Source organism: Acanthochromis polyacanthus, chromosome 5, assembly GCF_021347895.1.
Source record: "Acanthochromis polyacanthus isolate Apoly-LR-REF ecotype Palm Island chromosome 5, KAUST_Apoly_ChrSc, whole genome shotgun sequence".
In the NCBI taxonomy this organism is placed as follows: Eukaryota; Metazoa; Chordata; class Actinopteri; family Pomacentridae; genus Acanthochromis; species Acanthochromis polyacanthus.
The window spans coordinates 43,664,785-43,723,908 of NC_067117.1; the positions used below are offsets into that span (position 1 = coordinate 43,664,785).

Consider the following 59,124-nt stretch of genomic DNA (forward strand, 5'->3'; position numbering starts at 1 on the left):
TGGGGTTTTTCTAGTTCTTCTGGAGCTAAGTTATGGGTTTTTCTAGTTCTTCTGGAGCTAAGTTACGGGGTCTTTCTACTTCCTCTGGAGCTAATTTATGGGGTTTTTCTAGTTATTCTGGCGTTGGCTATGGCCGTCAGTTACCTGTGTGAAGGTTCAGTAAACCTGGTCGATCACACTGTGTGTACTAAAGGAAATAATTTACAGCATCTCCTCCCAGTACTTTGCTCAATGTGGCAGAAACGCCTCAGATTGCATATTCATCAGAACAAACACACCTAAAAGGAAGCTGCAGCCGCAGACTGAAAAAGGAATCTGTGGGGATCTGAAATGTACACTGCAAATCAAAAAATGTACCCACATTTGGTTCTTCGTGGGTGTTGTTCTCTAACCCTGCTTTCTTTACCATCTAATGCAGATGAACAACATCATCAGGCATGAATTTAGCAAGGATACATTTCTGTCTGTGGGATTTCAGTTTTTGTTTATTGGTATTATCATTCAGTCACTGCCTTATTTATGTTAAACTGCATAACAAATCATTAATTAAATAAAATAAAATGTTTGTAAAAAACCTGTAAAGTCCCATTTTTTTATTTAAAAATATCTTTCCAGAATAAAATACTTTGTAAATTAGATGCTCCAGTGTTGACTCCCTTTTTAAATTGCTATAGTCACTTATATTGCGCCATTCCAAAATCCTAGCCAGGTTTTAAATGATTATATCTATTTTTACCTTTCATGTACAGTGTATATCATATTTTTAGTAAGGGTCTTGTCATTAAAGGCGTTTACATTCTGTCAGATTTTCCCAATATAATTTTATTTTACTTCACATATAAACACTTTATTCAGCCTTTAGAGTGTGATGATACAGATTAAAGACTGCTGGGGGGAGATACCATTTGTCTGGTGCTGCTAATAAAAGCAACATTTTTGATAAACCTTTTATTTTGAGAGGTTGAATGAATGTCAAAAAATATCACTGAAAAGCATTTTTTGTTGTTCTTGAGTAAATCAAACGTTGTGCTCTTTAGGAAGGAATTCTCCTTCACTCATACCCCCCTCCTCTTCTATCAACCTGGTACATTCCTCTAAGTTCAGGTGTAAGTTATGAAGCGTTAATTGAACATGTTTCATCCTGTTGCTGGTGTAAAGGATAAGGTAAGATCCACAGAAAAGCCCTTACACATATCATTTATATACATATCATCATGGAATTAGGCAAAATAGTGTAGGCTATTTAATGATGTTTGGATACACTGAAGCAAATGATGTGTAACAGCTTAGCTGGTCGTTAGCCAGCATGCTCATCAGTGAGCCAGAGTTTAAAGGTGAAGCTAGCTCACGGTCACTCCAGAATTAGAAGAACTTTGAGGCATCAAATCTTTGGAAAAGTCAACTCTGTACGGTAATTTCCTGTAATGTGATATTGTTTCACAGGCCTCAATGATATTGGATACTAATCTTTAGAATTAGGAATTTAATTAATTTAATTTAAGAGGTTTGTGAATCTGTTCGTTGAATATGAGAGACGTGATACTGTTTACTGAATTCAAACAGCATGAACACATACAGTAACATTAGATCAATATTTAAATAACTACCAGAATAGATTATTCATAGGTAGATGGCAAGTTTATGTGGCACAGTTCAGACAGAAGTGCTTTACAATGGCAGAGAAATTACTTACAAAGATGATTTAAAAAGTAGACATTATAAACATTAAAATCATAGAAATGAAACATAAAGATATATAGATATATAAATAACTACAATTTAAATTCCTTATAGTCTTTTTAGGCCCGAGCCCCTGGCCAGCCCAGGGCGAAGGGCGAAGGGCCTGTTGTTTATGCAACACAGATAACGACACTGACAAGGGCCGACATGTCCACACACACACACACACACACACACACACACCGACATGCACTCACAAACACACTTCTTCTTCTGCTCTTTAAACTGGAATTTGACCCCCTAAACATGCGCGAAAACTCACCAAATTTTGCACAAAATTCAGTTCCGGTGAATTTTTTTAAAATATGTGTTTCAAAATTGGGACTTAAAAATTGGCTCTACAGCGCCACCTGCAAAAGTCAAAATGCATTGCGTCAATGGGAGGGGGTCCGACATCAACTTTGTCGAACAGCCACCAAATTCGGCACACACATGCGTCTTGTCGGGACAAACAAAAAATATTGTTATGACCCCGCCCTCAGAAAATCGATTGGACAGGGATGCTTTCTACGAGTGCTTTCAAATTCAGCAAAAGCAGGACGTGGAAAATCCTAGTTCAAAGATGAAACACAGCAGCATTCAATATATTGCAATGTGTCCTTTTGTTGTTCACACTTATTGTGAATCGCAGCTGCAGATTCTTCATGAACAACAGAAGAATAACAATTGTTTGTTGTATATGGATGTAACTGGCAGTGTAGTTGCCAAACCTCACCCCTCCAGCCAGTCAGTACTGTACTATGCTCTTTGTACACCATGCCAGTCCACAACCAAAACTGTGGTTCCTGTGGCTGAAATGCTAACTTCAGACCAAAGTACTGCAACAATTCAACACTGGCTGACTTGTCTGCGCCGGGACTACTTCAAGCTGCTTATGAAACACCTGAAGCCACAGAAAATTGAAATTGATTTCAGTTGGGCCATGATACACGCAGTCGTTCAGGCATTTAACATCGTCAGCATTCAGGAATATCTGGATCATTGTTTTCAGGCTTCCCTAGAGCAGTACACGGTGCGAATGACAGTTATACACCTCTGTGCTGCTCACATGCTGAAACTAATAAGCATGAAATTGAGCAAGGTGCAATGCAAAAAAGAAATCTTTTTTTTTTCTGTACTGCTTTGCCCTTCTACAAAATGCCACCAATTTTTGTGTGATCTTGTCCATTGTGAAGTCTATAGTGTTTGCTTTTGCCTCAAGGACTAAAGCAAAAGCATGTCAGGAGCATCTGGCATTACTGCAGGATGCCATCCAGACACAGAAGACAGACAAGATAGACATCAAAAATGAAGATGAAGACGATAATGATGATGCTGATGTTGAAGCTCATGATGACGATGGTGGACCCAGGATCTCAGCTGACCAGCGTAGATCGATCAGAAAGTCATCACCTTTCTTTGCCCCTATTGAAACAGTGGTAAAGGAAGCAAAAGAAAGAGCAAGAAAGGATGAGCAAACAGAGGGAGCAACACAGAAGAACAGCCATTTCTGTGACTCTGTGGTGGAGATCATTTTAGATTACGCAGGCACTGTTCCTCTTTGGTCAGGGGTTATGTTAAAACATCTTGGAAAACAAAGAGACAGTAATGCTATAGCTGAAAACTGGTTTCGCACCACAAAAACTGTGGTTCTGGGAAAAAAAAGCTGCATCGACGAGCTGGAGATTTTCTGCAGCTCCAGCATGAAATTGTCGTGGGAAGATTAAAAGGGACATTCGTCCATAAACAGGCACCACTGACACAACAACCAAGCAGCAGTAAAGATGGAGGGCCCACACTCTCTTCCTCTATCACAAGAGGAGAAATGGAAGAAGCAAAGCACTGGTAAGAGAAAGTCAAAGTACTTCAGCTCCCCTCCTCCACTCAAAAAAAAAAAAAAAAAAAAAAAAGGGCAAAGAGTCACATCACAGGTGCAAGAACACACCCACCACCACCACCACCACAAAAGGGATGCTGTCCATTCTGGGGAGGAGAAGGTACTATACAGCAGCAAACAGTGTCCATGACAAATACATGTACAGTCGACAACCTCCTGTATGTGCTTCACTTGGCAATTAAGAGGAGACCTGGGATCAAGGCTGACCTCAATGCAAATGCCAAGTTGAATGAATGGATTTCCACACTACTTGAAGTCCATGAACTCTTTGACAGGAGAGAGTGGTCCCAGGGTAAATTATTGTGGTTAAACACAATTGGGCGCTTCAAAGGGACCACATGGGATGCGTATGGGACAGAGGAAGACATGGTCACATGTCGTCTGGAATTCCTCATGACAACAGAAATCCTGCAACGGTGCAAGAATTCAGCTTGTCCTGTCATTACAAGAAGAGTCAATTGTGTTGATGTCATGTGAGGATTGTTTTTTGTAGAATTACAATTTATATATATGTTTTTAACTTTTGTCAAGAAAAATAGAACAATTTATTCTAGAATACAAATACAAATATATATGTTAACAAATAGACTGGTCATATTTCACAAGTGCTTTTTATGTGTTTCAAGGTGTGAGGACTTCAGTACTTTACAGACGGATATTGACAAGTGGATGACTACATCCCTCACAGCTCCTTGCAAAAGGTAATTATACAATAAGCAAACAGGTGTTTCATTCGAAGCATTCTCAAATGCAGTTAGACAGGTCTACTGCCTGATAGTCTGTTAGCAAGTGTTTATTCTTTTCTACCTTTCATCTCAACAGAGGTCCTGTCCCATGCACTGAACGTGAGCAAGCATGGTTTTGTAAATGGACAGCCCTGTCTTCTACTAGTCTCAGTGATACACAAAGACAAGCTCAGTCACAAGCTGCATCCTACAAACTTACCACACCTGGTGACAATTCTTGGTGGAAAGTAAGGAGCGTAAAGACTTTAGAGTTCCCTGTGTCACACTTGAATAATTTATAGTCACTGGTTTTATTTGTTTTTGTTGTTATTTAATGTAGTTTGATTTTTTTTTGTGACTACTATTTTCTACTATGCTCTCATCACCCATAAAGGTACGAGCCAGCTGCAGTGACGTACCACCTGGGCACCAAAAACCACTTTGTGGCATTCCACAAACTAGGTACTGAAAAAGGCTGGCATTTTTTCGATGCCCTTGAGGAACTTGTCAACCCTGGCAAGGGAGATGTTGTCATCAGTGACACATTTATGAGGAAGAAACTTCAGGCTAAGTGTAATGTCAGCCACATTCTCAGGGTCAGGGTAAGCATGGACATCCGACTATGGCACAAGACTGTCTTGACTTCTAAAACTAGTTTTCCTTTGTTTTCATTTCATTTCATTTCATTTTCATTTATTCTTTTCCATGGTAATGCGTAAAAACAACAACAACAAATGGATACAATTTATAAAGCACAGAATACGCACATCCCATGTACAAGAACAGGAGTAGGATGAAGAATAAGTCTTTTTAACTCCTACCCCAGTCTTTTTTCCAAACTCAAACAGAAAACAACCACAACAAAAAACATCAGATGGCCACAATCAATCTACAGATCAATCACATCATTGTTATTGCTCCTTTGCGTAAATGTTAAATATTTTTTCTTTAAACTTACATTTACACTGCAAAATGTTTGAACATTGCTTCACTTCTTTTTCCAAGGAATTCCATTTTTCCACACCCGTGACAGATACACACATTCCTTTAAGAGTCGTTCTTGCAGAATTATATTTAAAGTCAAGATTTCTTCTACTTTTTTCACTATTCAAAGTAAAAAGTGTTTGCAAACCACAAGGTAGCAAGCCTTTTTTTGCTTTATGCATGACTATTAATGTTTGTAAAACAATTAAATCCTTCAATTTTAATAGTCCTGACTTCAGGAACAGTTTTGTTGTATGCTCTTTTGAAGCGGCTTTATTAATTATTCTAAGAGCCCTCTTTTGTAAAATAACTGTTTTCAAAATTATTACAAAATTATTTTTACTTCTCTCTCTTTAGGACAAAGGAGCAGAACCTGTAGAAACCAGGCGGCAAAAAAATGAAGAGCTTGTAACCTTCATTGTGGATGACAGGTGCAGATGAAAGGATAAAGGTAAGTCTCTACTTAACATGTAATAACTTAATCATTCCTATGGAACAGTTTTTGACCAAAAATTATAAAACTACAGAGCAACACCTAACCTGATACATTCTAAAAGTATCACTCTGATATACAGCAATGCGATATTTTAAACACCTATGTACCAGTTATAGATTAATGGAATTACAGATGCTTTCTTTTTTGATTAAAACAATGTTTTCTGCCAAGTACACCACTCTAATATGTGCAAGACTACAACAAAATTGTGGAAACATGGGTCTTTGCAAATATGTATGTTTATTTGAGCAAAGAAGAATAGAAAAGAACTAAATATCACATATATACATGTTTCATTATTTCCATAATCCATATTTTTCAGGCCATTCTTTCCAGTGATGAGAAGCCTCAATTTTCTTTTAAAGATCAGTGGGTCCCAATCATCTTAGACGATGATAAGCAGCTGGACAGAATTGTGAGGTACCTGTCAGACCTTCTTGACAGCTGTGACACCCTGTCTTCCAAAGTCAACACCATGGTGTCCTCGGACAGGATCAAATATATCCTGAATGTAATGCTGTCAGAGGTAGGCCAACAGCTGGCTGACTGACATTTATGAACACATAAATACAGGAATAGCAGTATTACTAATTCTTGTGTATAGTATAATTAAGAGAAGTGTTGGTACTTATTTAACCTCAGAAGATGTGTACTTCTTTGTTCTGTGAAGTACACATATTTCTGTTATTTATGTTATCTTTCAGTGTTGGTAGTTGGTATGTTTGTGTTGGTAGTTACAAGTAATGGAAAAAAGAGAAAAGCTAAATATGCCAACAACAAATCCATTGATTGAAGTGAGAGACGTGCAGGAATAAGGAACAGAGGGGAAACAGAGAAGGCAGTAAGATAATGGAAAACCTTAAATGTTGCAGGAAGGCAGAATCTGGAAAAAAAGGGGTAGCAGCCTTACACATTATAATAAATAATTTTATCCTGGTATGCTATTGATGTACATATAGCACACCTTTATAAATTAATAGTAAACCTATTGAACCTGAATTAATTTCCTTTTTGTGAAGTTTGTCTATGTCAAACATGATTTACATAAACTTTGTATTGTGGGCTAGGATTAGGATCATGTCTGCAGGTAAGTAGAAGGTCAGGTGCAAAGGAAGGAACACAGTTAGGACAGCTGCTGGCCAGGAAAACATGAGCAGGGTATGAAATAATAGCACATGTTAGAAAAATACTACCAAATTAATTATCAAATATTCCTAAGTGTTTTGGGTACTGATAGAAAAGGTTTACCGTGTATGTGTTCATATTGTTCAGATGAAAAATAAGCACACTAACAGCTAAAGCGGTTCTAACACAGGCAACAGTACAGGCTCTTCAAGAGGTGAGAAAAATGACAGTGACAGAAGCTGTGGGAGCAGTGGAACACGATGGAGGAAAGGTAACAGCAAATCAGAGTTTTGGGCTGTATATTTGGCACATGACCAATCTGCGTACATTATGTGTTTAATGTTTCACAAGAAGTAGACATAACTTTTCTACTTTTGTTTTAAAGTGAGAGAGAAGCATGTTTCTCACAAATGAGATGGAGAGACGTACCAAAATGACAAATGACAAAGAATTGAAATGAAAAATAAAGGTTTCACAAATCAGAGACTATGTTTTTTATGAATCTACAGGCTCTGTAGAATAATTCAGTCCAGATCTGAGGAGTCTAAGTGTAGTGGTTTTCGACCTGGACCTGGTCTAATGTGGTCTGGATGAGAAAAAAAAACAGTAAAATATGCCTTTATCGCATTTTCACAAACAGAATAAAGGTTCCACAAATCAGAGACTGTGTTTTTATGAATGTTCAGGCTCTGCAGAATAGTTGAGTACAGATTTGAGGAGTGTAGGTACAGTGGTTTTCAATGTGGACCTGGTCTAATAAGGACTGGTTATAAAGCAAAAACGGTGAAATATCCCCTTTAGCGTTTTCACAAATAAAATACAAATTTCACAAATACAATACCTCTTGTCAGGCATAGTTAATGTCTTACCCAAATGTCTAAAATGTTTACACATCAAGAAGTGTCGGAAAAAACAGATAATCAGTGGATAAACTGTCGCACCGCACGTTCATTTAATTTCCCCTTAACTTTTCCCTTAGGTGCCAAATCGGAAGCTGCTGAATCGGAAGCTAACTTCGTGTCTGGGTTGCCGCTGGAGACGGACGGGGATTTTGTGATTCAACGTTAGCTTTAGCCTTCATGCATTCCTCGTATTTGCGTTTGTGATGTTTTTCAGATGGTTAACCAGATTAGTTGTGTTACTGTGCGTGGCAGACACAACTCTGCTACACTCTTTACATATGACTTTTTTTGTTTAACGTCACTTGCCCTGAATCCAAAACAAGCCCAGACGATGGATGCTGATCCGTTTCGAGGCGCTAGCTCCTCACCACAATGCTCCTCATCTCCAATTGCTGTTGTACTTCTTGAGTCCACTGGGTGATTTGAGGCGGCCGCTGCAGGGTGCACTCACTTGTTATTTAGGCAGTTTAAAGAAGCCTTAACCATGTGTTCACCTCCTGGTGGTTGGCTGACTACTGGTTGACAAGGTGCTTGATAAGATATGCACCAGAGCCCACATTATAAATGTAAATATCGCCAATGATCAGGTTAATTTAATTGTGGCAGCCAAAATCGTGATCGCAATCAAAAATCGATTAATTGTGCAGCCCTACGGTAAGGTGTCTATGGATCGGGTGAGGGGAAGGTTCGGGCGGGCGACCACGGGTTCGGGCAGAGGATTGGTGTTGAACCGGGGGCTTAACTGGTCTGGGTCAAACTGTCCCCGGCGTCCGGTCAAGGGGTCTTCTCGACGACGAGGGAGGGCTCCGGGACCGCCCTGGGGGACAAAACGGCGACTGGCGGTTGTAACCTCCTCTCGATGGCTGATCCAGGGGATACGCTGGGGTTCGGCCAGTAGTTCGCCTGCGGCGGGCCGCCCCCGGAGATCTGTTCATTGGCTCCGTCGGAGACCAGCGGTGGGGAGACCTCCGGGGAGAGCAGACGGACAAATGGCCTGTAGGTCCATGGCGGGGAATCCCCTCGGAGTGTCTGGTGGGCCGACGGACTGGAGATTGGTGCCTGGGTACTGATGCCGTGCTGATGGAGATGGGCTGGACGACCGGTTGGGGAAGGTCGAGTTACCCCGGGCTCCCAGTCACAGGACGGCGATCCCGTCGCCGACAGCATGTCTCCTCTATCATCCTAGCGGGGAGCTGAATTAAGGGTGGAGGGCGAGGCTGGTCCAAGGGGAGTTGCGACAGGAACCGCAGTTGGACCAGGCGTCGGCGTTGCTGCTGGGAGGGACGACGAGGGCGAGATTCCCCTGGGGGTCGAATAGGTAGTCGGGCGGAGGACCAGCGAAGGCAGAACCTCCCAGGGGGCCGAACCGGGTCAAGGGCGCTGGAGGTGATAACCCCTCCAAGGGTGTAGCTGGGATTGGGGATTCTTCCGGGACCTGCGTCACAGCCAGGAAAACATTGGGGGGCTGAGCTGGAGCCAGAATCTCCGTTTACTATGTTCTTTAAAAGCTTCTACTTTGTTTGACTGAACAATGATCATTTCCTTTTTTTCATGTATAGCTCCATGTAGGAGGAGAATTTTTGCTTTTCTCATGCTGCTTGACATGGCAGAGGGGAGAGGTCGAAGAAGGGGCCGGTTTTGGGTGCATCCGCTGAACCAGCGACGAAGACCTCAAGGACATTTCCATCATCTCGTGGCGGAGCTGAGGCTGGACAGTGGGCACCATCATTAGTATCTATTAGTATCTATAGTACCTATCTGAATTTTAACCAAACAGGTATTCAAGGAATCAGATAGTTATAAGAAAGTACTTTTATTTTAAAAAACGTTTTTTAAACTTGTGTAACAAAAATAACAGACATGTAATTTAACTTATTTTAAAAAATACAATTAAAAACACAACAAGAACAAACTATTTACATTATATATTTACATTTTACAGGTTTGTGTAAAGTTCCTCCTCCCATCTTTGCTCGGAGCTTGTTGAAGGAATGGGTGAAAAGGGCCCTGTAGGTCTTTGGATCATTTGGGGTCTTTCTGCTGGTGGTTGAAATGGGGTGTGGGTGGATGGCCCTGTGATGGGTGAGGGGAGATGTGGCATTTGGGGTTGATAATACTGGGGCTGCATACTGGTAGGATCATGGGGCATTGAGCCTTGTTGAAACTGTAGATTCTCCAAATTGTCAAGGGTGCTTAGAATTTGCATTTTTGCCTGCTGTCTGATTTTTTGTTGTCCATTCTGTAAAGGATCGGAACAAGGCTGAGTGCAAAATGATAGGCTTCATCGAGATCTAAGTTTGGCATGTGGGGTTTTGGGGCATGGTCCTGAAGAATTGATATTAGGCGATCACCAATATCTTGTGGTTTGTAGCTCCTTCTCGGCTCTTTTCCTTTACTGCTCTGCTGTTGGCTTGTTCTTGGGGCTTGCTCCCTTGGGCTTCGGGACCTGTGGCCAGTCTCTGCTGAGATGGTAGGCAGTGACAGGGATGGGGCAGGAGAGGGTGTATCGCTCCTTTGTTGAGAAGGACCTGGGGTGCTCGGACAACCCTTCAGATTCTGAGAAGGAGAGAGGACTCCCAGGTCTCTCACCTTCCTCCGTTCTTGCCACCCTGGCCAGACTGCTCTTGGAACTGTATTTAAAAAAGAAAGAAAATTAAAAAATCACCTTCAGTCCTCTGGACAAATTTGCACAGTGACACCTTAATTTATATCCATTATCTCTTGTTGATATAAAATGTTATTTTTTTTACAAACAATAATTTATGAACAAAAGGATTTAAAGCTCTTAATGTTTTCATGCATATGTTAAAAACGTTTAACACCAATCCTCTTAGCTAAAGATGGGGCAAAAGGAAAGACATTATGTTCTCATACTTCCACTCCTTTTGGGTACCCCCTGCTGATCCACTTGGCAGAGAACTTCTCTTTCTGTTTTTCCACAAACCCATCTCTGAGTGCTTTCCATCTGTTCTTGCAGGTATCAGCTGAAAAACAACAATGAGTAAAGCAATTGATCTGACTTGGAAGTGAATTTTTATTATTTCTTTACAAACAGGTGTAGGATCCACCAGCCATCATTATCCAGTGAAACAGGACAAGAGCATATTTAACACCTCTGAAACCACAGGATGGAGACGGGCTCCCCTTTTGATCAGCGAAGCAAGAGGGACACCAGGACACCATGCTAGATGTGGGACATGTCTGGCATGGGGGTGCGAAGCACCAAGTCAGCAGGAAGCAAGGCCGAGAGCTTTCCCCCCAATACAGACCTCCAGGATGTGTATTGGACCTGTCTTAGCAAGAGACTGGCTCAAAACACCCAAGTACCACTAAGCTAGCCTAGCCGCGCTAGACAACCCATGGCAACAAATTTAATTCTCTGCCAGGGTGGGTCTAGTTACCCTCCATAAGGCTCGAGGCTGGATTCTCCTAAAACTGGCCGGACCAATCACCATGAAGTGTAGAGTCAGAAGGCGGGCGTAACTAAGTGACGACAGAGGCGCGACGATTCTGACAGAAACAACCGGCGCGCAATAAACAGTTATCTTTGGACTCGGCTTTGGCCACAGCCCTTAAAGATTTGAAGCTAAAATTCAACTTGAAACATAAACAAAGGACGGCACTGAAGTGTTTCATTGAGAAGAAAGACGTATTTGGACTTATGCCGACGGGATATGGCAAATCCTTAATATACCAGTTGGCTCCACTGGTTGGGAAGCTAATGGGACTTAGCCACAATCCGCCAGTGCTCTCGGAACTACGTCAGCCTATTCGTTGCGTTGATTGGTTGTATACCTACCCAATTGCTGCAGAGGGATTTGAAAGACAACCTTTTAGCCCGCCTCCCTCCCTGTCGAGCTTCCCTAGATCCTTGTGCCTTCAGAACATGGGTCTAGCGCGGCTAGGCTACCACCAAGCCTCAAAGGAACCAAATTGATGGCAATAAAAATTATGACTGATTCCTGAAACACAGAAAGGAAACCTGGAGGATCACTGCAAAGACATTCCATTCACAAACAAAGGAACTCTGAACTCACACCAAAACTAACAAAGAAAATCATCTCCCAATTCTGGACAAAACTCCCTTTTATGTACATTCATTTCATAGAACAAGTGGACCTTTCAATCACTTCATGTTTAATCTACGTCCTGCCTTACTTTTAATATTTTATTCCTCCTGATTAGTATCAATGTCATAATTTTAACATGTCTGCCGATCACATATGAGCATGTTTGGTATAATTTTAATCAGCTATCTATCAGTAATGCTCCTAAATAAACCATGTTCAACAAATTTCAGTATTTTGGAAAGTTACAGAAATTACCTGAAAATGTAACTCTGTGAGGGACCTCTGGACATCAGCCCCCACTGACGGAGGATGTACCAGACCCCTGCTGAGTTAATGATATGCAAAGGCACACTTTAAAAGACCACAGCTGAAAGCACCATTCGGAGTTCTCCTGAATTTTGAAGTCGACTTGCTATCATCACTCTGAGGCTCCACTCTGTCCACCGTTGTTCCGACCCACATCAACCAAGGCCGACCGGACCATCCACCGAGGCAGCATCATCATCATCATCACGACATGCAAGTACCTTTCAGTCACTGGAACTTGGTGCAACTTTCTCAAATTATCTTTTCAAAGATAATATTTACAGGCTAACAAATTAGCCTACTATCAAACTGACGGCTGCTTTCAGGTGTGGTCTGTTTATCCCTTTTCCCTCAGAACTCCATATTTCAAGCGTAATATTAATCCCAGTGTTACATTGAAATATTGTGTTCTCTTCCTTCCCTTTTCCCATCATTCACCTCTCACCATCTTATTTGTTTTGTGTTGCTGTTGTGCGTCTTAATGTGTGTTATTGTTGTTGTTCTTGTTTAGCTTAGTTTAATAAATGTACATAAATATAAGTTCAGTGCCTCACTTGTTTTGTTGTTCACATCCTGGTCCCTAACTTGTATAGATTCCAGCTACCTCAATTTTATACATAACCTCTCAAGATAAATAATTCCCCTTATGATTCCTGAAGCTCTTCTTGACAGTGCAACAAGAAGTGTTTCATACGCTGTTATTATATTTGTCTAACCTAAATACTTTGCTGGTCGAATATCAGGTAGACTATGTAATAATTCTGTATAAAAACATTAACCCCATTTGAGCAAACATTAACCCTACATTAACATTTATGGAGTTAGAACAGTCTCATAATTCACAAATGCACACAGAAGAATTCACAAATGTAAACTGCAATCCACAAATGAATTAAGAAAGTTCACAAATGTATTTCTGCATTCACAAACTGCTTTTGTGTGTGAATCTTTTTTGAGACTGCTCTGCCGTCAGCTCAATCCACAAATGCATTTTTTTCAACACGGAAGTTTCTATAGCCAATCAGATGTCTCCCTCCTTTCAGCCAATCACAAAAACTCACCCCACGTGGGGGTGGGTGTACTGTTCAGCCAATCATATGAACGCGTCCGCACAGCGTTATACTTGACCGTGTCATTGGGCTGAAGAGTGAAGCTGCCCGTCGGAGAGTCCATGGCGTCTGATGGGGACAATGCTTTAAGTGTAAGTGGGGACAAGGGACTTTGGTGCTACTAACGTAGGCAAAACATGGCGGAGGTGGCTGCGTCGCAGGAGAAGGTAGCGGGAGTAGTTGGAACAAAATAAGCGTTTCTGCATGGTTTGTTGGGCTCCATGCTGAACATACTGTTCGCCAACTGTAACATCTTCAATGCTACCAAAAAATGCGACTTATGGAACATCAAGCAGCCACCTAAACGTAGATTCTGGAGTCGCCGCTGTCAAGACAAACAAGGGCGGCACACATCAAAGGACCATGCGGAGCCTCCACACGCACCGGCTCTGTATGTGCTCTGCTTTGGACTCCTGTTTTTGCCATTGTTCTCAGCTGAAGCAATACAAAGACGTGTGCCTGAGCATGGACTGAACATGATCCCATATAAAATTTTAAATATTGGATATGGACAATGCATTGTATCTGCCGTTCTTCGCATTGGCCTGGTTCGAACTGAACAAACGGTAAAAGTCACAAAGACTAACAGCAAAGGACTCGCACACAACTGGCCACAAATTCGACTTTATTTTATGCTTTTACTCCTGGCGGGGGACATCCACCTAAACCCCGGGCCTGTCACACACAGTGACAAGACTGTTGCTGTAGGACTGGAGCCTGTCATTTCCACCGAGGCGCTAAAGGTGTTAACATCACACGGGAATGATACAACTCCCCAAATCATGACTACGGAGTCGAGATTTGTTGTATCTACGCGACTACTCCAGGCGCCATCAGCGGCGGATCAGAGGGGAGAGACCGTGGTGGCAGGCGGAGACACCGTGCCAGGTGAGATGGACGGCTCACCGCTGGAGGAGATCGCCGAGCCCAGCGCCTCAATCAACCCGGCCGGGAAGGAGATTCTACCGGAGGAGGTGAGATACGGGCACGCCCGGCATGGCCCGGACACGGAACCGACAACATGCACGGCCTCATCGGAGGCGAAGTGTGGAGCTTTAACCCGAAAGGAGAGGGCACCTTCCTCAGGATTACACGGGAGTAAAGGCAAACCAACAAATGCACGGACTAAAACTGTGAAGACAAAGGACACCTCTGATGAAACTGAACCTACAAAACCCGGACTTTGTGCGAAACAAAAAAGACAAACCGTGAGTAATCATTCTTATGCCCTGCAACATATCGTTTCCACCGTCAGTCATGCCAAAATTATATGGGACCGGGACCAGAAACCTAATGGGATTTTTGGAGGGCATTTAAATATATGCAGCTTAAAGCACAAACACGATGAAATAAAGACGCTTCTAATGAACTCTAATTTGCAAATTTTAGGGCTAACAGAAACTTGGCTTGATCATAAAATTAACACTAGTCTTCTGGATATTTCTGGCTACAACTGTTTTAGAAAAGATAGAAAATCAGGTAAATTAGGATATGGAGGGGTGCTTATGTATGTCTGTGAATCCCTTAAATGTACAGAGCTAACTTTTAATTGTGATGTCCAAATAGAATATTTATGTGTTGATATTAATTTGTCCCCTCGAATGCATTTTTTGATTCTGTTGTTATATAACCCCCCATCTACCAATGATGATAAATTCTGTGAAGATTTAGAAAAAATAGTGAAAGCAATGCCCCTTAAATCTGAAATAATTATAATGGGTGATTACAACAGGGATTGGTTCGACATAAAGAAAAAGAAAAAATTAAAAAATGTGATGACTAAATACGATTTTACACAAGTAGTAAAAGGAGCAACAAGAATCGCTAAGACAAGTAAAACACAAATTGATTTAATTTTCACAAATAAAGAGGAGCGCATTCAAAAATCATACAATTTCCTAACAGGATTGTCTGATCATAACATGACTCTTATAGTAAGAAAATTATCCAAGAAACGCTTTGCTAAATTTGAGAAATCTAAAGTTAGCGCAATAATTATTCCCAAAAAGGATATCCCAAAATTAGATAATGAGTTACAAAAAATAAATTGGGAAAGCCTAGTGTGGGACGATGTGGATAGTAGCTGCAGGCAAATTATGGATAAAACAGAAAGTGTTGTAGGTGTTGTAGGTAGGTTTCTAAAGAAGTGCAACAATGGTAAACAGAAAATTCTACCCTGGATTAGTGAATCTATTAAAAAATTAATGAAACAAAGAGACCAAGCCTTAAAAAAGGCAATCAAAAGTAAACTCTATACTGACAGGATTATATACAAAAGTCTCAGAAATCGTGTGCTTAAAGACATGAGAGTCGCCAAAAGTAATTTTTATGTCTTCACAATCACGCAGGCTCGAGGAAATCCATCCATGATGTGGAGAACAATAAATAATATCGTCAAACCAAAAGGAAAGCAAGTGAATATGTATGAACTTAAAATTGGAGCTGAGCTTGTAAATAATAGTACACAGATAGCACAGAAATGTAATAATTATTTTGTTTCATCCATTGAGGAATTGGCTAACTCCCATGACTTGAGGGTAGACTATCAGCAATTAAAAAATTAAAATAGTAATAGGTTTTTATTTGAAGAAGTAACTGAATCAGAGGTGCTGAGAGTGATAGAAACTATTAATAATAGCCATGCTAAAGATCTTTTTAATATTAATGCTTCACTTCTTAAGAGGAATAAAGAAATATTGGTAAAACCCCTAACTCATTTGGTTAATCTTTCCTTTAAAAAAGGAGAATTTCCAAATGACTGGAAACGATCAAGGGTTATACCCATATTTAAATCTGGAAAAGCAAATGAAGTTTCTAACTATAGACCAATTAGCATTTTGCCGATCTTCTCTAAAGTGTTGGAGAAGATCGTAGCAAACCAATTAATGTCCTTTTTACAGTGCAACAACACACTGCATCCTCTGCAGTTTGGATTCCGGCCTCGACATTCAACCGAAACTGCCAATTGCTATTTTATTGAACAACTTAAATTAGCAATTGACAAAAGAGAAGCAGTCGGAGCAGTCTTTTTGGATTTAAAAAAGGCCTTCGATCTGTTAAATCACAATGTACTTCTACAGAAATTATCTAGGTTAAACTTTGATGAAATAACATTGCAATGGTTTAAATCATATTTGCAGCAAAGACAACAATGTGTAATAATAAATAATGAAAAATCATCTTATTTAGCTCTAAATACGGGAGTCCCACAGGGATCTATACTTGGTCCACTTCTCTTCTCACTGTATATAAATGATTTACCAAATATCTGTCCCGGTGCTGGTTTCCAGATGTATGCAGACGATGCAGTTGTTTATGTGAGCAGTAAAAATGTTGAAGCCATAACTGCCCAGCTGCAGAGTCATTTAGATGCTGTGTCAGTTTGGTTTCAAAATTCAGGGCTCACCTTAAATGTCAATAAAACAGTGTCAGTTTGCTTTTCCTCAAGATGTCGTCCATATGAGGAACTGCACCTGACAATTAATGGTCAAGTCATTGAACAAGTAAAGGAAGTAAAATATCTGGGTCTGATTTTAGACTCCCATTTAACATTTGAAAGTCATATTAAAAAGATAATAAGAACAGCCAAGGCAAATCTGTACACCTTTCAACACATAAGGGACTGTTTATCATTTCAAGCAGCAAATGTGTTTATGCATGCTATGATTTTTTCCCATCTCAGTTATTGTATAACCTCCTGGTCACAGGCAACGATCACAGCAATTAGTCCAGTAAGAATGATCTATAATAGAGCCTTGAAAATACTGGCTAGAAAATCTGTTAGAACCCACCATTGTGAAGTTTTGCAGAGGTTGCACTTTCTTAGTATTGAAAATTTTATAAACTTCTGTAATTTAAAATTAATGTATAAATGTCTGTACAATCAAGCCCCTGAGGTTCTTGGACAGTTCATTGTTCCACTTAGAGCAACAGGCTCAAGAACACGCGGAGCCTTTAATGGGAATGTGAAAGAGCCTGGGAGAGACACTGTGTTTGGAAGATCTGCTTTTTCTGTTCAGGTTGCTAAACTGTGGAACTCTCTGTCACGCGAACTGAAACAAGACCTAGATCTAGGGGCTTTTAAAAATGAACTGAAGCGGGTTTTAAAAGGGGATCAGGTCTGCAACCATTTTTAGATTGATCAAAATGTATTTGTTTTTGTATTAATGTTGTTGTTGTTGTTTTGTTTGTTTTTCTCTTTCTCTCTTCTGTAAAAGCCCTTCTAGGGACGGACTTTGCAAATTAGCTCTGGCTATAAATGTCATAGTGTTATACATGTTTATTGTATACACTGGTCCCTATTAAATAAACAATAAATAAATAAATAAATAAATAAGTGAAACATAAAAAGGTTAACTTAATTTTTCTAGGTTGTGAGGTTTGCTCAGATAGTTAGATAACTGTATGAAGTGTGCATATGGTTAAGCGGTTTAACTGTGTATCTAGCGTCATGAGCCAGCGAAATGTATAGCGTCAGCTAGCAGCGTAACCAAATGGGCTATGTCAACAAGCTATGCTGGCGTTCCTGCATAAAATTAAGGTTACGTTAGCATCTTGTAGTTAAGTTTAGGTTGTAGTAAATATAATGACTGTTTGACAGGGTCTGTCGCCTCAAGCCGAGTTAGCAGCCCGGACTTTTGTCCAGCTGTTGGCCCGGGAGCTGACGTCTTCCACCCCGACCCTGACACAGAGCACATCAGTCAGGGATGGAGGCAGTGCGCCAGTGCCTGCCAATGGTGGTAGGGTGAGACAGGCCATGACAAGGTGATTGACTGTATTTATGCTGCTATAAGAAGTCCCATATTCTAGTCAAGCATTTAGTATAGACGGGTTTCTGTGCAACGTTATCGCAGATATGCGCGTGCAGCCAGGGGGCAGAAAGCGGTGCATTTTGTATTGAACACAAGTCTAGTCCAGCAGCAAAAGAAGGTCAAACGGGAAAAAAGTAACAAGGAGTTGTTGCGCTGTTAACGGCAAAAACCGGCAAAAGGATGAATGGAAATGTTTATAATATCCCGAGGGGATGTCATCAGTTTGCCCAAAGAGGAAGATTAGCTGTGTAGGATGTTCACGTACACACTGGCATCATAAGGTCTCGTTTTTAGTCCCTGTCTCTGGCTGGATGCAACACTGAAACCGTGTCATAAACCTTTAAGTTTTGCACATGACCACACAGAGGATTAGAACAATATAAGGTTCAATAGAAGCCTCATTCATTTAACTATTTTTCCCCCTAGGAATCACTGAAGCGTGATATACTTCAAAGACTGCATGACCATCTGAAACTCATCTTGGAGAGGCAGCCCCTTGACCTGGATGGATTAAACTTTGTTTGCCAACAAAATTTGGTTTTATTGACTACTCTGGGTGACGTAGTCAATGTAGAACATATACTGGCTTCACTTACGGACCTGTGTCATGTTATCCAGCAGGAGAAAGACAATCAGCAGACATTTGTAATGCTGGATTTCCAAATGGGCTCTCGTGGCCGTCCACGAATCACAATATCAATAGAGACTCTGACACATCTTGTTGAAATTGGGCTGCCATCAAGATGCATTGCCAGACTCTTTGGTGTGTCAAGAGCAACTCTGTTTCGGCAAATGGCGGAAAATGATCTGTCATTGTCCTCGTCATATAGTAACTGCAGTGATGATGAATTGGATTCATTAATCACCACAATTAAGAGCACAATGCCAGATGCTGGGAGCAGAGTGGTCAAAGGTGCCCTACTGGCACAGGGGCACAAAGTACAGTGGGATAGAGTCCATGCATCCATGCATCGCGTGGACACCGCTGGTGTGCTCTCACGGATGACCCGCCTGGGATGTGTGGTGAGGAGGACAGACATGGTTCCTTACCCCAAGTACATGGTGCACATTGACACCAACCACAAGCTCATCAGGTATGTGTTTACGCTATCTGTATTTGAACTGTTCATTTCATTTTTATGTCTAGTTGTGTATCACTTTTGTGTTTTGTATCATTTGAACCAGAATAATAGATCACATTGAACTTCATCAAATTGCAGTGCCATACACTGACATTGTTCTGCTTACAGTCTCACATATGTTTTATTGTGTGCCTATGCTGTAAGAGATGTTATATAGTGTGCTTAGAAGTTACTTCTTATTTTCTGTCCTAGGTACAACTTTGTTATCTTTGGGGTGATAGAAGGCTATTCACAGAAGGTAAGACTTTTCCCTGTCAAGGACAAAGAATTGTAAAATGTTGCCCAGATCCCCATTTCAAGCAGGGAGGATGTTTTTCTTCTTAAATGTTTCACAACCAAGAAACCCCAAGGATCATTTGCAACATGTATTCATTTAAATAGCTATTGATGAACATTTCTGGTGATTAATTAAAAAAATAGAATATTTGCTTACCCAAATGAGTAATATTTCCCTTTAAAATGTAAGTTCTGCCCAATTTCATAGCCAACAGTTATTTTGTCTTCATACCAAATGAAGACAAATAACTATAATCATATATACTATTATAAATAATCATATACTATAAAATAATAATCATACACTATAATAAACATAATCTAATATAAAAAAAATGAACAACTGCTGAGACTTAGCTTACACATACAAATATTCACAAAAGTCATGACGTGTATCTAGCTCCGAGGTCCAAACTTTAAAAATTCATAACAAAAAAGTATGTGAAATAGAGCAACAGGATTTTGCAAGTGTCATTCTTTTCACATGAATGCTTTGACATGAACTGGGAATAGGTTAGAATTGTTGGCGAGTTCCCCTCCCTGAGCTACCACCTTATCGTGGTGAAGGGGTTTTTGTGTCCCAACGATCCTAGGAGCCATGTTGTCTGGTGCTTTATGACCAGTTGTTAGTGTAATAGTGTTTTGTTATTGGACTTCTGTGCTCATCACAGATTGTCCATAACCACCTCCTTAATCACCACCTGGTGGTGAGTTGGCTCTGATGGTGGGGGACGATCCCGATCAGACCCGGCAGACCTTAAATAATAATTCATGAAAGTACTAATGTATGATTTAATTTGTCCTTGTATAGGTAGATCATGTACCTGAAGGTAGCAGATAACAACCGCTCTGACACCCACTTGGCATTCTTCAGTGACGCTGTAAATGAGCATGGGGTTCCCTTGAGGTATGCATATTAATTATTATTGCCATTATGTACTTAGATAAATTAGATACTCCCATCAAATATCTCTATTATTTCAAAATCACTTGTACTTACTATAGAGACAACTTTCTATTTTCCAATAAAGTAGCGCTTTCATTGTAGTAATCCTTTTGTAGTTGGATCAAATTAGCATCGTGTTGACATATGCTTGGACCTGTACGTTCAAATAAAAGCCATTACCAAGCATTTGCTTCAACACAGTTTGGACAGTTACCACATGCATTTGTATTTGATAGAAAGGTGAAAAAACAGCACTGCAGTTGCTGTGTTTACTTGTTTAAGAAAAAAAAAAACAATTGAAGTGACTTGTGTGGCATATAGAAATGATTTACATATTTAATTTGCATTTAATTTAGTACAGTTCATGCTGTGTGTGTGTGTATGTGATAATATTTCCTGGGTGTTTTCTGTAAAGCTAAGAGGTCGGTTAACTGGTTGAAAATGTATTCTTAGCAGTTTGCATTGTCTAACTCCAACCGTTCGAATACTGTGTGCAGAGACAAGGGAAGACTTTCAGAGAACGAGAACACACACAACTGTAATGTTGTTGTATGTGTGTGGCGAACTGCTGCGAATTATTTTGTCTTTGCAGACAAAATAAACAATTTCAAATTAAATGTGTAGTGGAGGGCAGCTTCACTCTGCACCACATTACACTAGCATTTCACATTATAGGAGGTGGACTACTGCAGACAGATTATACTACATACGTGGACCTATCAGGCCATAATTTATTGCTTGATTATACAAAAATGCAGGGTAATCCAAGAGGTCCCCTTGCTATTTGGCACTGTACCTAAAACTATTGCAAATGGATGTGCGTACATCTCTTCAAAATGGAGCCTTTAATGTGTGTTTGTGATGCTTGAACTTGATAGATTTTCAATGCTGCATAATTATTCCTTCAGATATAAAATTCATGTTTGTATTTTCAGAGTGAGAGGAGATCATGGTGGAGAAAATGTAGGAATAGCAGAATTGATGTTCACAGTTCGTGGAACTGACATTAACAGCTTCATTGCGGGAAAAAGCGTACACAATCAACGGTGAGTTCAACATCATTTTGTAAGTTTTAGGTATTATTTATTCTTAACATTCGCTCCATAAGCTGTTGTAAGAATAAACAATGTCTTCACCAAAAACCCATTGGCCATGATCTCAATCTTTTTAAAAGAAAAATTAACATAAAATTCAATTCATCATGTATAGTACTCACTGCCATGTCTGTCAGGTGGATCTTTTTAAAAACGTGTACAATAACAATTAAAAAGCATTGTCATTAATTTAATGGCTGCAACAAAGTGAGCAGTTATTTTAGGTTTTTAAGGTGCATGTATATTGAAAAATGTCTTCTGTCCTTATGTTTTGTTTTTTCAAATACAGAATTGAACGCCTGTGGCTGGATGTATTCATGAGTGTCACTGGTGTGTACTACAACATCCTGCACTCTCTTGAGGACGAAGACCTGCTTGACATCAGCAATGTCCTGCACATATTCTGCTGCCGTTATGTTTTTTTGCCACGCATTCAGGCCAGCCTGGATGTCTTCGCTGATGCATGGACCAACCATCCGATCAGGACAGAGCAAAACCTGACACCAAATCAGTTGTGGCAGGTGGGCCAGGGCCTCAATCCTGTTGCAGATCCTGATCCTGTGGTAAGTCTTGCATTTGTTAAATGTCTTTTCAAAACCTTCTGACTTTCTAATCCCCCAAAAGCCTTGGCTTTGTGTAAGCAAGAATTGGGTTATTTTCCACCACAACAGTATTTGTATGCACTTCTGGTGGAGAGAATCAGTGTAAGCAGGTCTTTCCTTCTTTACCATATGTGATTGCCTTCATATTATAGCACAATCATTAATTCAGCTTAATAAAAAAATGTCATGTCTTTTTATATATTGTTTCTCAAATTACGTTTGTATGAAGTGGTATGTGCACAGTGCATTTAACTCTTTCTTGCATGAATTATGAGCACTTAAGTCAGGTTTTTGTTCTACTTTAGAAATGGTTAATGTGTATAATGTTAATACGTGCAGATTTCTTTGTCAGGGTGTCATCATCCCAGAAATTCAGTGGGAGGACAACGGTTATGTGAATGAGCCTCATAAAGGCGTCAGTGTCCCAGCACACGACAGTCCTCTCTTGGATCATGAAGTGGTGGCACTGCAAGACATCAATCCATTGCAGCAGTCCGACTGTTTTGGAGTGGACATATATCTCAACACCATCCTATACATTGAGAACTTATTTGAGGCAAGATAAGAGATCCTATTGCTTTCTTGCCTCTTTCTAGTGGCTCCCTGTGACTTGACTGTGACTAAAAAGTTAATGTACACTACTGCAGAAATTTTCATTTTCTTTGAGAAGATACCTGTTTGTGCTTTACATGCATATAATTTGGGGAAAAAAATAAAATACAATGAGAGGGACATGAGTTCTTCATCATCTCTTCTCGTCCTTCCCACAGCTCAGTCCTTGTTGTAGTGCGTGCAAAGTATAACTGTCATTTGTCAAACACAAACTCCATGTAACAGGTGGAGCTGGCATTTGCTGTGCTAGTAGGGTACAAGGTTAGACCATCATCAGACAGGTTGTTTCAATAGTAAAAGTAATGCTATTAGTGTCTGTCAATCATACTGTATCTGCAGGGAAATACTTTATATATGGCAGCTGTTGCATCATGCATCAGTTCCTTTATGATTGGTTTCAAACTATTTGAGGTGTAGCATGTATGGACAGAGACACTCAACAGCTCAGCAATGTTTCAGAATTTAAGTGCTAGTTTTTGTTTCATAAAATGTAATAAAGAAAATCTATTATAATCAAGAAATTAGAGATAATTCAACAACTTTACAAATAAACCAAGGTTTTTCATAAGTATTTATTTGAACTTCATCAGAAATTTAACCCGTCCTGGTCAGCTTAAACACAGAACACACATAATAACCATCAGTCTAGACATCACTTCAGCCTCACTGAATTTTACAACAATATTGCAAACTTGTGCAAGAACACAGATTATGCCTCTGACAAAATGGGAAATATACTGTTAACATCAGCAGTGAATTAACATGAATCCTATACAGCTGACACAAACATGAAACTTAAAAAAAAAAAAAATAAGGCAAATGTCTAAAAGCACCAGCAGTTTCACACCCATCTATACAAGTCCAAAGCCTGAACTGATTGAGCCAAGGGCCATCATCATGTCCTGGTGGAAGCTTGTGTAGGAGAGGTAGTGACTTGGGAGCTTCAGTTTCAGGAAGCAGGTGAGAGCCACTGGGTAACATGGGGTTCCGACCTCAACACTGAGGCTTCCTGTGGGTCATTCCCACCCCGTCCAAAACTTCATAAGCCCATGTAGCGTCTCTGGTGATGCTATGTAAGAGAAAAATTGTACACGAAACATCATGCATTTCATCAAAACTTGGATTATTTTTCAAATATCTCATGTGTATGGACAATAAATCTGCATTCATAGATTTGTCTATACAACAAGTCGAGTGTATTTTTTAATACTATCAAAACTACTGTCACCATGCTTTTTCTAGACTTTTACCTTTCTCAAACATCGCAACTGTCACACAAGAGAAACTTCAGCTGATAGTGCAGGTCTTCTGATTAAATGCATGCATAATACAAACAGATCATTATTTATCATTGTTATAATTTTTAATTTCATTTTTTAAAGCATTCATGCAGCCTAAAGTCTTAGCTGTCCTAGCACCCTGTCAACAAATTCAAATGGGAAACGCAATAACAGATGAAAGAAATAGCATTACCTTCCTCTATGAATTTCCTCAAGAAGCCAGTGACGAGACTGACTTTCTCCAACGGAATGTCGTCACCGTCCTCGTCACTGTCATAGTTTGGTTGTGGCCAGGTAATACTCTCGATCACCTACATTGGATCAAATGTAAACATTTCAAGTCTGCAGTGTAAAGTACTCTTATGAGTTTATTTCTCTCACATATAATTAATAGAGCTCTGGTGTATGATGAAAATAAACATTTTTATTTTAGATACCTGTGGCAGAAACCAAAGGAACGCATTTTAAAATCTTTGCATAAATCCAATAGAAGACAACAAAGCTTACCTGTGGGTCAAGCTCCTCCTTTGACTCCCTTGGGAAAATGATGTGGTGGACATCTGACCGATCTACAAGAAGTGGCCAGATTCCTGTTTCTTTAAGGCCTTTCCGGATCTGTTTCACTGGCTGTTTAATGCGGTGAAGTACCTGAAGACACAAAAGCCAAAATATTTACATTGAGCCACTATTTTATAGGAAACAACCATAAGTGCAAATTTAACATGAGTGACACAGCCACCCTTTGTGCTACATGCTTAGACTGTCATGTTACCATTATATTTCAACAAGGTAATTTAAAAGGATTACTGCATGTGAAAGTAGCTCTTGGAACAGCCAGATGTGATTGGTGGAGGTTGGTAATGGAAGATCCCAGGACAGGCAAAGGTCAGTCACTCTGCTGGTCTCTGCTGCACTAAGTTCAGCATTCTTGAGCTGAAGCAGCTACACATTCACAAAAAGGTTAAGGAATTCTGTTATTACATGCACAGTTGTCTCTGGTCACTCCAAAAAAGTCAAAAAGCATGATAAAAATAGAGTAAATCACAGAGACACCCAAAATCTTTGTAAATCACATTTAACCAGATGTCTCAGCACAGACACAGGAATTGAATTTTGATGATGCCTGACAGTAACAAATATGTAGAAAATAATGCATTGGTATACAATAAGCCAACTTAACTACCTCACTCACCAAACCAATTGTTTCACGATAGTCAGTATCAGGACAGTCCTCCAGGGTCAGAGCTGAGGCTGCAGTGTCAATGCTCCCACCAGTCAACAGCGTCAACACAGGCAAACTAAGTCCTGAGAAGCCAAAACCACCATGCAGAAAAGAATGACCCATCATTCGGCCTGCCATCTCAAATAGGTGGCTTTCCCTCAGCACAGCAGCTGCAGAGGGAACGCGGTGTTCTTTTGCCCCATCAAAAAGAGCTGTAGGAGCAGCAGAGCCTAAATAAAGAGAAACGTATGTCGTAAGAAACACTTAACCATCAGTTGAAAACCATGCATGCACACCTAAAGACATAAATTAGACGTAAATCAATCTTTATCTGTTTATTCAGATTAAAGTGAAAGTCTGGGTCTTTTGATGTGGGGTTATGCAGTATGAGTTTCTTATCACTATTCAATATGTGACTTACTGTAAACAGTTGTAGGCCACCCCTCTATGACCACACAAGGGCTGTGTTCCTATTATTTTTTATGGCTGAAGGAATTTATTTTTGAAAGGAAATGGCTGTGTGACTGAAATATTTCGTGACTATTTTGAAACTAAGGAACACACACTTTGGGCAAGCCTTCTTTTAAGAAAGGAAGCATTGTGCTGGTGTTAACAGGACCACAAGCAACAAGTTTTTCAAAAAATACATCACACTGCTTTACCATAGGATGAGCTGACTCGGATCTATGGCAGGTAACATACTAGTTACTATTGACTAGTAGTGATAAATACCTCATACAATCCCAGAGGACCTGAACTTTTCCTTTAACCTGGAACATGTGGTTTATTTAGAATCAGTGTTTACATGTCAATACTAATCCCTCATTTAAAACTCAACCGTTTTAAGAACTCATTTGTTCCCACCTCCATCAAACTCCTAAACAATGCTGCTTAGGCCGAAGATTGTGAAATTGTTTTTAATTTTCTATAGCGTATGTTTGTGTCGTGTGACCTTGGGACATGTGCAACACTGTTTTTTTTTTTATAATGTGTTTTATGTGCAATATTGCTTTTATGTGTTTTTATGCACAACATTGTTTTTATGTGTTTTTTGTGCAATACTGGTAGCACAGCTTTAAGTCCAACACAAATTTCCCCAAGTGGGACAATAAAGTATATTGAAATTGAAATTTCACCTTAGTGTCCAAGGAACAGGTTACAATTAATTGTTTTAACATGTAAAGATGATAGATGACACCCAAACACACCATCTCTCATGCATATACAAACCTAAATTTAGTCTGAAGCCTGTCTTCAATTTTTGCATGGCCATGAACAAAACATGGCGGGTGACACCATCACCAACTGCTGCATCTCCTTCAAAAAAAAAAAAGGAGAAGAAAGAAAATACACTTCACATAAAAAGCTCAAGCAACTACACTGTATCAAATGTCCAAAACATGGCTATTGTGCTGCCATTTTTAGGTTTCCACTACGACAAATACAGGAAATTGTTCTTCTTTAGAATTACAGAGCATGCACTCAACCACCCTACAGTTTTTAAAAAATATGTAAAATTCAATTCAGATAACAAATTCTACTAAAAAAAAAGAAAGATACACCGTTCAGTAATACCTCTCAGTCTGCACTTGAATGGAGCTGCTCAGTTAACATTATTCTGCTTGTAAAATGAAATGAATGCACTGTCCTGTTCTTCTTCTGTGTCAAACATGTCAAGTGACAAAGAGAGGCGTGGACATTCAGAACAACGGTCCAGTAATTCTTCTCTGAACAACTGGCATGCCCTTTGGGGGTCGGCTTCATTCCTCCAAACTGAAACTGTAATTTACAAAAAGAAAAAAAAATACACAAAAATGATGCAAAGGGCCTTCCAAACTGAACAGTATACTCAAATCAGCTTCCTTTCTGGAGTGGGACTAAATTTGTTTACTTAAAATTTAAATTTAAATTTTGGGAGTTCGGCAGCTTAATGGGTAGGTATTTGAAATCTATATTCATTTTTGAATATGCTGGATCAAAGTTCCTTCAATAACATTTTTGGTAACAATATAACACTGCATTTGTAATTGTTGTGGGGCAATTACCTGCAGCCAATTGTGGACGTGACGGTCCTGGCATTTCCTGTCCCCTTGGGGGACTGGCGACGACGCAAGGTGGAGTGCTGTCCATTCACAGAAAGGGAAAAAATGTGGTGTGAGAGACAGCTCTGCAACAATACACGCTCCAAACAATGTTGTGATTAAATATGGCCCTGAATACATAAAATTTGGAAAAACAGATGACAGGCAGTGATGCAGAGCTGAAAGAAATCACAAAAGAGCCACTAAACCTGGTATTTCAGATAAACGTAAGCATGTGTAATGTCATGTTGTTGTTGTTTTTATTATTATTATGATTATTATTAATAAAGAAAGGTGTTCATTTTACATTTCTGAACAATCCGAGGTGGCCATTAAGTTACAAAAGGTAAGGAAGGCCTGATGTACTGTACTCTCTAAACCCAAAAGGCATAACACGGAGAAGCACATTCATAGCTTATAGTAATACTAAAATAAAATTAAACATGATGCTCTTTACTGTAGTTCACTCACTCAGAACAGGTTATTATCTTCAGTCTTTCACCAGAAATAATAAACCTCTTACCCATCACCACATGTGCTTGCATGAGATGGGAGGACATCAGCTGGGTATGATGAAAGACAGACTGGGCAAACCTGTAAACAAAATATACATTTTTTCAAACAGATCAAATTATTATAAGACAGGTGTCACATTAATGCACCTCTTTCAAAGCTGCATTATTTCATTTCATTAGCTACAGGAAAAATTTTATGGTCAAAAATGAATACATACAATGTGTCCCCATATAGTCAGCTGGGTGACAAGTTATGGCCCCACCAATGCGGTTAATGCACAGTTCCTCTACTTCCTGTCCTTAAACCAGTTCCTTTATTTCCTGCCTTTTATTATTGAACAGACTGATTAATCCAGGGGGTCAAACCACAGCAGTCACAAGAAGAAGGAACAAACACACCTGGATTAATCAGCACAATAATGAAAGACAGGAAATAAAGGAGCTGGTTTAACGACAGGAAGTAGTGGAGCTGTGTGACTTCCAAGCTTCACATCATTATGGACTGAAACATAAGATAACTTACTTTACATGGTAAAAAATTAATCCAAAAAAAAAAATGTAAGGCTTCCTCACTGAATTTCAAACAACAGAAAAAAGAACATCGATTACCTCCGAAGATTCCTCCATGTCTGTGGTACACAGGACTGGCTGCTCAATGAATGAATCTTCATCATGGCCCAGACTAGCCCAGTTTCAGTCTCCTAAAATAAAAACAAAATGACGATAGACTTTGAAACAGTCATTTACACAAACTAAAAATAAACATTCAATGGGGAAAAGGGAGAAATGAACAACTTACAGGCAATGTTCCAGAGCATCCCTCCACATGTAGCGGCAGCAGCTGCAAAGGCATTTGACTGCCACATGTAATGCATTTTGACTGTGGCATTTTGGCAGACTCCACTGAATCAAAGGGAAGATGTTCAGTAGAAAGTGTCTCCTGTAGAGGAACTACAAATACTGTATTCCTCCCATTGTTACCAGCTGATTTAAGCAGCTGTGTGGAATAACCCTCAGACTCTGTGGGAATTATAGAGAGTTTGCAACGTCCACTACCACCTATTTTAAAATGGAAAGAAGTAAGAGTTCTTTAAAACCTTGCAATCTTATATTTATCAATATCAAACAACATTTATATTTTATCAGCCAACCATGCTTTTGGACTTAAGTATTGTCGCCTACCACTTCAGTAGTGGCACGAATGGTAAATAAAAGTTGGATGTCACATGACATCAGGTTTAATGACAAACATTAATTGCAATCATTTTATTAATAGGAGATAAAGATTATTACCTGTAGATTTGTAAAACATCCAACCTCCTTTTAAGGTCTTCAGTTTCGGATATTCTTCCTCAAGTACAGCCACAATCTTAAAAGATGAAAAAAGTGAAAGATTCATACCCAGCAATCAATGTGTCTGAAGACACATTTGTTAACATGTCTTGAGATGTGTTGGTAAGTCAAGACATGCCTATAAGATGCGTCTATGGACAAAGGTCTTAAGATGTCTTGAGATGGCTTAAGATATCTTGCAAATATGAAGATGTCTTAAAATGTCTCAAGACCATAGGTATTACTATAGTAAGTAGTGTCAAACACTTTTATTAATAGTTATGCCTTGTACAATATTGTACACTATATGATTACCTCATCATGCTTCATGTTGTCTGGCAGATTCAGTATCCTCTTACCAAGGCCAGCATTAATGAGTTGGAGCTCTTCTGAGCCCTTTGGAGTAAGCTGACGTGGTTGTGGCAGGACATATATTTGGAAATCTGTCCTTTTTACCACGGAAGAGGTGGGGGACAGGAACCGTCTTTTTCCTCTTGGCTGATGTTGGAACATGTTAGGAAACTGCCTGATATTAGAATGACACAATGATTAGTAATGGAAACCAGTTTGTTGTTTTGTTTATGTCATTAAAAATATATTATAAATGATTCAAGAAAAATATACCAAAATAATTCATTATAGATATGACTACAATGCTTAAAATCTTACAGTGGCCAATAGACAGGTTTCTTGTGTGCAAAGAATATGAGGTATGCGTGCAACCAGGCAACCAGGGGACTGCTTCAGAGTGAAATGAAATCAGTGTAGATAAGTAAGTTCTCCCTGATTAAATTGCAGTATAATGTCATTTCATAGAAGAAAGTCTTTGTTTCCATTGCATCATGACTGAGAAAAACACTTCCTGAAACGTCCTTGAATGTCACTTACACACGTGGACAAAATTGTTGGTACCCCTCAGTTAAAGAAGGAAAAACCCACAATTCTCACTGAAATCACTTGAAACTCACAAAAGTAACAATAAATAAAAATTTATTGAAAATTAAATAATCAAAAACAGCCATTACTTTTGAATTGTTGATTAACATAATTATTTAAAAAAACAAACTAATGAAACAGGCCTGGACAAAAATGATGGTACCTCTATAAAAGATTGAAAACTATTTGACCAGAGTGACATGATTAACTCAGGTGTGTCATTTAATTGACATCACAGGTGTTTCCAAACTCATAATCAGTCAGTCTGCCTATTTAAAGGGAGACAAGTAGTCACCCTGCTGTTTGGTGAAAAGGTGTGTACCACACTGAACATGGACAACAGAAAGCGAAGGAGAGAATTGTCCCAGGACATCCGAAAAAAATGATAGACAAACATCTTAAAGGTAAAGGCTATAAGACCATCTCTAAACAGCTTGAAGTTCCTGTGACAACAGTGGCTCATATTATTCAGAAGTTCAAGACCCACGGGACAGTAGCCAACCTCCCTGGACGTGGCCGCAAGAGGAAAATTGATGACAAATTGAAGAGACGGATCGTTGGAATTGTATCCAAAGAGCCCAGAGCAACCTCCAAAGAAATTAAAGGTGAACTCCAAGGCCAAGGTACATCAGTGTCAGATCGCACCATTCGTCGTTGTTTGAGCCAAAGTGGACTTCATGGGAGACGACCAAGGAGGACACCACTGCTGAAAAAAACTCATAAAAAAGCCAGACTGGAATTTGCAAAAATGCATGTTGACAAGCCACAAAGCTTCTGGGAGAATGTCCTTTGGACAGATGAGACCAAACTGGAGCTTTTTGGTAAGGCACATCAACTCTATGTTCATAGACTCAAAAACCAAGCATACGAAGAAAAGAACACTGTCCCTACGGTGAAACATGGAGGAGGCTCAGTAATGTTTTGGGGCTGCTTTGCTGCATCTGGCACAGGGTGTCTTGAAAGTGTGCAAGGTACGATGAAATCTGAAGACTATCAAGGCATTCTGGAGAGAAATGTGCTGCCTAGTGTCAGAAAGCTTGGTCTCAGTCGCAGGTCATGGGTCTTCCAACAGGACAACCATCCAAAACACACAGCCAAAAACACCCAAGAATGGCTGAGAGAAAAGCGTTGGACTATTCTAAAGTGGCCTTCTATGAGCCCAGATCTGAATCCCATTGAACATATGTGGAAGGAGCTGAAACATGCCATTTGGAGAAGACACCCATCAAACCTGAGACAACTGGAGCTGTTTGCTCATGAGGAGTGGGCCAAAATACCTGTTGACAGCTGCAGAACGCTCATTGACAAATACAGAAATCGTTTAATTGCAGTGATTGCCTCAAAAGGTTGTGCAACAAAATATTAAGTTATGGGTACCATCATTTTTGTCCAGCCCTATTTCATTAGTTTGTTTTTTTAAATAATTATGTTAATCAACAATTCAAAAGTGATGGCTGATTTTGATTATTTAATTTTCAATAAATTTTTATTTATTGTTACTTTTGTGAGTTTCAAGTGATTTCAGTGAGAATTGTGGGTTTTTCCTTCTTTAACTGAGGGGTACCAACAATTTTGTCCACGTGTGTAATTTTTCGTGTTATGATGGTTGTTTTCGATGTCTACAATATCAGGACCGAGTTGGCCACGTTAGTGAACGCTTTCAAAGCGTTTACGACAAGGCCTGCTAACATTCAGAATAAAAATAATAACCGCCAATGTCACGTGTAAATATGTTACAGGAAACGAGACCTTATGATGCCAGTGTGTACGTGAATATCCTAACAGCTAATCTTCCTCTTTGGGCAAACTGATGACATCCCCTCGGGATATTATAAACATTTCCATTAATTCTTCGGGGCGGCATGGCTCAGTGGGTAGAGTGGCCGTCTTGCAACTGAAGGGCTGCCGGTTCGATCCTCGCCCCGTCATGTTCGAGGTGTCCCTGAGCAAGACACCTCACCCCTAATTGCTCCTGATGGGGTCGTGGTTAGCGCCTTGCATGGCAGCTTCCGCCATCAGTGTGTGAATGTGTGAATGTGATGTATCATGTAAAGCGCTTTGGGTACCTTGCAGGTATAGTAAAAAGTGCTATATAAATACAGACCATTTACCATCTTTTTGCCGTTAACAGCACAACAACTCCATGTTACTTTTTTTCTGTTTGACCTTCTTTTGCTGCTGGACTAGACTTGTGTTCAATACAAAATGCACCACTTTCTGCCCCCTGGCTGCACGCGCATATCTGCGATAACGTTGCACAGAAACCCGTCTATACTAAATGCTTGACTAGAATATGGGACTTCTTATAGCAGCATAAATACAATCAATCACCTTGTCATGGCCTGTCTCACCCTACCACCATTGGCAGGCACTGGCGCACTGCCTCCATCCCTGACTGATGTGCTCTGTGTCAGGGTCGGGGTGGAAGACGTCAGCTCCCGGGCCAACAGCTGGACAAAAGTCCGGGCTGCTAACTCGGCTTGAGGCGACAGACCCTGTCAAACAGTCATTATATTTACTACAACCTAAACTTAACTACAAGATGCTAACGTAACCTTAATTTTATGCAGGAACGCCAGCATAGCTTGTTGACATAGCCCATTTGGTTACGCTGCTAGCTGACGCTATACATTTCGCTGGCTCATGACGCTAGATACACAGTTAAACCGCTTAACCATATGCACACTTCATACAGTTATCTAACTATCTGAGCAAACCTCACAACCTAGAAAAATTAAGTTAACCTTTTTATGTTTCACTTACACTTAAAGCATTGTCCCCATCAGACGCCATGGTCTCTCCGACGGGCAGCTTCACTCTTCAGCCCAATGACACGGTCAAGTATAACGCCGTGCGGACTCGTTCATATGATTGGCTGAACAGTACACCCACCCCCACGTGGGGTGAGTTTTTGTGATTGGCTGAAAGGAGGGAGACATCTGATTGGCTACAGAAACTTTATGTTGAAAAAAATGCATTTGTGGATCGAGCTGACGGCAGAGCAGTCTCAAAAAAGATTCACACACAAAAGCAGTTTGTGAATGCAGAAATACATTTGTGAACTTTCTTAATTCATTTGTGGATTGCAGTTTAATTTGTGAATTCTTCTGTGTGCATTTGTGAATTATGAGACTGTTCTAACGCCATAAACATTGGTGGAGAAACATTATTATAATCTTACGGTTATAATTGGTGGAGAAACAAACAAACAGAAGCAACATGGAGAGCAGTGGCGGGTAGATTCTGGGAAAAATGGAACTTCCCCAATTGTCTGGGAGCAATTGATGGCAAAACGTGCCCCCCCCCCCCAACACTCTGACAGTCTGTTCTTCAACTACAAGAAGACTTTCTCTATTGTGCTGTTGGCCCTTGTGGATGCAGACTATAGATTCCTGGTCATTCAGGTGGGGGACTTTGGGAGAACCAGTGATGGTGGGGTGTATGCTGGTTCAGATTTGGGGAGAGGAATGGCGAGTATGACACTTGATGTGCCAACCAGTGCCCCTCTGCCTGGAGCTGCTCAGTTGGGTAGTATGCCCTTTGTCATGGTGGGGGATGCAGCTTTCCCCCTAAAGCCATATTTGATGAGGCCCTTTCCAGGACAGAACCTTAATCAGAGGAAGAGGATCTTCATCTACAGACTGTCATGAGCAAGGATGGTTGTTGAAAATGCCTTTGGGATACTGGCCTCCAGGTGGAGAATTTTGTATCGCAGAATCAACCTACACCCACAGAAAGTTGACACTCTTGTAGTTGCTGCATCAAGAGAGGCCATTACAGTGAGGGAGAATTTCTGCACCTTTTTCAGCTCCCCTGAGGGCAGTGTCTCTGTGCAAAAGATGGGGCCCAATCTTCTCGCTCCACGGCACATGCGAGAATGACGCAAATGACGTTAAAAGGAGGCGAGTTTTCACGGAAAAGTGAATGGAGGATGCTCCAGTAACATTTGAGCATACTACGGTTCAGAGATTAAAACAACGTGTATACCAGAGTCTGTTGCGATCTCACAATCCTTGTTTTAAGCAGAAGCTAGTGCCATTCTTCCGCGACATTGTATCCATTATATAGTCCCACCCAATAGAGCAGATTCTTTCATCCATAACATTAAAGCTATGCCAGGTGTATTTGCTTCCTGGATTGTTTAACAGCGTTACACTGTTTTGACAAACTCTGTTTCCAAATCTTTATTTATTTGTCAATAAATATAACGTTTATTTGGCAATAAAGTCTATATAATGTGCACTAGGTCTAGAGAAGTGACTGTGCACAATGCAAATAGTGTAAAATGAGACATAATTACTGTTTAGCCAACTTGAAGGATACATATTCTTATTATAAATTACTTACTTGAGCCTACTATTTGTTATTAATGTAACAATAGTGTAAACGTATTTGTAATAGCCTCTGAATGAAGCTGAGTCAGAGTTCATATGAGGAGCATGCACCTGCCCTGACCTTCCTCTGACCCCCAGGAGCCTGGTGTTCAAAGACAAGCTGCTGTGATTTACAGAGCCCCTCACCTCAGTTAAGTAAACACTGCACACTCCAGTCTTCAGGCAATTAAAAGCAAAGCGATGGATAGGAATCTTTGAACAGCATTTATTTACAAAAACAAAGTAAAGACATAACACACTTCCACTGATAAACAACAATAAACAATGTGGAAATATAATACAGTATACTGAGTAATATAAATGAAATAAAGACAACATCATACAAACTATATAGAAATAAAAATGATCAACAGTATTTACACATATGGTATTTATAATAGATTCCTTTTGGCATAGATTAGTTACTGTAGCACTGATCTAAGTATAAAGGTGTACTTGCATGTTTATTATTAACACTGATGGCTATACAGGTCTAGGGTAAGTAAAATGGTATTTACATTCCATTGGCATAGATTGGTTAGTGTAGCAGCTGAGGTAAGTATGAAGATTTATTTACATGTATTAATTAAAAGTATTTACATTCGGACATTGATTAGTTACTGTACATCGCCGTGTCTCCTGATGACACAGGGCCAATTGATGCCCTTTTTCACTGTATTTTAGACATCAACTCATGGATGGCAGCAAACTTCCTGCAGCTCAACTGGGATAAAACAGAGGTTTTAGTTATTGGTCCTGAAGGCCAGAGAGAGAAAATTTTACCAAAGTTAAAGGATTTTAAACCCTCAAAATCAGTAAAAAATCTGGGCGTGATTTTTGACTCTGAGCTCACTTTTATTCCACACATCAAAAACATAAAGATAGGTTTTTACCATCTCAAGAACATAGCCAGAGTCCGCCCGTTCCTCTCTCAGGCCAGCAGGAGGTGCTGATGCATGCTTTTATCTCCTGTCGTTTAGATTACTGTAATGCTCTGCTCTCTGGTCTTCCTAAAAAGAGCATGCATAACTTACAATTATTACAAAATTCAGCTGCACGAGTGCTGTAGAGGACCAGAGGGCGGGAGCATATTACACCTATTTTAAAATCGCTGCATTGGCTCCCCGTGCGCTTCAGGATCGATTTTAAGGTTCTTTTATTAGTTTATAAATGTCTTAACGGTCTTGGGCCTTCTTATTTGTCTCCACTACTTTTATTTTATCAACCCTTGCGGACCCTGAGGTCCTCTGGTGCTGGCTTTTTAACAATACCACAAGTTAGAACTAGAACACACGGGGAGGCGGCATTCAGTTATTATGGCCCCCGATTGTGGAACACCCTCCCAGAGAACCTCAGGGCCGCAGAGAATGTTGATGTTTTTAAAAAGAGGCTCAAGAACCATCTTTTTAATCAGGCTTTTAACTGACTCATTTTAACTCTTTATAATTTCTCAAGCTGACCTCTATTCTTATAGTTTTTATTGCTATTTTATATATAAATTTTTACTTTATACATTTTATTCTTTTATACTCAGTTTTAGCTTCCATACCTTTTACTTATTTATTAGTTTGTTTTACTGTTTTAGTCCCTCGTTTCTCCAGTGTTTCCTCCTGGGGGCCTACCACACCTGGAGTTGATTCTGGTCCACTGATGGGGGTGCTGGCCCGTGGATGGCCCTGACCCGGGTGGCTGGAGAGCTTTACACCTTCATGTGGAGCCTCCTGTCTACCTGGGCTGGGGTGGTCCTTGTGTCGGCTCCCCTGCAGTCATGGTCCATGACTCCTCTCGGTGTGTGTGGCCCCCAAAGGTAGCTTCTTCCTCACCTCGGATTTCGGAGCCCAGCCATGTCTCCTCTATACCTCCTTACCGACAGATGGTGTATGTGGGTGTGTGTATGTTGGTATGTTTGTGTGTGTGGGTCTGTATGTCTGTTCGTATGTCTACGTATGTGTGTGAATGTATATGTGATTGTGTATCTGTGTGTATATTTGTGGGGGGTGGGAGGTTTCGGGTTTCTCTCAGTGTTTTATATTGTGTTGTTCCTGTTTTTATCCTCTGTGAGGCACTTTGTGTTGCTATATTGTATGAAAAGTGCCATATAAATAAAGTTGATTTGCCACCTGAGAAAGTGGGGCAAAAAGTGGCACTCCCGAAGCAGCTATGGCCAAACTCTTGTTTTGGGCTGCCCACACTTGGTGCACTTGTTGAATGCCACTTTACGCACATACTTTCTTTTGTGGGCTCCACTGGCCTCCTCTTCTGGTTCCTCTGTGTGAAGCGGGACACAGACCAACCCGGTCCCCCAAGGATTCATGAAACTGTCACCTAAATTAATCTATGGTTTCGTGCGCACCAACACGATTTTCTCATGTTTTTCATGGTGCACACAACGAAATTCAAACCAATGTATTTCAAACGGAGGATATTTCGTGCCGCTCAGAACGTGTTTAAAACTACTGCAACTACGGGTTTGATTTTATTTTCATATCTGAATCTTAATCACACCTGATTGCACAGGTGGGCTGGTCTGGTCCAAAAAGTCCCGGGTCGAATTTGACTTCCAATCCGGCCCTGAAACAATCGAACAGCGGGCCAACCTGCGGGGGGGTGCGCTCCGATGCTGTGAGTAGGTGGGGAGGGGGCGATACCGCGAGCAGCGGAGCTTCTGCAGCTGATCGCTGCTGCTTGGGACACACGTCTAAGTTCTGATCACAGATGTATTAAAAATGACTATATATATATAATATCATTTTCTGACATATCTTTTTTAATATATATGTATGAATTATATTGATAGTCTATATGTGATTTATATAATAATTTTCTCTGATATATAACTTCTATCTATAGTTTTATATAAAAATATGTGTTCATTAGTCAGTATTTTGTTTATATGTATATATAGCATAATCATATATTGTCTCTTCAAATTATTAAAATAATTGACTTTGCTGCCATTATCTGCTTCTCTAACATATATTAGTGTGTGTGTGTTTACAGTGTTTGCAAAATACCTGTCTACAGTCGAGCTTAATATCAGAATATTCTATTACTGTTAATCCTGCTATGAATATTAAAATACGTCAAACCATTTGTCCTGTATCATAGCTACATGTATGACGTTTGCAGCAAAAAAAAATTAAAAAACGCGTGAAAATCAGTTTAATATTCAGAGTTAAGATGGATTAAATGTGGAGTGGAGCGGATGACCGGACCAAGATGGCGGCCCCGCAGCTCGTCAGCCCCAGTAGGCAGTAGCGCTCGATGCGGCGTCTACTCTTTATTATGTCTATGGTGCTGAATGCTCTGGGAGCAAGTCTGCAGTGAAAACACTTTTGAAGGGGTCAAGGGTCACTAAATCAAGGTTCAAAGGTTCAAGGGTTCACTTTATTGTCGTATCATTCCACATTTGCACATGAAACAATATGAAATTTGACCCTGGTCCCAGTTTCAGCCATCAAAAAAATATAAAAACACTCTCATAAAGACAATATAAGTATAAAGAGACACACTAATATATACAAATCTGCAACATAGATATATGTGCAGTGAACCAACAGTTTGTGCAATATTTAGTAGGTAAATGAATAAAGAGCCTAGTCCAGTAGTGCAGTGTGTGTATGAATGTGTGTATGCTTGTGTGTGTATGTGGGGATGTGTGCATGCATGTGTATTTGCGGGGGAGAGGTGGTGATGATATGAAAACAGAGTCTACACAGACCTGTTCAGGGTTCTCGCCACGATTTTTTTTCAGCGTAACGGCAGGTCCTCCTGCACGCGCACAATAGACGGAAACGGGTCAATGGACAGGAAAGTACGGCTGAGGTGGGGAGACATAAATTAACCTAGATAGGCACCCAGTTGATAAAAACAAACCCACATGGCGTTATCTGTCAAAATAACAGCAGCGGCCCTAATCACAGTGTTAACCCTTCCTGTTCGGCCCCCGACCGTGGTCAGGAAGCCCGGGGTTAACCCCCTTCACTTCCTCAGCAGCCGTAGAGGCAAAGACACAGGAGCCCAGCCGTATGGAAGAACACTGCAGCCTTTGTTGTCTATAAACAGTGGCTGAACCGCACAGTACCGCCAACCAGCAACTACACACCTTCTCTGCTCCTCTGACTGCACCGACTGCCGTCTGTCTCACTCGCTCTCCCCCTCCCTCCCCCTCTCTCCCACACACACACGCTGCTCTCTCTCCCTCTCTCATGATGGAGCCACACACTCTCATAACAACAGCCTAATCTTTTAAATGCGCTGGCGTAACGGCCCTAATCACTGCGTAATCTTTTAAACTGAGTGTAACGGGCCGTTATGACAGCATAACGGCCCGTTACACTGAAATGCGCTGGTGAGAACCCTGCTGTTCAGTAGCCTGACAGCTTCGCGGAAGAAGACTTCAAATGAAGGAGACATTTTGTGCAACAAGTATCATAAAAGTCATTCCCAGTGGAATTCAAGTCTGATATTGTGTGGGACTATTCAGAGCAGTCACATGAAGCACTGTATCTGTTTTCAAGGGTCTAGCCCCATGAGAACCTGCTTTTTTCAGCAGTGAGGCCTGCTAGCAGTGATGCAGCCTGAGGCCTTCAGACATGTAAAAAAATTCCTGCTCGGTCATTTTTGGGTCTAGTGACACCAAATCGTACACGCTCCTAGTAGACCACCTCCTGACCTTGCATATTTTTTTTCAGAGAGTTTACTCAAAAGGGGCTCGATCACGGTCCTGTTTCTTACTCTACGGTTAACCCTTTAATGTCCAAATGCTTCAAAACGGGCTAAAAAGGTCAAAATCTCACACATTCCTTCACCAATTTGGACCAAACTGCACAGGTTCTATATACAGAGGCTAATGTGAACGCTCATGCACGTTTCAGACCGCCAGGAGCCCTGAAGAAGGAATGAGGGCCAAAAAAAAACACGTTTTTTCATAAATGTCCCTCTTTTGCTCTCATTTCTCTTCTGTTACACTCAGAGAACTGAAACCTGGGATCTGGTACCTCTGAAACATCTAAAATCTAAATCCACTGGAACTGTTTTGCTAGCCCCTCCCAAACCGGAAGTAGCTCCAGGAACGACCTAGAGACTTGTGCTTCAAATTGATTGTTCACCGAGGTCACCTGAATCCCCCCTAAAAGTTTCAGCTCATTTGATGCAAAAATGACCGATTTGTGGGGCTTCATAGTCCAAAAATGTCAAACTTTGAACCTGCGCCAGGGGTCACAGGAAGGTCACAGAGACACCAAACCAGCACAGTTCAGCTCCAAATATAGCCTAGTATAACATAGTAAAAGATCAGCCCCAGGGTCCCAGTAGAAAAATCTGACCAAGTGTTCATGTTTGAAAATCAGGTCTTGTCAGACTTTTAAACCCTGAGAGCCTTCTGCCAGTGGAATGAGACCCTCACCCTCATTTTTTACCCAAACGGGACGAAATCTTAACCACAAGTACTTGGGCCCCCGGTGAGTCGGTATGTACAATTTCAGCCTCCTAGGTCAACAGGGGGCCAGATGGTACCTCACATTTGACTGAGTAGGTGTGTTCTCCATTCTCCAAACTTCAACATGGTACCATCTGGTACCATTACAAACTGATGAACATGCTCTCTAATATCAACTAGAAAACTCCACAACGGAGAGAGAAACACGTCAGAAAACACAGCAGAATATCAAAGAGCCGAGCTGGTGTAGGAGAGGGTTCGAGAGAGTAGAAGCTGACATTTAAAAGAAGCACTAGTTAAAGTTAAAAATACAGATTAATAGCTGAGTATAGAAATGTAATATTTGATTTGTTACATGATTTATTATTTTTAATTGAAAGAAAACAGGGGTATCGGCACCATAATGGTCAGATAGCTTCTTCATTTTGTCACAAAGCATTTCATTACACATTTCTCATGTTTACTTACAGACATGACGATATCTGTGAAGTCACAGAGTGCCACATCAAAATATAAATAAATAAATAAATGTGGAAATATAAAGAGAAACAAATAAATAAATAGGATTTTTTTCTTTGCTTTTACCTTTTCTGCTTTTTCCTTTAATTTATTTACTTCTTTATTTCTCTTTATATTTCCACATTTATTTATTTCTCTTTATATTTCCACATTTATTTATTTATTTCTCTTTATATTTCCACATTTATTTATTTATTTATTTCTCTTTATATTTCCACATTTATTTATTTATTTCTCTTTATATTTCCACATTTATTTATTTATTTATTTCTCTTTATATTTCCACATTTATTTATTTATTTCTCTTTATATTTCCACATTTATTTATTTATTTCTCTTTATATTTCCACATTTATTTAATTATTTATTTATTTCTCTTTATATTTCCACATTTATTTATTTATATTTATATTTTGATGTGGCACTCCTGTGACTCCATAGGTATCTGTAGGGGAAAACGTAATTTGGTAATTCATTACTGCTTCCTCTTGTGATTTCAGGGATGAATTATTGTCTTCACCTAAAAATCCTCGGCTGCAGTGCTGTGATTTGGACTCTTTATACATGTGTGTCAAGTATTGGAGGTCACAACACAGACTATAAAAACTTATGGGACAGTCAGTTTATCTCAGCTGACGTAGGACGAAGGCAGAGGTCTACAGCAGGGCTACACATAGAGACAAACGCATTCACACCTATTACACCATTTAGAATCATCAGTTAACCTCAGATTGTTTTTGGACTGCAGGAGGAAGCCTGAAAACCCACACATGCACAGGGACAACATGCAAACTCCATGCAGATATAATTAATCAGCATTAATTAAACTGTTTAAATATGAATGGTCCATACTTATGTAGCTCCTTTTTAATCTGAACTAGGTTCTACAAGTTTTATAGCTTTTTTTTTTTACATTATTTGTCATTTTTTGTATTTAAATGAGCAAAAATATCATTATTTTACAGATATTTGCCACTCTTTTAAAGGAAATTCATGTATGTTAGAAACTAAAAACATGCAGATTTTCAGTGTTTTGTTTATTTTATTTTACCCATTTATTACAGTTAATAACTAGTTAATTTACAGAAGGTTTTAAATGACTGTTGACTGTAAACAAAACAAACAAACCAACCAAAAAAAAACAGGCTAAAACTGTGAATAATGTCAATCTCAAAACCATTCTGTCTTTTTACAGTGTGTAACCACAGCTTAACTGTATTTTTACTGTAAATTAGCAAAATATATAAATAGATTTTTTTCTAACATGTATTTGCTGTTTTGTTCACTGCTTTTCAATTTTTTTACAGATTTTTTCAGGCACCTTTGATGCCACATTTTCACTTTTTTTAACACATAATTTTCTTTTTTCACAGCTTAGCCATAAACTGTGCCGATGTCTCATTCAACATGTTTGTTAATGTTTGCTGAACAAACCGACACCCTGCAACCCTTCCTTCTGTCACAGCCAATCATCTAATTATTTACAAAATAAAAAGAATGATTCATCATGAATTCATAAGATGAGGTCAGTGAAAATGTTATTAGACTTAAAGTAGATTCTTTTCCTAGATATTGCTCAGAAAACAAACTGACAAAATGTGAGAAAATGCAGCGCCTCGTTGAAAAAGTACGACACATCACTGCAAATGAAAATAGGTATGCTAAGATAAGACTAGAGTGGAAAAAAGTAAAACACAGGAAGCAATAAAACACTAAGGCAAAATAAAAGATTTACATCCCCTCAATAGATTAGCAAATTGTGAGAAAGCAATACGAACAACACCAAGGGCGTCCTGTCAAGTGTGATACAGAAGTTGAGGTCTTAGTAAAGCACTCAGGCCTTGAGGTAACAACGGTTTTAAGCAGATGAATAAAAAGATTAAATGAAGAAACATTATAAGTTAACCACATGATTATGCTTGCTGAAATACATATATTCTAGAGTGTTGATTTATTGAGAATGATGATGATTAAAATGATTATTATGTGTTTAACAATATGGAGTATGAGTTAAGGAGTGATTCAATGTAACTGATTGTGTCTTTAAGCTCAAACTGTATATTACTTCTCAAGACTTCCAGTATGAATAATAGATAACGGCCTTCTCCAGACGCTTGTTCTGAGCAGCAGGTGTCCATCTTTAACTCATATTTCTGCAGTTTTAGTCATACAAGACGTCCGGGTTTACAGGGATAAATATTCCAGTCATTACTGTAACTCAGTGGAAGACATGCAGCAAAGGGCCACGGACCAGAATCAAACCCAGGCCGCTGTGTTGGAGACCAGCTCCTGTACATGAGTCGCCTGCTTAACCCACTGAGCTATACAGGCATCAGATACCCACTAAACAAAATTATTTAATAAATACCAGCACACCGGCCCTTCGGTCAAACGACCGAACGATGTTTACACAAATTTTGGACCAAAGCCACATCTAATTGCCGACTCCTGCATTACATTATAAAATATAGCGTTGGATTCACAACACTTTTACATTAATAATATAATATACCGATTCAAAATGCTCTAACTCGCTTAAATCTGACCGAGGAGAAACATGAGACACGAGGAATATTTGATTAATTAAACGTTCTATTCAGGTGTGATTAAGATTCAGATATGAAAACAAAATCAAACCCGAAGTTGCAGTAGTTTTAAACACGTTCTGAGTGCCACGAAATATCCTCCGCTTGAAATACATTGGTTTGAATTTCGTTGTGTGCACCATGAAAAACATGAGAAAATCGTGTTGGTGCGCACGAAACCATAGATTAATTTAGGTGACAGTTTCACGAATCCTTGTGAGACCAGGTTGGAATGCTAATGTGATGGCCGGCTTGACTTCAGGGTCCTGCAGTTGTTTCAACCTCAGCTTTGAGAAACCATGTTGGTCTTGGAAAATATGACTAGTGTTTTTGTTGTTCTTTTAAAAAGCAGAATCTCAGGACTTGATTGAGTAAAATCTGATAATGTAAGGGAGGGTTACAAATGAAACTGTACTTCCAGTGAACTGATCCATTTTCCCATGTGGGGAATTCTCTGCATTTGTGCTGAAAATTCTCCATTTCAGAGAATCAGTCATCTCATTCACATTATAATATATAATATTATATATATATATATATATATATATATATATATATATATATATATATATATATATATATATATATATATATATATAAGCAATAAATAAAAAATATAATATATAAGTTACACAGCTTTATCTTATTAGTTTTGCAAACTGTGTCAGAGACTCAGGTTTACTGCACAGGTTTCCTGTTTTCCTCTCTATCCTTGGGGGAGCTCTGTGCTCTCTGAGTTCAATACAAATGCTAATGTGATGGGCTAGGCTTGGCTGTGGCCTTTTCAGGTGTCTCAATTAGCATCTGGCACAGTACTGGGAGTAAAACAAAATTGCAAAACCTGGTTTTCTAGTGTTAAAAGTATCAGTAATCTCATTCAATTTATGATATAATATTATATATATATATGTAAGGGTAGAGACTGCGATTTGGTAGAATTGGAGTCTCTTTGCGATTGTAATCTCTACCAGTAGAGATGGAACTTTAAATCTGACCCCTGACCCTAACCTTAACTGACCCTGACCTTTTAATCTGACCCCTGCCCTGACCCCTGACCCTAACCTTAAAAGTGTAACCTTAGCCCTGACAAATCTCTACTGGTAGGATTGGAGTTTCTACTGTACAGTATATGTATGTATGTATGTGCATATATATATATATATATATATATATATATATACATGTATATAAAACTGCAGGACACATGTTGGTGTTGGAAAATATGACCAGTGTTTTTGTTGTGTTTAAAAGTAAAAGTCTCTTTGAAAAGCAGAATCTCAGGACTGATCCATTTTTCCCATGTGGGGGAATTCTCTGCATTTGTGCTGAAAATTCTCCACTTCAGAGAGTCAGTCATCTCATTCACATTATGATATAATATTATTATATATATAAGAAATAAATAAACAAATATAATATATTAGTTACACAGCTTTATCTTATTAGTGTTGCACTCTCTGCTTAAAAACTAAAATGATCTCTCTCCCTGTTAGATGATGAGCTCCCACATTCCAGACTCTGTCAATAGAAATGCTAATGTGATGGCCTGGGCTCGGCTGCAGCCTGATAAAGCTCAGCCCAGCCCACAGTCTCCTATCACTTGTTCTTACAGTGAGATCCAGACATCCGGAGCTTCTGTGATTTTTCCTGCTGAGAAGACTTTTATTCTCCTTTTGGATTTTGACCATGCCTCCAAAACGGTAAGAACAAACTTCTTTCTTCTTTTTTCTGGGTAAAAAGGTTACAACATGGTTGAGCCACAGTAAATGCCTAGGCTTAGAGTTATTCATTATTGTTAGGGTTATTCATTATTATAGATGTGACCGGCTGATAGATGCCCATTTTCCACAGGATTTGGGTCACTTTTGACCTGCTGAACCCTCCCTCATGTTTGTGTGGGAACGGGAGAAGACACAGGAATACCTGTGGAAGCTTTCAGACGCCACACTGAGCAAACAAACCCAGCTCAACTATTTGAAGAGCTTGAAGAGGTTTGTAACATTCATTTTTCTCCATGTGACTCAGAATCCTTTTATCATCATTAAGCACACGCTGTCATACACACAAGCTGTTGTCACCTGCCACAGTGTTTGATATGAACAAGTTTAGGCTTTTTGGTCAAACTCTGAGCTTTACACTGATGTGTAACACTGAAGGATTTGCACAGACTAGCTGGGAAAAAAACAGACTTGCAAATATATTGAAATTCAGGGCCTCTCACAGAAACAGTTGCACAGTTGTTTTTATACGTGTGATAACTGATTGACTTGTATTTTCATTTTGCTTACAAATGTCCAATGTGTTTTTTACTTTGTTGAGCAGATTCCTGACCCACTGCATCACAAATACGGAAATGTTTAGGACCAACGCAGGTCTCCACAATGAGGCCAAGCAATACATGGATTTCACCGGTTCTTTGCAGAAACAACTGGCGAAGGGCGTCAGCAAGGAAATCGTTGCAAAGCGGTACGTGCAGTGTCTTTTGAAAAGTCTTTTCCTAACACGTGCACCATGCAAAAGCTTGTGCAGTTTGAGTAATTTTGTTTTGTGCTTTCACAGTGACAGAATCATTCATGGGGACATGACGACCACCCCACATGGCTGCACAGAGGTGCTCTCGGCAAGATCTACGATCCAGAGCAATCCTGTGACTGCCAGCTGGAGACCTCTGAGTGCCTCATTGTACTCTACTACCTCGAAGCGATTGTGGTACTCAACCACCTGCAGAGGCCCGGGGTGGTGGAGCACATAACAGTGAGTGTTGTCCTTTGATTTTTGTATTTATGAATTTTTCATGTGAACACAACAGTGACAGCATCAATTAATGGAATGGCATGTGTGTGTTTTACGCAGATTGAGGAGTGGAAAAACTGAACCAAGCTGGATAAGGGCTTTGTTGCCATCTCTGTAAAAGAACACAGACTGCCACACAGCAGGTGGCAGTCTGTGTTCTCTCTGCAGAAGAGGAGGCTGTAAGTTGACTTCTTTTTTTCAAGATTACTCTCTCTGTAAAAATCCAGAAATAGAATCTGACGTCTGTACCTTTTTTCTCCACACAGTGGTTTGACAAGTACTTTGAGAGTGTGAGGAACCAGCTGAAGATGACAAAGAGGTTCCGGGGGAGCCAGGCTTGGCTGCGGCCTTTTCAGCTGTCTCAATTAGCATCTGGCACAGTACTGGGAGTCTGTCGGAGGTATGGTAATGCAATGTTTGTTTATATCGTAGTTCCCTCTGAATGTGTAGAAAAACTTCATCTAGCACTAAGTATCAGCTAAAAGAGTAAGACGAACTACACTGCAGTGGCTGCACGAGCTAGATTAAGTTTAGCAGCCCCAAACCAAGTTAAGAATTGAATGTTAGTTTTCTTTTTTTTTCCTGATAACGCCAGTGTCTCCCCGCAGAGGAGATTATAAACAGAAACGGACATGTGGTGTTAAATGTACGTGCTCTAATAACCTGCTTCCTTATTGATGCTTTTATTTTGCCGTGTCGGTGCCGCGATCAAGTAGACTACACATAACAGAAACCATAGACATATATACGTAGACGCCTCATTGACTGCGGCTGCCCACTCCAGCAATGTGCCTGCAGCGCCGCCATCTTGGACCGGGGCCAGCCGAGGCAGCGGTGCATAGAAGTCTATGGAGGAGAGAGGTACTGCTGAATCTAAAGTGGAATTATTCGCTGAACTTTGAACCGATTGCCAAACTGTTTGATTTTTAGAAACATCTCACGTGTAGCTACTATACAAGGTGCTCGGATATTTTTTTTTACAATGCAGATAGATAGATAGATAGATAGATACTGCTATTATTACTACAGTTAATAATAATAATTATTATTATTACTACTCTTAATATTATATCAATTATTACTATTATTCCTGCTATTATTACTATTATTTTTATCATTATTATTACCGTTATTACTATTATATCACGTTGTAAAGGTTGCCTGGCCAGAATGGTCAAGGAAGGTGGTAGGCAGACAACCTCGGCAGACTTCTCTGAGTGACAAAGGGGTGCAAGTTTTATTGTGCCGTGCTTCTCCATTTTTGTGAAATCAAAGTTTCAAAACAATACAAATAATTCACAAAGAAAATTAACTTCAAAATAATCTTGTAGCTACTCAACAAAAAAAAACTCACATTGTGGCAGCACAACCTCACCTCTCACCTGAGGCAGCAAAGCTTAACTGCTTATATAGGGCTTTCAATTAACACTTATTCACCTGGATTCTACCACAATACAACATGGTGACCTACTGTTTGACCTAGCTGACAACAACTCGCTTAACACCATCACCATAGACACTACCAACCTCTATGGATGTTTAAATGATTATCTACACGGGTACATGTAAAAACATTGCTGCTGGATGCTTTATAAAACAAAAGAAACATTAATCCAAAGAAAAGAAAACCCTCCACATGGTCTGGTCCAATGATGTCACTCTGACATCAGCAACACTATAAAGTCAGGAAGTGGTGGGCCGGCCTCCTTCCAAACACCAGTTCCACATGATGAACCAGAACAAAGGAACACACAAGGTAAGTATGAACAAAGAAACAATTCATCAACATTTAACCTGTAACTTAATAAAGGATAACTGAAACTAATAATGGCTGTACGTTTTCCTTTAACTCATGGATATAAACTGCAACAATTAACACAAACAAACCCGGGATAGTAAGTGCTAAAATGTTACAATGGCATGGTTAAATTAAAACAGAATAGACAAAAGATGCTAGTGTTGTGTAATGTGAATGTTTTAAGGGACAAGTGGTGAGGTGAAATGACAGTTCTCACCCACTTTGTCACACACGTGTATAAATCACGTTCTTTGGGAAAGCGTAAACATGTGAGAAAAGTAGCCAGAGATAAAGAATTGTCTACAACAAAAATAGTTCCATCATAAATCAGGGCTATTATTAGATCTATCAGATGCTGTATTCTAACCCACCAGTTACTGCAGTAAGTCTGTTTTTTTCTTTGTAACAGGCTGATGCTAGGAACGCTAGATTCATAACATCGAATTTCAAACAAAAAATTGTCTCAGATCAGTTATTTCACCGGTAATCAGCTGTGTAATACACAGGATGATGTAGAGAGCTGTTAGATCATGGGTAGAAGCCAGACACAGAGCTGAGGGGTTCTATCCGTCTTCTCGGCGTTTATTTCACTCTAGCTATGACAACCTGCTAACAATATATTATTCCTTATATACATCTTACATGTGAAAAGTAATCCCACATGCTCTTGTCTCCTTACAGCGCTCATTAGAGCATCCATAGGCTGAACAGAAGTCTGGCATCTTTAAATAACTATGCTGGAGTCAGAGGGAGATGGTGTGTAGCTTAAGTGTTGAGTGGCAAAACCAGCATTGTAAAAAATATCCGAGCACCTGTGACGATTCTAAAAATCAAACAGTTTGGCAATCGGTTCAAAATTCAGTGAATAATTCCACTTTGAGATTCAGCAGTACCTCTTGCCTCCATAGATTTCTATGCACTGCTGCCTCCGCTGGTCCCTAAGCAAGATGGCGGCGCTGTAAGCACGCCTCTCGACAGCCTATGAGGCGTTTACGTATATACACACGTGGACAAAATTGTTGGTACCCCTCAGTTAAAGAAGGAAAAACCCACAATTCTCACTGAAATCACTTGAAACTCACAAAAGTAACAATAAATAAAAATTTATTGAAAATTAAATAATCAAAATCAGCAATCACTTTTGAATTGTTGATTAACATAATTATTTAAAAAAACAAACTAATGAAATAGGGCTGGACAAAAATGATGGTACCCATAACTTAATATTTTGTTGCACAACCTTTTGAGGCAATCACTGCAATTAAACGATTTCTGTATTTGTCAATGAGCGTTCTGCAGCTGTCAACAGGTATTTTGGCCCACTCCTCATGAGCAAACAGCTCCAGTTGTCTCAGGTTTGATGGGTGTCTTCTCCAAATGGCATGTTTCAGCTCCTTCCACATATGTTCAATGGGATTCAGATCTGGGCTCATAGAAGGCCACTTTAGAATAGTCCAACGCTTTTCTCTCAGCCATTCTTGGGTGTTTTTGGCTGTGTGTTTTGGATGGTTGTCCTGTTGGAAGACCCATGACCTGCGACTGAGACCAAGCTTTCTGACACTAGGCAGCACATTTCTCTCCAGAATGCCTTGATAGTCTTCAGATTTCATCGTACCTTGCACACTTTCAAGACACCCTGTGCCAGATGCAGCAAAGCAGCCCCAAAACATTACTGAGCCTCCTCCATGTTTCACCGTAGGGACAGTGTTCTTTTCTTCGTATGCTTGGTTTTTGAGTCTATGAACATAGAGTTGATGTGCCTTACCAAAAAGCTCCAGTTTGGTCTCATCTGTCCAAAGGACATTCTCCCAGAAGCTTTGTGGCTTGTCAACATGCATTTTTGCAAATTCCAGTCTGGCTTTTTTATGAGTTTTTTTTCAGCAGTGGTGTCCTCCTTGGTCGTCTCCCATGAAGTCCACTTTGGCTCAAACAACGACGAATGGTGCGATCTGACACTGATGTACCTTGGCCTTGGAGTTCACCTTTAATTTCTTTGGAGGTTGCTCTGGGCTCTTTGGATACAATTCCAACGATCCGTCTCTTCAATTTGTCATCAATTTTCCTCTTGCGGCCACGTCCAGGGAGGTTGGCTACTGTCCCGTGGGTCTTGAACTTCTGAATAATATGAGCCACTGTTGTCACAGGAACTTCAAGCTGTTTAGAGATGGTCTTATAGCCTTTACCTTTAAGATGTTTGTCTATCATTTTTTTTCGGATGTCCTGGGACAATTCTCTCCTTCGCTTTCTGTTGTCCATGTTCAGTGTGGTACACACCTTTTCACCAAACAGCAGGGTGACTACTTGTCTCCCTTTAAATAGGCAGACTGACTGATTATGAGTTTGGAAACACCTGTGATGTCAATTAAATGACACACCTGAGTTAATCATGTCACTCTGGTCAAATAGTTTTCAATCTTTTATAGAGGTACCATCATTTTTGTCCAGGCCTGTTTCATTAGTTTGTTTTTTTAAATAATTATGTTAATCAACAATTCAAAAGTAATGGCTGTTTTTGATTATTTAATTTTCAATAATTTTTTATTTATTGTTACTTTTGTGAGTTTCAAGTGATTTCAGTGAGAATTGTGGGTTTTTCCTTCTTTAACTGAGGGGTACCAACAATTTTGTCCACGTGTGTATGTCTATGGCAGAAACCATGAGATTTATCTATTGTTTACCTGAGTACTCGCGGGTTCCAGAGCCCCACGAACACCTGTATTTTGCACACTGATTCAAGCCCAAATTTGTTGTGATCTTGCTTGACGTTTGCTATTACTTAAAAGTGATTTCACTGACTGACTGACTGATAGATAGATAGATAGATTGATTGAATTACATTTCCCCAGGGATATTAGGAGAATAGTTACAGTATGAAGAGAAGTAGAGATATTCAGTCCTTCTTCCTCAAAAAAAGAAAAGACTCAGAATCAGCCACAGCTTCCAGCATCAGTGAAACATCAGGTCAGCAGCCTAGGTACAGTAGTGATGAAGGGCAGTCAGCTCCCCCTGCACAGGATGGTGGTAAGTCATGCTTGGATCGTTTGAATTTTCCATGTAGGCTCACATTCAAACTGTTTGCAGCTTGAATGTGTTTCCAATTATACAATTACAAGTGTCCGAAACATCAGTAGTTCAAACAGATGTAAAAGACAGAAGAACAACAATAAAATGTGCATAATACACACACACACACACACACACACACACACACACACACACATGTATGATTGTGTGGGTGTAAAATATATCTATACATATCTATATATATATAATATTATAATTATATTTCTCAGATATCTGTGTATTCCCACAGCTGACCAGCCACACCCAGAGGAGGATCCCGCAGGGTCTGGAACTCCACCTGCAAAGCATGGTACATCAAGTTCTGTTATGTCCACATTTGTCATTCATGAATCATTCTGAATGAAACTTCATAAAAACTAAAGTAAGGACTGATCATGATTATTCATAATTTACAGACGTTTCACAGTCCAGAGCAGCGGGTCCTACATAACCTCAACTTAAGGTATTTCCACGAACCATGCAAGGCAACAAGAAGAGGTCCTTCAACAGTGACTGGTATAAACAACACCCATGGCTTGAGTACTCCCAAAGCCAAGACTCTGCCTACTGTTTTCCATGTCGACACTTCTCTTTGCCAAACACCCCAGCATCTGTATTCACATCACAACTGGGATTCTCTCATTGGAAAAAGGCAATGTACAAAGATGGTGGATTTAAAGTACGTGAAAAGTCAGAGGGTCATGTCAATGCCATGTTTGCATGGGGTGAGCACAAGAAGGCAATACTAACAGATTCTTCCAAACGTGATGCCCTTAATGAAGCATACAACAAGAAAGTCCAAGAGAATCGAAAATATATTAAAACAGTGGCTGAAGTACTTCTTTTGACAGCAACACAAAACACTGCACAACAAGATCACCGTGAGACAGAAGAGGTAGGTAACAGAGGAAACTTTTTAGAAATCTTGGAAATGATTGCAAAGCATGACCCAGTGGTACAGAAAAAAATGAAGGGAAAGCAGAATGCCAAGTACACAAGCAGTGTAATACAAAATGAAATCCTAGAATGCTTGGCAAATACGGTCCGTGAGGAGATAATTCAGGAAGTGAAGGAAAGTGAGGTATTCCCTGTGATTGCTGATGAAACCAAAGACCTGAAAAAGAAGCAGCAGCTCTCACTGGTACTTAGGTACTACTATAATGGGGCAGTGCACGAAAGTTTTCTTGACTTTCAACAAGCCACACGATTAGAAGCAGAAGGACTCAAGGACAAAATCATCCACTGTTTGGAAAGATATGGACTTGAGTACAGAACAAATCTTGTTGGACAAGGTTATGATGGAGCATCAGTAATGAATGGGAAACACTCTGGAGTGGCAGCCAGAATAAAGACTGGTGCAAAATATGCATTTTATGTACACTGCAATGCACATTGCCTGAACTTGGTACTCATTGATACTGTGAAGACAGTCCCAGAGGCTGATTGCTTTTTTGCACTACTGCAGAAGCTTTATGTGTATATGTCTGGGTCCTATGTTCACCAGAAGTGGCTAGATGTGCAAAAGGAAATGTATGAAGGTCAGCCGAGGGAGTTGCAGAAGCTCAGTGACACGAGATGGGCATGTAGATACCTGGCCTGCAGGAATCTAATGGACCGATTACCTGCTGTACTTTGTGTTCTGCAAGACACTGCTACAGAAAATAGTGGGGAAAGGTCTGTAGATGCTCAAGGTTTGCTGAATCAGCTAGACCTAAGCTTTGTCAGTCTTCTTGCAACCTTTCGAAGGCTCCTTGGGGATGCAAAGGTGCTGTCTGATAGTCTCCAATCTCCTTGTCATGGCAGTGGATTTAGTAAGTGCACTCAAAGACTCATTTCAGGAGTACAGAAGTGAAACATTTGTTGACAGTCTGTGGAAAGATATTGGGGACACTGCCACAAAGTGCAATATTGCCATTGAAAATGCAGAGAAAAAGAGGTCTCAAAAAGTTAATTCCAGACTTGGTGGGTCTGTGATAACCTCTACATTGGGTCAGCGCAAATGTAATGACAGTGACAAGGATTCCTTTAGGAGGACAATCTTCTATCCCATTGTGGACACCATACTTGGAGAGTTAGACAGGCACTTCTCCAAAGACAACTGTGATATAATGAGAGGAAGACAAGCTTTAGACCCCAAAAGCAAATGTTTCCTTCAAGAGCAAGCAGTCTTTCGCCTGGGAGAAATTTATGAAAGTGACTCCGAAGATCTCAGGCCTGAACTCCACCAGACAAGGAGGCTTTTGCAAAGGAAACAGCAAAGTGGAATGCAGAAATTGTCGAGTATTGTTGAACTTGCTGTGTTCCTTGAACCACATAAGGATGTGTTCCATGAGCTTTTCCATCAGTGCAAAATCGCCATAGCTCTCCCAGTCAGTAGTGCAGCGTGTGAGCGCAGCTTTTCAGCTCTCAAACTTATCAAAAGTCATTTGCGCACAACAATGACTGATGACAGGCTCAGCAACCTGGGTGTTCTCAGCATTGAGGCCAGAAGAGCCAAGTCGCTTGACATGGACAAGTTCATTAAAATTTTTGCAGACAATCACCAAAACAGGAGGATTCATGTCATCTAAGATGTGCTCAATGGTCTTGTGTTTTTGTCCTTAAGGTTTGTTTACATGAAGACAGCTTCTTCTTACAGCTGCATGCTATTAGAATCCTGATCATGAGCGTTTTGTTAACATTGCTTCATAGTATGTACTTTGTTTGAGTTAATATTTATTTGGTTTATGTTACAATTGTTTATGCACATTTTTTATGTTACTTTATGAAAAAGAATTGTTTGATTTAAATTTAAACATTTATGCTGAATTAAAGCCAACATTTCCATGTATATCTTCTTCAGGAACATGAATACTGTCTGGGTTGTAAACCACTTTTTGCACATTTTTAAACATCAAAAGGCATCCTTTAGAGTGACATTATTCAGTCACCATCATGTTTGCTTTACTAATTTAAGTGCCATCTCGTGATTAATTAAAAACAAATCTGGCAAAGAACAAATCAAAAAAGTTTTGGTTTGTTCTGTTGCCTGGATTGCTGCATTTTAATGTAACCACAAGATGGCGCTTCAGTTAGTAAAGCAACAGTACAGGTGACAGTTGAGCTGATGACTGATAATGTTATTCTACAGGATGAGTTGAGAGCAGTTGAATTTTGCTAATCTAATCTAATTTGTGAAGAGATGAGGACTTTAATCCAAGGAAATGGCTCTTAGAAAATTTGTACCCTATCCTGAACATATTTTACTGATTTAGAGTAGTTAAAATAACCAGATATAATTGAGGACTGTAATAATGGGAAATGGAATTTTAAAATAAACCAGAATAGACACCTTTATTCAACACTTATGAGACAGGAAATCATGGGAGAAAGAGGGGATGTCACATGCAGCAAAGTACTGGGGTTTGAACTGTGGTCGGCTGCGTACATGGCATTAAACGCTATGCCATAGCCACCCCACACGAGCTCTGTGTCCCATCAAGGCCACCCCGGTAAAAAAGGTCCTGGATACGCCACTGCTACCTGTAGCCTACCTGCACATTTATGCTGTGAATGGACTTCCTGTTCATGATGTGAGGGAGCTGTGATGGGGATGTGTGTGCATCTATGCAGTCAATCACACTGGGAAATCCTAAAAGAAATTAAAATGACTGATCCCAGTCTGAGGCTGCAGCACAATGTCATTAACAGAATATGATTTAAAATGAATTTAACAGATCTCTACATCATTCACCTGCAATCCTGTGGATCCTCCTTGATGCTCTGACAGGTTTATGTCCAGGAAAACCACAATAATGGTAAAAGTTATTTCAGGATCAGGAAAACTTTTCTGACTGTCCTCCATACAGTTGTCTTACTCTGCATCTCCGACATCATATAAAAACTTCCATTTGCAAAGAACCGCAGCAACACACAATATCTGCTGGATGTGAGAGCATGACTGGTTGGTAATGTAAATGTAAGGACGGATTAGGTTGTTTATGTAGATTATGGACTTGAAACGATTACGAAACGGTACCGCTCAAAACGATAATTGTCCGGAAATGCGAGAACATTTATGCTCGGTCTGATAACAATCTACCGACGAATATTTAATTATCTGTGCAGTAATGCTGCTCCTTTATCCACTGGATCGTTAATAAAAGCTGTTCTACGCCAAAACTCGCTCGCTTACTGACTGAATGAATGAGGAAATGAAACAGCGTGTGGCTGAAAGAGGGCGGAGACGGAGAGAAACTGGAGGTTTTCTCAGATAAACCTGCTGGTGACCAGGTTAGAGTCATAGAGTCTGTTACTGCGGTAACTGACCGAGAGTTGAAGTTACCCCTCTTTGTGAAACAGGCTCGAGTTACCCCTCTGTCTCAGGGTTAAGTTACCTCGCTTCATGAAACGGAAAACTCTGAGTTTCCCTCATTTCAGGGTTAACAAACTCAGAGTTTTCAGTGAACCTGCTTCGTGAAATAGACCCCACATCTTCAAATACTGAACTGATATAATTCTGATAGCCGTTGAGCGATATACAGTATAGTCTAAATATATCTGAGATTTAGACATCTAAATCTCTACTGCATTTCAACGTTTAGACATAGACCGAATACAGACAACAGAATTTAATCCATCATATATTTTTTTATTTAAAACAATAACTGCATGTTGCATAACTGATCTCAAAATACTGAACTAAATCAGTTACGATAGCCGTTAAGCGATATCGCTTATAGACTGAATTTCAACAACTTAATTTTATCCATCATTCCAACTTTATTTAAAACAATAACTGCATGTTGCAGAACTGATCTCTTGATATTGGACTAAAATCATTTTATTAGCCATGATCGCTATAAACTACAGTTTATATGTAGACGTCCCACTTTTCAATGTCCATAATTACACCATTCAGATGTATTTATTTTAAATCTTTGGAAAATAAAACAAACAATAATCTAATGGAATAACCAGCTCATGTGCCGTGCCCAGCTGTTTACAACGTAGACTGACCGGTGTGTTCACCTTATTTGGTCAAAACGTATCAATCCCCCCAAAAACTTAGGTTAATATGAAAGCCTGGGCCCTGTTGAGCACTCGACAACAAAGTTTGTCGCTGAAATTACATTACATTATTAGATATGGGTTGTGTGCCCCGTGCGACCACTTCCTGGAAAAGTATTATTCTGCTCAGAGAGAAGTAGTCCGTGATAAAACTTATCGCCATAGCCGCTTTGCCATGATATGAACGACAATAAAAGGTAGTTCTGTAAGGCCCCTGCTTTGTATTCGTATGGAGATCACATGATCATAACATGCAAAAAGCTTCACTTTATGGACGGCGCACCTTCCGACCATGCTTCCGACAGAGGAATCCTTTTGCACATGCACTCCGCCCTAGAAAGTTTTCAGAGAGGAAGGAAAAAGTGTCGAAGAAGTCAATTTGACCTCATTCAGCGGTTAAGAGGTGGGTGCTGAAGCAGATATTATAGAAAAATGTTTAATTTTGCAATTGCATTTTTGGTCCTTTTACAATCGTGCTTCAGTTTAGCATTTGCATGCTTGTAGACAAGTGTCGGTTGCTAGCATGAGGGCTAGCGAGTTGCTAGTTTAGCCAGTGTGGGCCTAACAGCACCGACTGTTAAGTTGGCGTTCAGTAGTTTGTTTTTCTTTCAGTGGTATTGTCGTGAAAGTAAGAAAGGGCCTGCTCTCTCTGTTAGAGCGTAAGCTTCTAGTTGGGTTATTTTACCAAAAAAAAACAAAAAATACTATTAAACTTTGAAAATTAGGTATATTTTGATGCCAATTCTTGAACATTATGAAGTAACATTCTGAAAACAGGCCTTTACTTGTAAGAGTTTCTTTTAGACTGTCATAAAACAGTTAATTAAGTTCTCAAATAGATTCCTGCATTAAAGAATTAAAAAAAAGTTAGTATTACATAATTGTATTGCCAACCCCACAGAAAAATTAAAACGCAGACAAACATGATGAAAAATCCTTTTAAAGCTCGAAGATTTAACTTGATGTCATTCCCTCCTCAGCTCAGTATTGAAAACTACGTGGTATCATTCTCTCTCCTGACACATGAAAATGTCAAATAAACTCCTGTTGCACTTTTATTTTATTTTGTCTGCAAGTCCGCTCAAAAATGACACCAACCACTCATGGTGCCATTGCTTAAGCTTCATGTGCAATTTTTTTCTTCTTTGTGACTGTAACCATCACCGGCCCTCATGGCAAATTAACCTATCATGTTTATTTCAAGCTGTTTCCTACATTATGCCATTGAGGGCTGTGCACACCCAAGTGAAACATAAAACAAACACAGGACAGACAGAAAGGGGAGGCATAGACAGTGTTCTAAGAGAAAAGGTGCATTTTATTTGTTTGTACTCTTTAATTCATACCTTAAAACCATTTACAAATCTAAAACCCTTCACAAACACCTAATACGACAAAGTCCCAACTGGATCAATCATGAAGATGTCAGGAGACCACAAGAAGGAGATAAAGCAGAGTGAGATCCACAGACACTAACCCAGCAACCTCCACTGACTCAGCGACCGGAGGAACACACTATTGAGTTTTGGTAGGTGCCGGTGTGGTGGGTCTGGCATGCATGAAAACCTCCACCAAAAGGAGGGAGCTGTCCCCTCCAGCCCAAGGAGGTCCACCCAGCCCCCCCGCAGGAGCCACCGAGCGGAGACCCAGCCCAGGAGCCCGGAGCGACCCCCCCCCCGACACAGCCAGAGCCCCAAGGCCCGCGCAGCAGAACGGGCCATAGCTTTATAGATTATAGATAATTGGAGCTCTTTTTGGGGAAAACCTGGTCTGATTAGGAGAGACGGCATCCATCCCACTTTGGCTGGTGCAGCTCTCATTTCTAGGAATATGGCTGATTTTATTAGTACTCCTAAAGCATGACAACCCAGAGTTAAGACCAGGATGCAGAGCTGTAGTCTTACACACCTCTCTGCAGTTTCCTCACAGCTGTCACCCTCCAGTAATTCAGTTAACTTTATTGAGACTGTGTCTGTCCCCCGACCACCAAAATTCAATAAATTAAACAAATCAAAAATATACAAAAGAAATAGTAACCATAAAAATTTAATAAAAATTAATACCTCTATTTCAACAGAGCACAGAAACAGGACAATTACATGTGGTCTGTTAAATATTAGATCTCTCTGGTCTAAATCTCTGCTAGTAAATGAGTTGATAACTGATCACCAGATTGATTTGTTCTGTTTGACTGAAACCTGGTTGCAGCAGGAAGAATTTGTTAGCCTAAACGAATCAACTCCCCCTAGTCATATTAACTGTCATATTCCTGGAATCACAGGCCGAGGAGGAGGAGTAGCAGCAATCTACCATTCTAGTTTAAAATTGAACCAGAGGCCTAAACCTGATTACAGCTCATTTGAAAATCTCACACTTAGTCTCTCTCATCCAAATTTGAAAGCTCAGAAACCAGTTTTATTTGTTGTTATATATCGTCCTCCTGCTCCTTATTCTGAGTTTTTATCTCAATTCTCAGACTTTTTATCTGAATTAGTGCTCAGTTCAGACAAAGTTATTATTATGGGTGACTTTAACATTCAATTCAATTCAATTCAATTTTATTTATATAGCGTCAATTACAGTCAAATCGTCTCAAGACGCTTTACAGAACCCATATGCCTGACCCCCAGAGCAAGTCCAAAGGAGACAGTGGCAGGAAAACACCCTTTTAACAGGGAAGAAACCTCGAGCAGAACCCGGCTCTAAATAGGGGGGACCCATCTGCCTGCTGGCCGGGGGGGTTGAGAAGGACAGAGGAGGGCAAGGGGGAGGGATGGGAGAAGAGGGAGGGGTGGGAAAGCAAGGAAAACACAACACACATTTGGATACATGCATGACAGGATATGTGACACAGACAAAGTATAAGCTAACATTGAAAACTGACTCATAGTTTACTCTGATGATGTACGGCTCTGACATTAAACATACTCCATATATAGCTAGCAGTAAAATTCAAACAGTATGTAAGTTAGCATAACAGTATAGTGAAGGCGATGCAGAGTTGACTGGTGGAAAAAGGGAGTTGGAAGCAGAGGGCTGGAGGAAGGTCAGCAGCAGCATCCCACAGTGGACATGATGGAGACTGGACCAGCTGGTGGAACATCAACCACAGATCTGAAGCATCCAGCTCTGGGACCAGGGACACTCGGAGAAATAGCACAGGGGGAAACAGAGTGAATGTACTGCAATAACGGTATACATATTAAATGTAAAGGTAGATAGAGAAGGGCTCAGGGCGTCAAGAAAAGTCCCCCAGCAGCCTATAGGCCTATAGCAGCATGACTAGGGGCAGAACGAAGGGACGTCCAAGAGGGGGTCAGCT

General features: G+C 40.0%; 1 protein-coding gene and 1 long non-coding RNA gene across 2 annotated transcripts; one reads left to right on the forward strand and one right to left on the reverse strand.

Moving 5' to 3' along the window:
• The first annotated feature begins 4,225 nt into the window (after positions 1-4,225).
• On the forward strand, positions 4,226-7,211 carry LOC127534029 (uncharacterized). The gene is made up of 6 exons (XR_007941951.1): positions 4,226-4,317; positions 4,439-4,589; positions 4,736-4,943; positions 5,683-5,776; positions 6,144-6,347; positions 7,137-7,211. It is a non-coding gene; the product is annotated as an uncharacterized LOC127534029 (long non-coding RNA).
• Positions 7,212-23,426: 16,215 nt separating this feature from the next.
• LOC127534020 (uncharacterized) lies at positions 23,427-25,672 on the reverse strand. The gene is made up of 5 exons (XM_051948231.1): positions 25,289-25,672; positions 24,904-25,029; positions 24,604-24,744; positions 24,290-24,407; positions 23,427-23,885 (listed from the first exon to the last, which is right to left on the reverse strand). The coding sequence occupies exons 1-5, from the start codon at positions 25,454-25,456 to the stop codon at positions 23,833-23,835; spliced, it is 606 nt and encodes a 201-aa protein (XP_051804191.1). The 5' UTR covers positions 25,457-25,672; the 3' UTR covers positions 23,427-23,832.
• Between the last annotated feature and the right edge of the window lie 33,452 nt (positions 25,673-59,124).

What these genes read in the sequence shown, in the direction of transcription:
- LOC127534020 (XM_051948231.1), bottom strand. Translation starts at nt 25,456, where the DNA reads ATGGCAGGCCGAATGATGGGTCATTCTTTTCTGCATGGTGGTTTTGGC. An exon ending in ATCGTGAAACAATTGGTTTG is followed by an intron (nt 25,030 to 25,288) that starts GTGAGTGAGGTA and finishes TAGCTGCTTCAG; the next exon opens with CTCAAGAATGCTGAACTTAG. An exon ending in AGGAGGAGCTTGACCCACAG is followed by an intron (nt 24,408 to 24,603) that starts GTAAGCTTTGTT and finishes GATCCAATGTAG; the next exon opens with GTGATCGAGAGTATTACCTG.